At 40.3% G+C, this 72,089-nt stretch overlaps 1 protein-coding gene across 6 annotated transcripts; it reads right to left on the bottom strand.

Moving 5' to 3' along the window:
* Window positions 1-39,988: 39,988 nt before the first annotated feature.
* LOC139407924 (high mobility group nucleosome-binding domain-containing protein 3-like) lies at window positions 39,989-61,390 on the bottom strand. 6 transcript variants are annotated; one of them, XM_071151802.1, is made up of 7 exons: window positions 61,272-61,390; window positions 52,852-52,947; window positions 48,487-48,516; window positions 45,659-45,712; window positions 45,355-45,459; window positions 44,872-44,971; window positions 39,989-40,752 (listed from the first exon to the last, which is right to left on the bottom strand). In XM_071151802.1, the coding sequence occupies exons 1-7, from the start codon at window positions 61,284-61,286 to the stop codon at window positions 40,745-40,747; spliced, it is 408 nt and encodes a 135-aa protein (XP_071007903.1). In that variant the 5' UTR covers window positions 61,287-61,390; the 3' UTR covers window positions 39,989-40,744. The 6 variants fall into 6 exon arrangements, with proteins under 6 accessions (XP_071007903.1, XP_071007904.1, XP_071007907.1 ...); XM_071151803.1 differs by having other exon boundaries at window positions 45,355-45,456; XM_071151806.1 differs by lacking the exon at window positions 44,872-44,971.
* Between the last annotated feature and the right edge of the window lie 10,699 nt (window positions 61,391-72,089).

Here is a 72,089-nt window from a genome sequence, read left to right as displayed (position 1 = left end):
TCTCAATTATATTATGACAGACAGGCTAAATCTACTGTGTCTATTATATTATGACAGACTAGCTAGAGCTACTGTCTCTGTTATATTATGACAGACCAGCTAGATCTACTGTCTCTATTATAATATGACAGACCAGCTAGATCTACTGTCTCTGTTATATTATGACAGACCAGATAGATCTACTGTCTCTATTATATTATGACAGACCAGCTAGAGCTACTGTCTCTATTATATTATGCTAGATCTACTGTCTCTATTATATTATGACAGACCAGCTAGATCTACTGTCTCTATTATATTATGACAGACCAGCTAGATCTAATGTCTCTATTGAATCATGACAGACCAGCTAGATCTAATGTTTCTATTATATCATGACAGACCAGCTAGATCTACTGTGTCTATTATATTATGACAGGCCAGATAGATCTACTGTCTCTATTATATTATGACAGACCAGCTAGATCTACTGTCTCTATTATAATATGACAGACCAGCTAGATCTACTGTCTCTGTTATATTATGACAGACCAGCTAGATCTACTGTCTCTATTATATTATGACAGACCAGCTAGAGCTACTGTCTCTATTATATTATGACAGACCAGCTAGATCTACTGTCTCTATTATATTATGACAGACTAGCTAGATCTACTGTCTCTGTTATATTATGACAGACCAACTAGATCTACTGTCTCTATTATAATATGACAGACCAGCTAGATCTACTGTCTCTGTTATATTATGACAGACCAGCTAGATCTACTGTCTCTATTATATTATGACAGACCAGCTAGAGCTACTGTCTCTATTATATTATTCTAGATCTACTGTCTCTATTATATTATGACAGACCAGCTAGATCTACTGTCTCTATTATATTATAACAGACCAGCTAGATCTAATGTCTCTATTGAATCATGACAAACCAGCTAGATCTAATGTTTCTATTATATCATGACAGACCAGCTAGATCTACTGTGTCTATTATATTATGACAGACCAGATAGATATACTGTCTCAATTATATTATGACAGACCAGCTAGATCTACTGTCTCTATTATAATATGACAGACCAGCTAGATCTACTGTCTCTATTATATTATGACAGACCAGCTAGATCTACTGTCTCTATTATAATATGACAGACCAGCTAGATCTACTGTCTCTGTTATATTATGACAGACCAGCTAGATCTACTGTCTCTACTAAATTATGACAGACCAGCTAGAGCTACTGTCTCTATTATATTATGACAGACCAGCTAGATCTACTGTCTCTATTATATTATGTCAGACCAGCTAGATGCACTGTCTCTATTATATTATGACAGCCCAGCTAGATCTACTGTCTCTATTATAATATGACAGACCAGCTAGATCTACTGTCTCTATGATATTATGTCAGACCAGCTAGATCTACTGTCTCTATTATAATATGACAGACCAGCTAGATCTACTGTCTCTATGATAATATGACAGACCAGCTAGATCTACTATCTCTATTATATTATGACAGACCAGCTAGTTCTACTGTCTCAATTATATTATGACAGACAGGCTAAATCTACTGTGTCTATTATATTATGACAGACTAGCTAGATCTACTGTCTCTGTTATATTATGACAGACCAGCTAGATCTACTGTCTCTATTATAATATGACAGACCAGCTAGATCTACTGTCTCTGTTATATTATGACAGACCAGATAGATCTACTGTCTCTATTATATTATGACAGACCAGCTAGAGCTACTGTCTCTATTATATTATGCTAGATATACTGTCTCTATTATATTATGACAGACCAGCTAGATCTACTGTCTCTATTATATTATGACAGACCAGCTAGATCTAATGTCTCTATTGAATCATGACAGACCAGCTAGATCTAATGTTTCTATTATATCATGACAGACCAGCTAGATCTACTGTGTCTATTATATTATGACAGACCAGATAGATCTACTGTCTCTATTATATTATGACAGACCAGCTAGATCTACTGTCTCTATTATAATATGACAGACCAGCTAGATCTACTGGCTCTGTTATATTATGACAGACCAGCTAGATCTACTGTCTCTATTATATTATGACAGACCAGCTAGAGCTACTGTCTCTATTATATTATGACAGACCAGCTAGATCTACTGTCTCTATTATATTATGACAGACTAGCTAGATCTACTGTCTCTGTTATATTATGACAGACCAGCTAGATCTACTGTCTCTATTATAATATGACAGACCAGCTAGATCTACTGTCTCTATTATATTATGACAGACCAGCTAGAGCTACTGTCTCTATTATATTATGCTAGATCTACTGTCTCTATTATATTATGACAGACCAGCTAGATCTACTGTCTCTATTATATCATGACAGACCAGCTAGATCTACTGTGTCTATTATATTATGACAGACCAGATAGATATACTGTCTCAATTATATTATGACAGACCAGCTAGATCTACTGTCTCTATTATAATATGACAGACCAGCTAGATCTACTGTCTCTATTATATTATGACAGACCAGCTAGAGCTACTGTCTCTATTATATTATGACAAACTAGCTAGATCTACTGTCTCTATTATCATATGACAGACCAGCTAGATCTACTGTCTCTATTATATTATGTCAGACCAGCTAGATCTACTGTCTCTATTATAATATGACAGACCAGCTAGATCTACTGTCTCTATGATATTATGACAGACCAGCTAGATCTACTGTCTCTATTATATTATGACAGACCAGCTAGTTCTACTGTCTCAATTATATTATGACAGACCAGCTAGATCTACTGTGTCTATCATATTATGACAGACTAGCTAGATCTACTGTCTCTGTTATATTATGACAGATCAGCTAGATCTACTGTCTCTATTATAATATGACAGACCAGCTAGATCTACTGTCTCTGTTATATTATGACAGACCAGCTAGATCTACTGTCTCTATTATAATATGACAGACCAGCTAGATCTACTGTCTCTGTTATATTATGACAGACCAGCTAGATCTACTGTCTCTACTAAATTATGACAGACCAGCTAGAGCTACTGTCTCTATTATATTATGACAGACCAGCTAGATCTACTGTCTCTATTATATTATGTCAGACCAGCTAGATGCACTGTCTCTATTATATTATGACAGCCCAGCTAGATCTACTGTCTCTATTATAAAATGACAGACCAGCTAGATCTACTGTCTCTATGATATTATGTCAGACCAGCTAGATCTACTGTCTCTATTATAATATGACAGACCAGCTAGATCTACTGTCTCTATGATAATATGACAGACCAGCTAGATCTACTATCTCTATTATATTATGACAGACCAGCTAGTTCTACTGTCTCAATTATATTATGACAGACAGGCTAAATCTACTGTGTCTATTATATTATGACAGACTAGCTAGATCTACTGTCTCTGTTATATTATGACAGACCAGCTAGATCTACTGTCTCTATTATAATATGACAGACCAGCTAGATCTACTGTCTCTGTTATATTATGACAGACCAGATAGATCTACTGTCTCTATTATATTATGACAGACCAGCTAGAGCTACTGTCTCTATTATATTATGCTAGATATACTGTCTCTATTATATTATGACAGACCAGCTAGATCTACTGTCTCTATTATATTATGACAGACCAGCTAGATCTAATGTCTCTATTGAATCATGACAGACCAGCTAGATCTAATGTTTCTATTATATCATGACAGACCAGCTAGATCTACTGTGTCTATTATATTATGACAGACCAGATAGATCTACTGTCTCTATTATATTATGACAGACCAGCTAGATCTACTGTCTCTATTATAATATGACAGACCAGCTAGATCTACTGGCTCTGTTATATTATGACAGACCAGCTAGATCTGCTGTCTCTATTATATTATGACAGACCAGCTAGAGCTACTGTCTCTATTATATTATGACAGACCAGCTAGATCTACTGTCTCTATTATATTATGACAGACTAGCTAGATCTACTGTCTCTGTTATATTATGACAGACCAGCTAGATCTACTGTCTCTATTATAATATGACAGACCAGCTAGATCTACTGTCTCTATTATATTATGACAGACCAGCTAGAGCTACTGTCTCTATTATATTATGCTAGATCTACTGTCTCTATTATATTATGACAGACCAGCTAGATCTACTGTCTCTATTATATCATGACAGACCAGCTAGATCTACTGTGTCTATTATATTATGACAGACCAGATAGATATACTGTCTCAATTATATTATGACAGACCAGCTAGATCTACTGTCTCTATTATAATATGACAGACCAGCTAGATCTACTGTCTCTATTATATTATGACAGACCAGCTAGAGCTACTGTCTCTATTATATTATGACAAACTAGCTAGATCTACTGTCTCTATTATCATATGACAGACCAGCTAGATCTACTGTCTCTATGATATTATGTCAGACCAGCTAGATCTACTGTCTCTATTATAATATGACAGACCAGCTAGATCTACTGTCTCTATGATATTATGACAGACCAGCTAGATCTACTGTCTCTATTATATTATGACAGACCAGCTAGTTCTACTGTCTCAATTATATTATGACAGACCAGCTAGATCTACTGTGTCTATCATATTATGACAGACTAGCTAGATCTACTGTCTCTGTTATATTATGACAGATCAGCTAGATCTACTGTCTCTATTATAATATGACAGACCAGCTAGATCTACTGTCTCTGTTATATTATGACAGACCAGCTAGATCTACTGTCTCTATTATATTATGACAGACCAGCTAGAGCTACTGTCTCTATTATATTATGCTAGATCTACTGTCTTTATTATATTATGACAGACCAGCTAGATCTACTGTCTCTATTATATTATGACAGACCAGCTAGATCTAATGTCTCTATTGAATCATGACAGACCAGCTAGATCTAATGTTTCTATTATATCATGACAGACCAGCTAGATCTACTGTGTCTATTATATTATGACAGACCAGATAGATCTACTGTCTCTATTATATTATGACAGACCAGCTAGATCTACTGTCTCTATTATAATATGACAGACCAGCTAGATCTACTGTCTCTGTTATATTATGACAGACCAGCTAGATCTACTGTCTCTACTATATTATGACAGACCAGATAGATATACTGTCTCAATTATATTATGACAGACCAGCTAGATCTACTGTCTCTATTATAATATGACAGACTAGCTAGATCTACTGTCTCTATGATATTATGTCAGACCAGCTAGATCTACTGTCTCTATTATAATATGACAGACCAGCTAGATCTACTGTCTCTATGATATTATGTCAGACCAGCTAGATCTACTGTCTCTATTATAATATGACAGACCAGCTAGATCTACTGTCTCTATGATATTATGACAGACCAGCTAGATCTACTGTCTCTATTATATTATGTCAGACCAGCTAGTTCTACTGTCTCAATTATATTATGACAGACCAGCTAGATCTACTGTGTCTATTATATTATGACAGACTAGCTAGATCTACTGTCTCTGTTATATTATGACAGATCAGCTAGATCTACTGTCTCTATTATAATATGACAGACCAGCTAGATCTACTGTCTCTGTTACATTATGACAGACCAGCTAGATCTACTGTCTCTATTATATTATGACAGACCAGCTAGAGCTAATGTTTATATTATATCATGACAGACCAGCTAGATCTACTGTGTCTATTATATTATGACAGACTAGCTAGATCTACTGTCTCTGTTATATTATGACAGATCAGCTAGATCTACTGTCTCTATTATAATATGACAGACCAGCTAGATCTACTGTCTCTGTTATATTATGACAGACCAGCTAGATCTACTGTCTCTATTATATTATGACAGACCAGCTAGAGCTACTGTCTCTATTATATTATGCTAGATCTACTGTCTTTATTATATTATGACAGACCAGCTAGATCTACTCTCTCTATTATATTATGACAGACCAGCTAGATCTAATGTCTCTATTGAATCATGACAGACCAGCTAGATCTAATGTTTCTATTATATCATGACAGACCAGCTAGATCTACTGTGTCTATTATATTATGACAGACCAGATAGATCTACTGTCTCTATTATATTATGACAGACCAGCTAGATCTACTGTCTCTATTATAATATGACAGACCAGCTAGATCTACTGTCTCTGTTATATTATGACAGACCAGCTAGATCTACTGTCTCTACTATATTATGACAGACCAGCTAGATCTAATGTCTCTATTGAATCATGACAAACCAGCTAGATCTAATGTTTCTATTATATCATGACAGACCAGCTAGATCTACTGTGTCTATTATATTATGACAGACCAGATAGATATACTGTCTCAATTATATTATGACAGACCAGCTAGATCTACTGTCTTTATTATAATATGACAGACCAGCTAGATCTACTGTCTCTATTATATTATGACAGACCAGCTAGAGCTACTGTCTCTATTATATTATGACAAACTAGCTAGATCTACTGTCTCTATTATAATATGACAGACTAGCTAGATCTACTGTCTCTATGATATTATGTCAGACCAGCTAGATCTACTGTCTCTATTATAATATGACAGACCAGCTAGATCTACTGTCTCTATGATATTATGTCAGACCAGCTAGATCTACTGTCTCTATTATAATATGACAGACCAGCTAGATCTACTGTCTCTATGATATTATGACAGACCAGCTAGATCTACTGTCTCTATTATATTATGACAGACCAGCTAGTTCTACTGTCTCAATTATATTATGACAGACCAGCTAGATCTACTGTGTCTATTATATTATGACAGACTAGCTAGATCTACTGTCTCTGTTATATTATGACAGATCAGCTAGATCTACTGTCTCTATTATAATATGACAGACCAGCTAGATCTACTGTCTCTGTTATATTATGACAGACCAGCTAGATCTACTGTCTCTATTATATTATGACAGACCAGCTAGAGCTACTGTCTCTATTATATTATGCTAGATCTACTGTCTCTATTATATTATGACAGACCAGCTAGATCTACTGTCTCTATTATATTATGACAGACCAGCTAGATCTAATGTTTATATTATATCATGACAGACCAGCTAGATCTACTGTGTCTATTATATTATGACAGACCAGATAGATCTACTGTCTCTATTATATTATGACAGACCAGCTAGATCTACTGTCTCTATTATAATATGACAGACCAGCTAGATCTACTGTCTCTGTTATATTATGACAGACCAGCTAGATCTACTGTCTCTACTATATTATGACAGACCAGCTAGATCTAATGTCTCTATTGAATCATGACAAACCAGCTAGATCTAATGTTTCTATTATATCATGACAGACCAGCTAGATCTACTGTGTCTATTATATTATGACAGACCAGATAGATATACTGTCTCAATTATATTATGACAGACCAGCTAGATCTACTGTCTCTATTATAATATGACAGACCAGCTAGATCTACTGTCTCTATTATATTATGACAGACCAGCTAGTTCTACTGTCTCAATTATATTATGACAGACCAGCTAGATCTACTGTGTCTATTATATTATGACAGACTAGCTAGATCTACTGTCTCTGTTATATTATGACAGATCAGCTAGATCTACTGTCTCTATTATAATATGACAGACCAGCTAGATCTACTGTCTCTGTTATATTATGACAGACCAGCTAGATCTACTGTCTCTATTATATTATGACAGACCAGCTAGAGCTAATGTTTATATTATATCATGACAGACCAGCTAGATCTACTGTGTCTATTATATTATGACAGACTAGCTAGATCTACTGTCTCTGTTATATTATGACAGATCAGCTAGATCTACTGTCTCTATTATAATATGACAGACCAGCTAGATCTACTGTCTCTGTTATATTATGACAGACCAGCTAGATCTACTGTCTCTATTATATTATGACAGACCAGCTAGAGCTACTGTCTCTATTATATTATGCTAGATCTACTGTCTTTATTATATTATGACAGACCAGCTAGATCTACTCTCTCTATTATATTATGACAGACCAGCTAGATCTAATGTCTCTATTGAATCATGACAGACCAGCTAGATCTAATGTTTCTATTATATCATGACAGACCAGCTAGATCTACTGTGTCTATTATATTATGACAGACCAGATAGATCTACTGTCTCTATTATATTATGACAGACCAGCTAGATCTACTGTCTCTATTATAATATGACAGACCAGCTAGATCTACTGTCTCTGTTATATTATGACAGACCAGCTAGATCTACTGTCTCTACTATATTATGACAGACCAGCTAGATCTAATGTCTCTATTGAATCATGACAAACCAGCTAGATCTAATGTTTCTATTATATCATGACAGACCAGCTAGATCTACTGTGTCTATTATATTATGACAGACCAGATAGATATACTGTCTCAATTATATTATGACAGACCAGCTAGATCTACTGTCTTTATTATAATATGACAGACCAGCTAGATCTACTGTCTCTATTATATTATGACAGACCAGCTAGAGCTACTGTCTCTATTATATTATGACAAACTAGCTAGATCTACTGTCTCTATTATAATATGACAGACTAGCTAGATCTACTGTCTCTATGATATTATGTCAGACCAGCTAGATCTACTGTCTCTATTATAATATGACAGACCAGCTAGATCTACTGTCTCTATGATATTATTTCAGACCAGCTAGATCTACTGTCTCTATTATAATATGACAGACCAGCTAGATCTACTGTCTCTATGATATTATGACAGACCAGCTAGATCTACTGTCTCTATTATATTATGACAGACCAGCTAGTTCTACTGTCTCAATTATATTATGACAGACCAGCTAGATCTACTGTGTCTATTATATTATGACAGACTAGCTAGATCTACTGTCTCTGTTATATTATGACAGATCAGCTAGATCTACTGTCTCTATTATAATATGACAGACCAGCTAGATCTACTGTCTCTGTTATATTATGACAGACCAGCTAGATCTACTGTCTCTATTATATTATGACAGACCAGCTAGAGCTACTGTCTCTATTATATTATGCTAGATCTACTGTCTCTATTATATTATGACAGACCAGCTAGATCTACTGTCTCTATTATATTATGACAGACCAGCTAGATCTAATGTTTATATTATATCATGACAGACCAGCTAGATCTACTGTGTCTATTATATTATGACAGACCAGATAGATCTACTGTCTCTATTATATTATGACAGACCAGCTAGATCTACTGTCTCTATTATAATATGACAGACCAGCTAGATCTACTGTCTCTGTTATATTATGACAGACCAGCTAGATCTACTGTCTCTACTATATTATGACAGACCAGCTAGATCTAATGTCTCTATTGAATCATGACAAACCAGCTAGATCTAATGTTTCTATTATATCATGACAGACCAGCTAGATCTACTGTGTCTATTATATTATGACAGACCAGATAGATATACTGTCTCAATTATATTATGACAGACCAGCTAGATCTACTGTCTCTATTATAATATGACAGACCAGCTAGATCTACTGTCTCTATTATATTATGACAGACCAGCTAGAGCTACTGTCTCTATTATATTATGACAAACTAGCTAGATCTACTGTCTCTATTATAATATGACAGACCAGCTAGATCTACTGTCTCTATGATATTATGTCAGACCAGCTAGATCTACTGTCTCTATTATAATATGACAGACCAGCTAGATCTACTGTCTCTATGATATTATGACAGACCAGCTAGATCTACTGTCTCTATTATATTATGACAGACCAGCTAGTTCTACTGTCTCAATTATATTATGACAGACCAGCTAGATCTACTGTGTCTATTATATTATGACAGACTAGCTAGATCTACTGTCTCTGTTATATTATGACAGATCAGCTAGATCTACTGTCTCTATTATAATATGACAGACCAGCTAGATCTACTGTCTCTGTTATATTATGACAGACCAGCTAGATCTACTGTCTCTATTATATTATGACAGACCAGCTAGAGCTACTGTCTCTATTATATTATGCTAGATCTACTGTCTCTATTATATTATGACAGACCAGCTAGATCTACTGTCTCTATTATATTATGACAGACCAGCTAGATCTAATGTCTCTATTGAATCATGACAGACCAGCTAGATCTAATGTTTCTATTATATCATGACAGACCAGATAGATCTACTGTGTCTATTATATTATGACAGACCAGATAGATCTACTGTCTCTATTATATTATGACAGACCAGCTAGATCTACTGTCTCTATTATAATATGACAGACCAGCTAGATCTACTGTCTCTGTTATATTATGACAGACCAGCTAGATCTACTGTCTCTACTATATTATGACAGACCAGCTAGAGCTACTGTCTCTATTATATTATGACAGACCAGCTGGATCTACTGTCTCTATTATATTATGTCAGACCAGCTAGATGCACTGTCTCTATTATATTATGACAGCCCAGCTAGATCTACTGTCTCTATTATAATATGACAGACCAGCTAGATCTACTGTCTCTATTATAATATGACAGACCAGCTAGATCTACTGTCTCTATTATATTATGACAGACCAGCTAGTTCTACTGTCTCAATTATATCATGACAGACAGGCTAAATCTACTGTGTCTATTATATTATGACAGACTAGCTAGATCTACTGTCTCTGTTATATTATGACAGACCAGCTAGATCTACTGTCTCTATTATAATATGACAGACCAGCTAGATCTACTGTCTCTGTTATATTATGACAGACCAGCTAGATCTACTGTCTCTATTATATTATGACAGACCAGCTAGATCTAATGTCTCTATTGAATCATGACAAACCCGCTAGATCTGTTTCTATTATATCATGACAGACCAGCTAGATCTACTGTGTCTATTATATTATGACAGACCAGATAGATATACTGTCTCAATTATATTATGACAGACCAGCTAGATCTACTGTCTCTATTATAATATGACAGACCAGCTAGATCTACTGTCTCTATTATATTATGACAGACCAGCTAGAGCTACTGTCTCAATTATATTATGACAAACTAGCTAGATCTACTGTCTCTATTATAATATGACAGACCAGCTAGATCTACTGTCTCTATGATATTATGTCAGACCAGCTAGATCTACTGTCTCTATTATAATATGACAGACCAGCTAGATCTACTGTCTCTATGATATTATGACAGACCAGCTAGATCTACTGTCTCTATTATATTATGACAGACCAGCTAGAGCTACTGTCTCAATTATATTATGACAAACTAGCTAGATCTACTGTCTCTATGATATTATGACAGACCAGCAAGATCTACTGTCTCTATTATATTATGACAGACCAGCTAGTTCTACTGTCTCAATTAGATTATGACAGACCAGCTAGATCTACTGTGTCTATTATATTATGACAGACTAGCTAGATCTACTGTCTCTATTATAATATGACAGACCAGCTAGATCTACTGTCTCTGTTATATTATGACAGACCAGCTAGATCTACTGTCTCTATTATATTATGACAGACCAGCTAGAGCTACTGTCTCTATTATATTATGCTAGATCTACTGTCTCTATTATATTATGACAGACCAGCTAGATCTACTGTCTCTATTATATTATGACAGACCAGCTAGATCTAATGTCTCTATTGAATCATGACAGACCAGCTAGATCTAATGTTTATATTATATCATGACAGACCAGCTAGATCTACTGTGTCTATTATATTATGACAGACCAGATAGATCTACTGTCTCTATTATATTATGACAGACCAGCTAGATCTACTGTCTCTATTATAATATGACAGACCAGCTAGATCTACTGTCTCTGTTATATTATGACAGACCAGCTAGATCTACTGTCTCTACTATATTATGACAGACCAGCTAGATCTAATGTCTCTATTGAATCATGACAAACCAGCTAGATCTAATGTTTCTATTATATCATGACAGACCAGCTAGATCTACTGTGTCTATTATATTATGACAGACCAGATAGATATACTGTCTCAATTATATTATGACAGACCAGCTAGATCTACTGTCTCTATTATAATATGACAGACCAGCTAGATCTACTGTCTCTATTATATTATGACAGACCAGCTAGAGCTACTGTCTCTATTATATTATGACAAACTAGCTAGATCTACTGTCTCTATTATAATATGACAGACCAGCTAGATCTACTGTCTCTATGATATTATGTCAGACCAGCTAGATCTACTGTCTCTATTATAATATGACAGACCAGCTAGATCTACTGTCTCTATTATATTATGCTAGATCTACTGTCTCTATTATATTATGACAGACCAGCTAGATCTACTGTCTCTATTATATTATGACAGACCAGCTAGATCTAATGTCTCTATTGAATCATGACAGACCAGCTAGATCTAATGTTTCTATTATATCATGACAGACCAGATAGATCTACTGTGTCTATTATATTATGACAGACCAGATAGATCTACTGTCTCTATTATATTATGACAGACCAGCTAGATCTACTGTCTCTATTATAATATGACAGACCAGCTAGATCTACTGTCTCTGTTATATTATGACAGACCAGCTAGATCTACTGTCTCTACTATATTATGACAGACCAGCTAGAGCTACTGTCTCTATTATATTATGACAGACCAGCTGGATCTACTGTCTCTATTATATTATGTCAGACCAGCTAGATGCACTGTCTCTATTATATTATGACAGCCCAGCTAGATCTACTGTCTCTATTATAATATGACAGACCAGCTAGATCTACTGTCTCTATTATAATATGACAGACCAGCTAGATCTACTGTCTCTATTATATTATGACAGACCAGCTAGTTCTACTGTCTCAATTATATCATGACAGACAGGCTAAATCTACTGTGTCTATTATATTATGACAGACTAGCTAGATCTACTGTCTCTGTTATATTATGACAGACCAGCTAGATCTACTGTCTCTATTATAATATGACAGACCAGCTAGATCTACTGTCTCTGTTATATTATGACAGACCAGCTAGATCTACTGTCTCTATTATATTATGACAGACCAGCTAGATCTAATGTCTCTATTGAATCATGACAAACCCGCTAGATCTGTTTCTATTATATCATGACAGACCAGCTAGATCTACTGTGTCTATTATATTATGACAGACCAGATAGATATACTGTCTCAATTATATTATGACAGACCAGCTAGATCTACTGTCTCTATTATAATATGACAGACCAGCTAGATCTACTGTCTCTATTATATTATGACAGACCAGCTAGAGCTACTGTCTCAATTATATTATGACAAACTAGCTAGATCTACTGTCTCTATTATAATATGACAGACCAGCTAGATCTACTGTCTCTATGATATTATGTCAGACCAGCTAGATCTACTGTCTCTATTATAATATGACAGACCAGCTAGATCTACTGTCTCTATGATATTATGACAGACCAGCTAGATCTACTGTCTCTATTATATTATGACAGACCAGCTAGAGCTACTGTCTCAATTATATTATGACAAACTAGCTAGATCTACTGTCTCTATGATATTATGACAGACCAGCAAGATCTACTGTCTCTATTATATTATGACAGACCAGCTAGTTCTACTGTCTCAATTAGATTATGACAGACCAGCTAGATCTACTGTGTCTATTATATTATGACAGACTAGCTAGATCTACTGTCTCTATTATAATATGACAGACCAGCTAGATCTACTGTCTCTGTTATATTATGACAGACCAGCTAGATCTACTGTCTCTATTATATTATGACAGACCAGCTAGAGCTACTGTCTCTATTATATTATGCTAGATCTACTGTCTCTATTATATTATGACAGACCAGCTAGATCTACTGTCTCTATTATATTATGACAGACCAGCTAGATCTAATGTCTCTATTGAATCATGACAGACCAGCTAGATCTAATGTTTATATTATATCATGACAGACCAGCTAGATCTACTGTGTCTATTATATTATGACAGACCAGATAGATCTACTGTCTCTATTATATTATGACAGACCAGCTAGATCTACTGTCTCTATTATAATATGACAGACCAGCTAGATCTACTGTCTCTGTTATATTATGACAGACCAGCTAGATCTACTGTCTCTACTATATTATGACAGACCAGCTAGATCTAATGTCTCTATTGAATCATGACAAACCAGCTAGATCTAATGTTTCTATTATATCATGACAGACCAGCTAGATCTACTGTGTCTATTATATTATGACAGACCAGATAGATATACTGTCTCAATTATATTATGACAGACCAGCTAGATCTACTGTCTCTATTATAATATGACAGACCAGCTAGATCTACTGTCTCTATTATATTATGACAGACCAGCTAGAGCTACTGTCTCTATTATATTATGACAAACTAGCTAGATCTACTGTCTCTATTATAATATGACAGACCAGCTAGATCTACTGTCTCTATGATATTATGTCAGACCAGCTAGATCTACTGTCTCTATTATAATATGACAGACCAGCTAGATCTACTGTCTCTATGATATTATGACAGACCAGCTAGATCTACTGTCTCTATTATATTATGACAGACCAGCTAGTTCTACTGTCTCAATTATATTATGACAGACCAGCTAGATCTACTGTGTCTATTATATTATGACAGACTAGCTAGATCTACTGTCTCTGTTATATTATGACAGATCAGCTAGATCTACTGTCTCTATTATAATATGACAGACCAGCTAGATCTACTGTCTCTGTTATATTATGACAGACCAGCTAGATCTACTGTCTCTATTATATTATGACACACCAGCTAGATCTACTGTCTCTATTATATTATGACAGACCAGCTAGAGCTACTGTCTCTATTATATTATGACAAACTAGCTAGATCTACTGTCTCTATTATAATATGACAGACCAGCTAGATCTACTGTCTCTATGATATTATGTCAGACCAGCTAGATCTACTGTCTCTATTATAATATGACAGACCAGCTAGATCTACTGTCTCTATGATATTATGACAGACCAGCTAGATCTACTGTCTCTATTATATTATGACAGACCAGCTAGTTCTACTGTCTCAATTATATTATGACAGACCAGCTAGATCTACTGTCTCTATTATAATATGACAGACCAGCTAGATCTACTGTCTCTATTATATTATGACAGACCAGCTAGAGCTACTGTCTCTATTATATTATGACAAACTAGCTAGATCTACTGTCTCTATTATAATATGACAGACCAGCTAGATCTACTGTCTCTATGATATTATGTCAGACCAGCTAGATCTACTGTCTCTATTATAATATGACAGACCAGCTAGATCTAATGTCTCTATGATATTATGACAGACCAGCTAGATCTACTGTCTCTATTATATTATGACAGACCAGCTAGTTCTACTGTCTCAATTATATTATGACAGACCAGCTAGATCTACTGTGTCTATTATATTATGACAGACTAGCTAGATCTACTGTCTCTGTTATATTATGACAGATCAGCTAGATCTACTGTCTCTATTATAATATGGCAGACCAGCTAGATCTACTGTCTCTGTTATATTATGACAGACCAGCTAGATCTACTGTCTCTATTATATTATGACAGACCAGCTAGAGCTACTGTCTCTATTATATTATGCTAGATCTACTGTCTCTATTATATTATGACAGACCAGCTAGATCTACTGTCTCTATTATATTATGACAGACCAGCTAGATCTAATGTCTCTATTGAATCATGACAGACCAGCTAGATCTAATGTTTCTATTATATCATGACAGACCAGATAGATCTACTGTGTATATTATATTATGACAGACCAGATAGATCTACTGTCTCTATTATATTATGACAGACCAGCTAGATCTACTGTCTCTATTATAATATGACAGACCAGCTAGATCTACTGTCTCTGTTATATTATGACAGACCAGCTAGATCTACTGTCTCTACTATATTATGACAGACCAGCTAGAGCTACTGTCTCTATTATATTATGACAGACCAGCTAGATCTACTGTCTCTATTATATTATGTCAGACCAGCTAGATGCACTGTCTCTATTATATTATGACAGCCCAGCTAGATCTACTGTCTCTATTATAATATGACAGACCAGCTAGATCTACTGTCTCTATGATATTATGACAGACCAGCTAGATCTACTGTCTCTATTATATTATGACAGACCAGCTAGTTCTACTGTCTCAATTATATCATGACAGACAGGCTAAATCTACTGTGTCTATTATATTATGACAGACTAGCTAGATCTACTGTCTCTGTTATATTATGACAGACCAGCTAGATCTACTGTCTCTATTATAATATGACAGACCAGCTAGATCTACTGTCTCTGTTATATTATGACAGACCAGCTAGATCTACTGTCTCTATTATATTATGACAGACCAGCTAGATCTAATGTCTCTATTGAATCATGACAAACCCGCTAGATCTGTTTCTATTATATCATGACAGACCAGCTAGATCTACTGTGTCTATTATATTATGACAGACCAGATAGATATACTGTCTCAATTATATTATGACAGACCAGCTAGATCTACTGTCTCTATTATAATATGACAGACCAGCTAGATCTACTGTCTCTATTATATTATGACAGACCAGCTAGAGCTACTGTCTCAATTATATTATGACAAACTAGCTAGATCTACTGTCTCTATTATAATATGACAGACCAGCTAGATCTACTGTCTCTATGATATTATGTCAGACCAGCTAGATCTACTGTCTCTATTATAATATGACAGACCAGCTAGATCTACTGTCTCTATGATATTATGACAGACCAGCTAGATCTACTGTCTCTATTATATTATGACAGACCAGCTAGAGCTACTGTCTCAATTATATTATGACAAACTAGCTAGATCTACTGTCTCTATGATATTATGACAGACCAGCTAGATCTACTGTCTCTATTATATTATGACAGACCAGCTAGTTCTACTGTCTCAATTATATTATGACAGACCAGCTAGATCTACTGTGTCTATTATATTATGACAGACTAGCTAGATCTACTGTCTCTGTTATATTATGACAGATCAGCTAGATCTACTGTCTCTATTATAATATGACAGACCAGCTAGATCTACTGTCTCTGTTATATTATGACAGACCAGCTAGATCTACTGTCTCTATTATATTATGACAGACCAGCTAGAGCTACTGTCTCTATTATATTATGCTAGATCTACTGTCTCTATTATATTATGACAGACCAGCTAGATCTACTGTCTCTATTATATTATGACAGACCAGCTAGATCTAATGTCTCTATTGAATCATGACAGACCAGCTAGATCTAATGTTTCTATTATATCATGACAGACCAGCTAGATCTACTGTGTCTATTATATTATGACAGACCAGATAGATCTACTGTCTCTATTATATTATGACAGACCAGCTAGATCTACTGTCTCTATTATAATATGACAGACCAGCTAGATCTACTGTCTCTGTTATATTATGACAGACCAGCTAGATCTACTGTCTCTACTATATTATGACAGACCAGCTAGATCTAATGTCTCTATTGAATCATGACAAACCAGCTAGATCTAATGTTTCTATTATATCATGACAGACCAGCTAGATCTACTGTGTCTATTATATTATGACAGACCAGATAGATATACTGTCTCAATTATATTATGACAGACCAGCTAGATCTACTGTCTCTATTATAATATGACAGACCAGCTAGATCTACTGTCTCTATTATAATATGACAGACCAGCTAGATCTACTGTCTCTATTATATTATGACAGACCAGCTAGAGCTACTGTCTCAATTATATTATGACAAACTAGCTAGATCTACTGTCTCTATTATAATATGACAGACCAGCTAGATCTACTGTCTCTATGATATTATGTCAGACCAGCTAGATCTACTGTCTCTATTATAATATGACAGACCAGCTAGATCTACTGTCTCTATGATATTATGACAGACCAGCTAGATCTACTGTCTCTATTATATTATGACAGACCAGCTAGAGCTACTGTCTCAATTATATTATGACAAACTAGCTAGATCTACTGTCTCTATGATATTATGACAGACCAGCTAGATCTACTGTCTCTATTATATTATGACAGACCAGCTAGTTCTACTGTCTCAATTATATTATGACAGACCAGCTAGATCTACTGTGTCTATTATATTATGACAGACTAGCTAGATCTACTGTCTCTGTTATATTATGACAGATCAGCTAGATCTACTGTCTCTATTATAATATGACAGACCAGCTAGATCTACTGTCTCTGTTATATTATGACAGACCAGCTAGATCTACTGTCTCTATTATATTATGACAGACCAGCTAGAGCTACTGTCTCTATTATATTATGCTAGATCTACTGTCTCTATTATATTATGACAGACCAGCTAGATCTACTGTCTCTATTATATTATGACAGACCAGCTAGATCTAATGTCTCTATTGAATCATGACAGACCAGCTAGATCTAATGTTTATATTATATCATGACAGACCAGCTCGATCTACTGTGTCTATTATATTATGACAGACCAGATAGATCTACTGTCTCTATTATATTATGACAGACCAGCTAGATCTACTGTCTCTATTATAATATGACAGACCAGCTAGATCTACTGTCTCTGTTATATTATGACAGACCAGCTAGATCTACTGTCTCTACTATATTATGACAGACCAGCTAGAGCTACTGTCTCTATTATATTATGACAGACCAGCTAGATCTACTGTCTCTATTATATTATGTCAGACCAGCTAGATGCACTGTCTCTATTATATTATGACAGCCCAGCTAGATCTACTGTCTCTATTATAATATGACAGACCAGCTAGATCTACTGTCTCTATGATATTATGACAGACCAGCTAGATCTACTGTCTCTATTATATTATGACAGACCAGCTAGTTCTACTGTCTCAATTATATCATGACAGACAGGCTAAATCTACTGTGTCTATTATATTATGACAGACTAGCTAGATCTACTGTCTCTGTTATATTATGACAGACCAGCTAGATCTACTGTCTCTATTATAATATGACAGACCAGCTAGATCTACTGTCTCTGTTATATTATGACAGACCAGCTAGATCTACTGTCTCTATTATATTATGACAGACCAGCTAGATCTAATGTCTCTATTGAATCATGACAAACCCGCTAGATCTGTTTCTATTATATCATGACAGACCAGCTAGATCTACTGTGTCTATTATATTATGACAGACCAGATAGATATACTGTCTCAATTATATTATGACAGACCAGCTAGATCTACTGTCTCTATTATAATATGACAGACCAGCTAGATCTACTGTCTCTATTATATTATGACAGACCAGCTAGAGCTACTGTCTCAATTATATTATGACAAACTAGCTAGATCTACTGCCTCTATTATAATATGACAGACCAGCTAGATCTACTGTCTCTATGATATTATGTCAGACCAGCTAGATCTACTGTCTCTATTATAATATGACAGACCAGCTAGATCTACTGTCTCTATGATATTATGACAGACCAGCTAGATCTACTGTCTCTATTATATTATGACAGACCAGCTAGAGCTACTGTCTCAATTATATTATGACAAACTAGCTAGATCTACTGTCTCTATGATATTATGACAGACCAGCTAGATCTACTGTCTCTATTATATTATGACAGACCAGCTAGTTCTACTGTCTCAATTATATTATGACAGACCAGCTAGATCTACTGTGTCTATTATATTATGACAGACTAGCTAGATCTACTGTCTCTGTTATATTATGACAGATCAGCTAGATCTACTGTCTCTATTATAATATGACAGACCAGCTAGATCTACTGTCTCTGTTATATTATGACAGACCAGCTAGATCTACTGTCTCTATGATATTATGACAGACCAGCTAGAGCTACTGTCTCTATTATATTATGCTAGATCTACTGTCTCTATTATATTATGACAGACCAGCTAGATCTACTGTCTCTATTATATTATGACAGACCAGCTAGATCTAATGTCTCTATTGAATCATGACAGACCAGCTAGATCTAATGTTTCTATTATATCATGACAGACCAGCTAGATCTACTGTGTCTATTATATTATGACAGACCAGATAGATCTACTGTCTCTATTATATTATGACAGACCAGCTAGATCTACTGTCTCTATTATAATATGACAGACCAGCTAGATCTACTGTCTCTGTTATATTATGACAGACCAGCTAGATCTACTGTCTCTACTATATTATGACAGACCAGCTAGATCTAATGTCTCTATTGAATCATGACAAACCAGCTAGATCTAATGTTTCTATTATATCATGACAGACCAGCTAGATCTACTGTGTCTATTATATTATGACAGACCAGATAGATATACTGTCTCAATTATATTATGACAGACCAGCTAGATCTACTGTCTCTATTATAATATGACAGACCAGCTAGATCTACTGTCTCTATTATAATATGACAGACCAGCTAGATCTACTGTCTCTATTATATTATGACAGACCAGCTAGAGCTACTGTCTCAATTATATTATGACAAACTAGCTAGATCTACTGTCTCTATTATAATATGACAGACCAGCTAGATCTACTGTCTCTATGATATTATGTCAGACCAGCTAGATCTACTGTCTCTATTATAATATGACAGACCAGCTAGATCTACTGTCTCTATGATATTATGACAGACCAGCTAGATCTACTGTCTATATTATATTATGACAGACCAGCTAGAGCTACTGTCTCAATTATATTATGACAAACTAGCTAGATCTACTGTCTCTATGATATTATGACAGACCAGCTAGATCTACTGTCTCTATTATATTATGACAGACCAGCTAGTTCTACTGTCTCAATTATATTATGACAGACCAGCTAGATCTACTGTGTCTATTATATTATGACAGACTAGCTAGATCTACTGTCTCTGTTATATTATGACAGATCAGCTAGATCTACTGTCTCTATTATAATATGACAGACCAGCTAGATCTACTGTCTCTGTTATATTATGACAGACCAGCTAGATCTACTGTCTCTATTATATTATGACAGACCAGCTAGAGCTACTGTCTCTATTATATTATGCTAGATCTACTGTCTCTATTATATTATGACAGACCAGCTAGATCTACTGTCTCTATTATAATATGACAGACCAGCTAGATCTACTGTCTCTGTTATATTATGACAGACCAGCTAGATCTACTGTCTCTACTATATTATGACAGACCAGCTAGATCTAATGTCTCTATTGAATCATGACAAACCAGCTAGATCTAATGTTTCTATTATATCATGACAGACCAGCTAGATCTACTGTGTCTATTATATTATGACAGACCAGATAGATATACTGTCTCAATTATATTATGACAGACCAGCTAGATCTACTGTCTCTATTATAATATGACAGACCAGCTAGATCTACTGTCTCTATTATATTATGACAGACCAGCTAGAGCTACTGTCTCTATTATATTATGACAAACTAGCTAGATCTACTGTCTCTATTATAATATGACAGACCAGCTAGATCTACTGTCTCTATGATATTATGTCAGACCAGCTAGATCTACTGTCTCTATTATAATATGACAGACCAGCTAGATCTACTGTCTCTATGATATTATGACAGACCAGCTAGATCTACTGTCTCTATTATATTATGACAGACCAGCTAGTTCTACTGTCTCAATTATATTATGACAGACCAGCTAGATCTACTGTGTCTATTATATTATGACAGACTAGCTAGATCTACTGTCTCTGTTATATTATGACAGATCAGCTAGATCTACTGTCTCTATTATAATATGACAGACCAGCTAGATCTACTGTCTCTGTTATATTATGACAGACCAGCTAGATCTACTGTCTCTATTATATTATGACAGACCAGCTAGAGCTACTGTCTCTATTATATTATGCTAGATCTACTGTCTCTATTATATTATGACAGACCAGCTAGATCTACTGTCTCTATTATATTATGACAGACCAGCTAGATCTAATGTCTCTATTGAATCATGACAGACCAGCTAGATCTAATGTTTCTATTATATCATGACAGACCAGATAGATCTACTGTGTCTATTATATTATGACAGACCAGATAGATCTACTGTCTCTATTATATTATGACAGACCAGCTAGATCTACTGTCTCTATTATAATATGACAGACCAGCTAGATCTACTGTCTCTATTATATTATGTCAGACCAGCTAGATGCACTGTCTCTATTATATTATGACAGCCCAGCTAGATCTACTGTCTCTATTATAATATGACAGACCAGCTAGATCTACTGTCTCTATTATAATATGACAGACCAGCTAGATCTACTGTCTCTATGATATTATGACAGACCAGCTAGATCTACTGTCTCTATTATATTATGACAGACCAGCTAGTTCTACTGTCTCAATTATATTATGACAGACAGGCTAAATCTACTGTGTCTATTATATTATGACAGACTAGCTAGATCTACTGTCTCTGTTATATTATGACAGACCAGCTAGATCTACTGTCTCTATTATAATATGACAGACCAGCTAGATCTACTGTCTCTGTTATATTATGACAGACCAGCTAGATCTACTGTCTCTATTATATTATGACAGACCAGCTAGATCTAATGTCTCTATTGAATCATGACAAACCCGCTAGATCTAATGTTTCTATTATATCATGACAGACCAGCTAGATCTACTGTGTCTATTATATTATGACAGACCAGATAGATATACTTTCTCAATTATATTATGACAGACCAGCTAGATCTACTGTCTCTATTATAATATGACAGACCAGCTAGATCTACTGTCTCTATTATATTATGACAGACCAGCTAGAGCTACTGTCTCAATTATATTATGACAAACTAGCTAGATCTACTGTCTCTATTATATTATGACAGACCAGCTAGATCTACTGTCTCTATTATATTATGACAGACCAGCTAGATCTAATGTCTCTATTGAATCATGACAAACCCGCTAGATCTAATGTTTCTATTATATCATGACAGACCAGCTAGATCTACTGTGTCTATTATATTATGACAGACCAGATAGATATACTTTCTCAATTATATTATGACAGACCAGCTAGATCTACTGTCTCTATTATAATATGACAGACCAGCTAGATCTACTGTCTCTATTATATTATGACAGACCAGCTAGAGCTACTGTCTCAATTATATTATGACAAACTAGCTAGATCTACTGTCTCTATTATAATATGACAGACCAGCTAGATCTACTGTCTCTATGATATTATGTCAGACCAGCTAGATCTACTGTCTCTATTATAATATGACAGACCAGCTAGATCTACTGTCTCTATGATATTATGACAGACCAGCTAGATCTACTGTCTCTATTATATTACGACAGACCAGCTAGTTCTACTGTCTCAATTATATTATGACAGACCAGCTAGATCTACTGTGTCTATTATATTATGACAGACTAGCTAGATCTACTGTCTCTGTTATATTATGACAGATCAGCTAGATCTACTGTCTCTATTATAATATGACAGACCAGCTAGATCTACTGTCTCTGTTATATTATGACAGACCAGCTAGATCTACTGTCTCTATTATATTATGACAGACCAGCTAGAGCTACTGTCTCTATTATATTATGCTAGATCTACTGTCTCTATGATATTATGACAGACCAGCTAGATCTACTGTCTCTATTATATTATGACAGACCAGCTAGATCTAATGTCTCTATTGAATCATGACAGACCAGCTAGATCTAATGTTTCTATTATATCATGACAGACCAGCTAGATCTACTGTGTCTATTATATTATGACAGACCAGATAGATCTACTGTCTCTATTATATTATGAGAGACCAGCTAGATCTACTGTCTCTATTATAATATGACAGACCAGCTAGATCTACTGTCTCTGTTATATTATGACAGACCAGCTAGATCTACTGTCTCTACTATATTATGACAGACCAGCTAGTTCTACTGTCTCAATTATATTATGACAGACAGGCTAAATCTACTGTGTCTATTATATTATGACAGACTAGCTAGATCTACTGTCTCTGTTATATTATGACAGACCAGCTAGATCTACTGTCTCTATTATAATATGACAGACCAGCTAGATCTACTGTCTCTGTTATATTATGACAGACCAGCTAGATCTACTGTCTCTATTATATTATGACAGACCAGCTAGAGCTACTGTTTCTATTATATTATGCTAGATCTACTGTCTCTATTATATTATGACAGACCAGCTAGATCTACTGTCTCTATTATATTATGACAGACCAGCTAGATCTAATGTCTCTATTGAATCATGACAGACCAGCTAGATCTAATGTTTCTATTATATCATGACAGACCAGCTAGATCTACTGTGTCTATTATATTATGACACACCAGATAGATCTACTGTCTCTATTATATTATGACAGACCAGCTAGATCTACTGTCTCTATTATAATATGACAGACCAGCTAGATCTACTGTCTCTGTTATATTATGACAGACCAGCTAGATCTACTGTCTCTATTATATTATGACAGACCAGCTAGAGCTACTGTCTCTATTATATTATGACAGACCAGCTAGATCTACTGTCTCTATTATATTATGACAGACTAGCTAGATCTACTGTCTCTGTTATATTATGACAGACCAGCTAGATCTACTGTCTCTATTATAATATGACAGACCAGCTAGATCTACTGTCTCTGTTATATTATGACAGACCAGCTAGATCTACTGGCTCTAGTATATTATCACAGACCAGCTAGAGCTACTGTCTCTATTATATTATGCTAGATCTACTGTCTCTATTATATTATGACAGACCAGCTAGATCTACTGTCTCTATTATATTATGACAGACCAGCTAGTTCTACTGTCTCAATTATATTATGACAGACAGGCTAAATCTACTGTGTCTATTATATTATGACAGACTAGCTAGATCTACTGTCTCTGTTATATTATGACAGACCAGCTTGATCTACTGTCTCTATTATAATATGACAGACCAGCTAGATCTACTGTCTCTGTTATATTATGACAGACCAGCTAGATCTACTGTCTCTATTATATTATGACAGACCAGCTAGAGCTACTGTTTCTATTATATTATGCTAGATCTACTGTCTCTATTATATTATGACAGACCAGCTAGATCTACTGTCTCTATTATATTATGACAGACCAGCTAGAGCTACTGTCTCTATTATATTATGACAGACCAGCTAGATCTACTGTCTCTATTATATTATGACAGACCAGCTAGATCTACTGTCTCTATTATAATATGACAGACCAGCTAGATCTACTGTCTCTGTTATATTATGACAGACCAGCTAGATCTACTGTCTCTATTATATTATGACAGACCAGCTAGAGCTACTGTCTCTATTATATTATGACAGACCAGCTAGATCTACTGTCTATATTATATTATGACAGACTAGCTAGATCTACTGTCTCTGTTATATTATGACAGACCAGCTAGATCTACTGTCTCTATTATAATATGACAGACCAGCTAGATCTACTGTGTCTGTTAAATTATGACAGACCAGCTAGATCTACTGTCTCTAGTATATTATGACATACCAGCTAGAGCTACTGTCTCTATTATATTATGCTAGATCTACTGTCTCTATTATATTATGACAGACCAGCTAGATCTACTGTCTCTATTATATTATGACAGACCAGCTAGATCTACTGTCTCTATTATATTATGACAGACCAGCTGAGCTACTGTCTCTATTATATTATGACAGACCAGCTAGATCTACTGTCTCTATTATATTATGACAGACCAGCTAGATGTACTGTCTCTATTATATTATGACAGACCAGCTAGATCTAACGTCTCTATTAAATCATGACAGACCAGCTAGATCTAATGTCTCTATTATATTATGACAGACCAGCTAGATCTACTCTCTCTTTATTATATTTTGACAGACCAGCTAGATGTACTGTCTCTATTATATTATGACAGACCAGCTAGATCTAACGTCTCTATTAAATCATGACAGACCAGCTAGATCTACTGTCTCTATTATATTATGACAGACCAGGTATTTGTACTGTCTCTATTATATTTTGACAGAACAGCTCATTCTACTGTCTCTATTATATTATGACAGACCAGCTCGATCTATTGTCTCTATTATATTATGACAGACTAGCTAGATCTACTGTCTCTGTTATATTATGACAGACCAGCTAGATCTACTGTCTCTATTATAATATGACAGACCAGCTAGATCTACTGTCTCTGTTATATTATGACAGACCAGCTAGATCTACTGTCTCTATTATATTATGACAGACCAGCTAGAGCTACTGTCTCTATTATATTATGCTAGATCTACTGTCTCTATTATATTATGACAGACCAGCTAGATCTACTGTCTCTATTATATTATGACAGACCAGCTAGATCTAATGTCTCTATTGAATCATGACAGACCAGCTAGATCTAATGTTTCTATTATATCATGACAGACCAGCTAGATCTACTGTGTCTATTATATTATGACAGACCAGATAGATATACTGTCTCTATTATATTATGACAAACTAGCTAGATCTACTGTCTCTGTTATATTATGACAGACCAGCTAGATCTACTGTCTCTATTATAATATGACATACCAGCTAGATCTACTGTCTCTGTTATATTATGACAGACCAGCTAGATCTACTGTCTCTATTATATTATGACAGACCAGCTAGAGCTATTGTCTCTATTATATTATGCTAGATCTACTGTCTCTATTATATTATGACAGACCAGCTAGATCTACTGTCTCTATTATATTATGACAGACCAGCTCGATCTACTGTCTCTATTATATTATGACAGACCAGCTAGATCTACTGTCTCTGTTATATTATGACAGACCAGCTAGATCTACTGTCTCTCTTATATTATGACAGACCAGCTAGAGCTACTGTCTCTATTATATTATGCTAGATCTACTGTCTCTATTATATTATGACAGACCAGCTAGATCTACTGTCTCTATTATATTATGACAGACCAGCTAGATCTAATGTCTCTATTGAATCATGACAGACCAGCTAGATCTAATGTTTCTATTATATCATGACAGACCAGCTAGATCTACTGTGTCTATTATATTATGACAGACCAGATAGATATACTGTCTCTATTATATTATGACAGACCAGCTAGATCTACTGTCTCTATTATAATATGACAGACCAGCTAGATCTACTGTCTCTATTATATTATGACAGACCAGCTAGAGCTACTGTCTCTATTATATTATGACAGACCAGCTAGATCTACTGTCTCTATTATATTATGACAGACCAGCTAGATCTACTGTCTCTATTATATTATGACAGACCAGCTGAGCTACTGTCTCTATTATATTATGACAGACCAGCTAGATCTACTGTCTCTATTATATTATGACAGACCAGCTAGATGTACTGTCTCTATTATATTATGACAGACCAGCTAGATCTAACGTCTCTATTAAATCATGACAGACCAGCTAGATCTAATGTCTCTATTATATTATGACAGACCAGCTAGATCTACTCTCTCTTTATTATATTTTGACAGACCAGCTAGATGTACTGTCTCTATTATATTATGACAGACCAGCTAGATCTAACGTCTCTATTAAATCATGACAGACCAGCTAGATCTACTGTCTCTATTATATTATGACAGACCAGGTATTTGTACTGTCTCTATTATATTTTGACAGAACAGCTCATTCTACTGTCTATATTATATTATGACAGACCAGCTCGATCTATTGTCTCTATTATATTATGACAGACTAGCTAGATCTACTGTCTCTGTTATATTATGACAGACCAGCTAGATCTACTGTCTCTATTATAATATGACAGACCAGCTAGATCTACTGTCTCTGTTATATTATGACAGACCAGCTAGATCTACTGTCTCTATTATATTATGACAGACCAGCTAGAGCTACTGTCTCTATTATATTATGCTAGATCTACTGTCTCTATTATATTATGACAGACCAGCTAGATCTACTGTCTCTATTATATTATGACAGACCAGCTAGATCTAATGTCTCTATTGAATCATGACAGACCAGCTAGATCTAATGTTTCTATTATATCATGACAGACCAGCTAGATCTACTGTGTCTATTATATTATGACAGACCAGATAGATATACTGTCTCTATTATATTATGACAAACTAGCTAGATCTACTGTCTCTGTTATATTATGACAGACCAGCTAGATCTACTGTCTCTATTATAATATGACATACCAGCTAGATCTACTGTCTCTGTTATATTATGACAGACCAGCTAGATCTACTGTCTCTATTATATTATGACAGACCAGCTAGAGCTATTGTCTCTATTATATTATGCTAGATCTACTGTCTCTATTATATTATGACAGACCAGCTAGATCTACTGTCTCTATTATATTATGACAGACCAGCTCGATCTACTGTCTCTATTATATTATGACAGACCAGCTAGATCTACTGTCTCTGTTATATTATGACAGACCAGCTAGATCTACTGTCTCTATTATATTATGACAGACCAGCTAGAGCTACTGTCTCTATTATATTATGCTAGATCTACTGTCTCTATTATATTATGACAGACCAGCTAGATCTACTGTCTCTATTATATTATGACAGACCAGCTAGATCTAATGTCTCTATTGAATCATGACAGACCAGCTAGATCTAATGTTTCTATTATATCATGACAGACCAGCTAGATCTACTGTGTCTATTATATTATGACAGACCAGATAGATATACTGTCTCTATTATATTATGACAGACCAGCTAGATCTACTGTCTCTATTATAATATGACAGACCAGCTAGATCTACTGTCTCTATTATATTATGACAGACCAGCTAGAGCTACTGTCTCTATTATATTATGACAAACTAGCTAGATCTACTGTCTCTGTTATATTATGACAGACCAGCTAGATCTACTGTCTCTATTATAATATGACATACCAGCTAGATCTACTGTCTCTGTTATATTATGACAGACCAGCTAGATCTACTGTCTCTATTATATTATGACAGACCAGCTAGAGCTACTGTCTCTATTATATTATGACAGACCAGCTAGATCTACTGTCTCTATTATATTATGACAGACCAGCTAGATCTACTGTCTCTATTATATTATGACAGACCAGCTGAGCTACTGTCTCTATTATATTATGACAGACCAGCTAGATCTACTGTCTCTATTATATTATGACAGACCAGCTAGATGTACTGTCTCTATTATATTATGACAGACCAGCTGAGCTACTGTCTCTATTATATTATGACAGACCAGCTAGATGTACTGTCTCTATTATATTATGACAGACCAGCTAGATCTAACGTCTCTATTAAATCATGACAGACCAGCTAGATCTAATGTCTCTATTATATTATGACAGACCAGCTAGATCTACTCTCTCTTTATTATATTATGACAGACCAGCTAGATCTACTGTCTCTATTATAATATGACAGACCAGCTAGATCTACTGTCTCTGTTATATTATGACAGACCAGCTAGATCTACTGTCTCTATTATATTATGACAGACCAGCTAGAGCTACTGTCTCTATTATATTATGCTAGATCTACTGTCTCTATTATATTATGACAGACCAGCTAGATCTACTGTCTCTATTATATTATGACAGACCAGCTCGATCTACTGTCTCTATTATATTATGACAGACCAGCTAGATCTACTGTCTCTGTTATATTATGACAGACCAGCTAGATCTACTGTCTCTATTATATTATGACAGACCAGCTAGTTCTACTGTCTCTATTATATTATGACAGACCAGCTAGATCTACTGTCTCTATTATATTATGACAGACCAGCTAGATCTAATGTCTCTATTAAATCATGACAGACCAGCTAGATCTACTGTCTCTATTATAGTATGACAGACCATCTAGATCTACTCTCTCTATTATATTATGACAGACCAGCTAGAGCTACTGTCTCTATTATATTATGACAGACCAGCTAGATCTACTGTTTCTATTATATTATGACAGACCAGCTAGATCTACTGTCTCTATTAAATTATGACAGACCAGCTAGATCTACTGTCTCTATCATATTATGACAGACCAGCTAGAGCTACTGTCTCTATTACATTTTTACGGACCATCTAGATCTATCAGGTGAAATGATACTGTCGAATCAGGTGATGATGTTGTACTGTAGAATCAGGCGGGGATGTTGTATTGTAGAATCAGGTGGTGATGTTGTATTGTAGAGTCAGGTGATGATGTATTGTAGAATCCGGTGATGATGTTGTACTGTAGAATCAGCTGGTGATGTTGTAATGTAGAATCAGGTGATGTTGTACTGTAGAATCAGGTGGTGATGTTGTATTGTAGAATCAGGTGATGTTGTACTGTAGAATCAGGTGATGTTGTACTGTAGAATCAGGTGATGATGTTGTACTGTAGAATCAGGTGATGATGTTGTACTGTAGAATCAGGTGATGTTGTATTGTAGAATCAGGTGATGTTGTATTGTAGAATCAGGTGATGTTGTACTGTAGAATCAGGTGATGTTGTACTGTAGAATCAGGTGATGATGTTGTACTGTAGAATCAGGTGATGTTGTACTGTAGAATCAGGTGATGATGTTGTACTGTAGAATCAGGTGATGATGTTGTACTGTAGAATCAGGTGATGTTGTTGTACTGTAGAATCAGGTGATTATGTTGTACTGTAGAATCAGGTGATGTTGTACTGTAGAATCAGGTGATGATGTTGTACTGTAGAATCAGGTGATTATGTTGTACTGTAGAATCAGGTGATGTTGTACTGTAGAATCAGGTGGTGATGTTGTACTGTAGAATCAGGTGGTGATGTTGTGCTGTAGAATCAGGTGATGATGTTGTACTGTAGAATCAGGTGATGTTGTATTGTAGAATCAGGTGATGTTGTACTGTAGAATCAGGTGATGTTGTACTGTAGAATCAGGTGATGTTGTACTGTAGAATCAGGTGATTATGTTTTACTGTAGAATCAGGTGATGATGTTGTACTGTAGAATCAGGTGATGTTGTATTGTAGAATCAGGTGATGTTGTACTGTAGAATCAGGTGATGTTGTACTGTAGAATCAGGTGGTGATGTTGTACTGTAGAATCAGGTGATGTTGTACTGTAGAATCAGGTGGTGATGTTGTACTGTAGAATCAGGTGATGATGTTGTACTGTAGAATCAGGTGATGTTGTATTGTAGAATCAGGTGATGTTGTACTGTAGAATCAGGTGATGTTGTATTGTAGAATCAGGTGATGATGTTGTACTGTAGAATCAGGTGATGTTGTACTGTAGAATCAGGTGATGTTGTACTGTAGAATCAGGTGATTATGTTGTACTGTAGAATCAGGTGATGTTGTACTGTAGAATCAGGTGTTGTTGTACTGTAGAATCAGGTGTTGTTGTACTGTAGAATCAGGTGGTGATGTTGTTGTACTGTAGAATCAGGTGGTGATGTTGTATTGTAGAATCAGGTGGTGATGTTGAACTGTAGAATCAGGTGGTGATGTTGTACTGTAGAATCAGGTGATGTTGTACTGTAGAATCAGGTGATGTTGTACTGTAGAATCAGGTGGTGATGTTGTACTGTAGAATCAGGTGATGTTGTACTGTAGAATCAGGTGGTGATGTTGTACTGTAGAATCAGGTGATGTTGTACTGTAGAATCAGGTGGTGATGTTGTACTGTAGAATCAGGTGATGTTGTACTGTAGAATCAGGTGATGTTGTACTGTAGAATCAGGTGGTGATGTTGTACTGTAGAATCAGGTGATGTTGTACTGTAGAATCAGGTGGTGATGTTGTACTGTAGAATCAGGTGATGTTGTACTGTAGAATCAGGTGGTGATGTTGTTGTACTGTAGAATCAGGTGGTGATGTTGTACTGTAGAATCAGGTGATGTTGTACTGTAGAATCAGGTGATGTTGTACTGTAGAATCAGGTGATGTTGTACTGTAGAATCAGGTGATGTTGTACTGTAGAATCAGGTGGTGATGTTGTATTGTAGAATCAGGTGATGTTGTATTGTAGAATCAGGTGGTGATGTTGTACTGTAGAATCAGGTGATGTTGTACTGTAGAATCAGGTGATGTTGTACTGTAGAATCAGGTGATGTTGTACTGTAGAATCAGGTGGTGATGTTGTACTGTAGAATCAGGTGATGATGTTGTATTGTAGAATCAGGTGATGATGTTGTACTGTAGAATCAGGTGGTGATGTTGTACTGTAGAATCAGGTGATGTTGTACTGTAGAATCAGGTGATGATGTTGTATTGTAGAATCAGGTGATGATGTACTGTAGAATCAGGTGATGTTGTACTGTAGAATCAGGTGATGTTGTACTGTAGAATCAGGTGATGATGTTGTATTGTAGAATCAGGTGATGTTGTACTGTAGAATCAGGTGATGTTGTATTGTAGAATCAGGTGGTGATGTTGTATTGTAGAATCAGGTGATGTTGTATTGTAGAATCAGGTGATGTTGTACTGTAGAATCAGGTGATGTTGTACTGTAGAATCAGGTGATGTTGTACTGTAGAATCAGGTGATGTTGTACTGTAGAATAAGGTGATTATGTTTTACTGTAGAATCAGGTGATGATGTTGTACTGTAGAATCAGGTGATGATGTTGTACTGTAGAATCAGGTGATGTTGTACTGTAGAATCAGGTGATGTTGTACTGTAGAATCAGGTGATGTTGTACTGTAGAATCAGGTGATGTTGTACTGTAGAATCAGGTGATGTTGTACTGTAGAATCAGGTGATGATGTTGTACTGTAGAATCAGGTGGTGATGTTGTACTGTAGAATCAGGTGGTGATGTTGTATTGTAGAATCAGGTGATGATGTTGTATTGTAGAATCAGGTGGTGATGTTGTATTGTAGAATCAGGTGGTGTTGTTGTATTGTAGAATCAGGTGGTGTTGTACTGTAGAATCAGGTGGTGATGTACTGTAGAATCAGGTGGTGATGTTGTACTGTAGAATCAGGTGGTGATGTTGTACTGTAGAATCAGGTGGTGATGTTGTACTGTAGAATCAGGTGATGTTGTACTGTAGAATCAGGTGGTGATGTTGTACTGTAGAATCAGGTGGTGATGTTGTATTGTAGAATCAGGTGATGATGTTGTACTGTAGAATCAGGTGGTGATGTTGTACTGTAGAATCAGGTGGTGATGTTGTACTGTAGAATCAGGTGGTGATGTTGTATTGTAGAATCAGGTGATGATGTTGTACTGTAGAATCAGGTGGTGATGTTGTATTGTAGAATCAGGTGGTGATGTTGTATTGTAGAATCAGGTGGTGATGTTGTATTGTAGAATCAGGTGGTGATGTTGTACTGTAGAATCAGGTGGTGATGTTGTATTGTAGAATCAGGTGGTGATGTTGTATTGTAGAATCAGGTGGTGATGTTGTATTGTAGAATCAGGTGGTGATGTTGTATTGTAGAATCAGGTGGTGATGTTGTATTGTAGAATCAGGTGGTGATGTTGTACTGTAGAATCAGGTGGTGATGTTGTATTGTAGAATCAGGTGGTGATGTTGTACTGTAGAATCAGGTGGTGATGTTGTATTGTAGAATCAGGTGGTGATGTTGTATTGTAGAATCAGGTGGTGATGTTGTACTGTAGAATCAGGTGATGATGTTGTACTGTAGAATCAGGTGATGATGTTGTACTGTAGAATCAGGTGGTGATGTTGTACTGTAGAATCAGGTGGTGATGTTGTATTGTAGAATCAGGTGATGATGTTGTACTGTAGAATCAGGTGATGTTGTACTGTAGAATCAGGTGGTGATGTATTGTAGAATCAGGTGATGTTGTATTGTAGAATCAGGTGATGTTGTACTGTAGAATCAGGTGATGTTGTATTGTAGAATCAGGTGGTGATGTTGTACTGTAGAATCAGGTGATGTTGTACTGTAGAATCAGGTGATGTTGTACTGTAGAATCAGGTGATGTTGTACTGTAGAATCAGGTGATGTTGTACTGTAGAATCAGGTGATGTTGTACTGTAGAATCAGGTGATGTTGTACTGTAGAATCAGGTGATGTTGTACTGTAGAATCAGGTGATGTTGTATTGTAGAATCAGGTGATGATGTTGTACTGTAGAATCAGGTGATGATGTTGTACTGTAGAATCAGGTGATGTTGTACTGTAGAATCAGGTGATGTTGTATTGTAGAATCAGGTGATGTTGTACTGTAGAATCAGGTGGTGATGTTGTACTGTAGAATCAGGTGGTGATGTTGTACTGTAGAATCAGGTGGTGATGTTGTACTGTAGAATCAGGTGGTGATGTTGTACTGTAGAATCAGGTGGTGATGTTGTACTGTAGAATCAGGTGATGATGTTGTACTGTAGAATCAGGTGATGTTGTACTGTAGAATCAGGTGATGATGTTGTACTGTAGAATCAGGTGATGTTGTACTGTAGAATCAGGTGATGTTGTACTGTAGAATCAGGTGATGTTGTATTGTAGAATCAGGTGATGTTGTACTGTAGAATCAGGTGGTGATGTTGTACTGTAGAATCAGGTGATGATGTTGTACTGTAGAATCAGGTGATGTTGTACTGTAGAATCAGGTGATGTTGTACTGTAGAATCAGGTGATGTTGTACTGTAGAATCAGGTGATGTTGTACTGTAGAATCAGGTGATGTTGTACTGTAGAATCAGGTGATGTTGTATTGTAGAATCAGGTGGTGTTGTATTGTAGAATCAGGTGATGTTGTACTGTAGAATCAGGTGATGTTGTACTGTAGAATCAGGTGATGATGTTGTACTGTAGAATCAGGTGATGTTGTACTGTAGAATCAGGTGATGATGTACTGTAGAATCAGGTGATGTTGTATTGTAGAATCAGGTGATGTACTGTAGAATCAGGTGGTGATGTACTGTAGAATCAGGTGATGTTGTACTGTAGAATCAGGTGGTGATGTTGTATTGTAGAATCAGGTGGTGATGTTGTATTGTAGAATCAGGTGGTGATGTATTGTAGAATCAGGTGATGTTGTACTGTAGAATCAGGTGATGTTGTACTGTAGAATCAGGTGATGTTGTACTGTAGAATCAGGTGATGTTGTATTGTAGAATCAGGTGGTGATGTTGTATTGTAGAATCAGGTGATGTTGTATTGTAGAATCAGGTGATGTTGTACTGTAGAATCAGGTGATGTTGTATTGTAGAATCAGGTGATGTTGTATTGTAGAATCAGGTGGTGATGTATTGTAGAATCAGGTGATGTTGTACTGTAGAATCAGGTGATGTTGTACTGTAGAATCAGGTGATGTTGTACTGTAGAATCAGGTGATGTTGTATTGTAGAATCAGGTGGTGATGTTGTATTGTAGAATCAGGTGATGTTGTACTGTAGAATCAGGTGATGTTGTATTGTAGAATCAGGTGGTGATGTTGTACTGTAGAATCAGGTGATGTTGTATTGTAGAATCAGGTGATGTTGTATTGTAGAATCAGGTGATGTTGTACTGTAGAATCAGGTGATGATGTTGTACTGTAGAATCAGGTGATGATGTTGTACTGTAGAATCAGGTGATGTTGTACTGTAGAATAAGGTGATTATGTTTTACTGTAGAATCAGGTGGTGATGTTGTATTGTAGAATCAGGTGATGATGTACTGTAGAATCAGGTGATGTTGTATTGTAGAATCAGGTGATGTTGTATTGTAGAATCAGGTGATGTTGTACTGTAGAATCAGGTGATGTTGTACTGTAGAATCAGGTGATGTTGTACTGTAGAATCAGGTGATGATGTTGTATTGTAGAATCAGGTGATGTTGTACTGTAGAATCAGGTGATGTTGTACTGTAGAATCAGGTGATGTTGTTGTACTGTAGAATCAGGTGATGTTGTACTGTAGAATCAGGTGATGTTGTACTGTAGAATCAGGTGATGATGTTGTACTGTAGAATCAGGCGATGATGTTGTACTGTAGAATCAGGTGATGTTGTACTGTAGAATCAGGCGATGATGTTGTACTGTAGAATCAGGTGATGTTGTACTGTAGAATCAGGTGATGATGTTGTACTGTAGAATCAGGTGATTATGTTGTACTGTAGAATCAGGTGATGTTGTACTGTAGAATCAGGTGATGATGTTGTATTGTAGAATCAGGTGATGATGTATTGTAGAATCAGGTGATGTTGTGCTGTAGAATCAGGTGATGTTGTACTGTAGAATCAGGTGGTGATGTTGTACTGTAGAATCAGGTGATGATGTATTGTAGAATCAGGTGATGTTGTGCTGTAGAATCAGGTGATGTTGTACTGTAGAATCAGGTGATGTTGTACTGTAGAATCAGGTGATGTTGTATTGTAGAATCAGGTGATGTTGTACTGTAGAATCAGGTGATGTTGTACTGTAGAATCAGGTGATGTTGTACTGTAGAATCAGGTGATGTTGTACTGTAGAATCAGGTGGTGTTTTTGTATTGTAGAATCAGGTGATGTTGTACTGTAGATTCAGGTGATGTTGTATTGTAGAATCAGGTGATGATGTTGAACTGTAGAATCAGGCGATGATGTTGTACTGTAGAATCAGGTGATGATGTACTGTAGAATCAGGTGGTGATGTTGTACTGTAGAATCAGGTGATGTTGTACTGTAGAATCAGGTGATGTTGTACTGTAGAATCAGGTGGTGATGTTGTACTGTAGAATCAGGTGGTGATGTTGTACTGTAGAATCAGGTGATGTTGTACTGTAGAATCAGGTGGTGATGTTGTATTGTAGAATCAGGTGATGATGTTGAACTGTAGAATCAGGTGGTGTTGTACTGTAGAATCAGGTGATGTTGTACTGTAGAATCAGGTGATGTTGTACTGTAGAATCAGGTGATGTTGTACTGTAGAATCAGGTGATGTTGTATTGTAGAATCAGGTGGTGATGTTGTACTGTAGAATCAGGTGATGTTGTATTGTAGAATCAGGTGGTGATGTTGTACTGTAGAATCAGGTGATGTTGTACTGTAGAATCAGGTGATGATGTACTGTAGAATCAGGTGATGATGTTGTACTGTAGAATCAGGTGATGATGTTGTACTGTAGAATCAGGTGATGATGTTGTACTGTAGAATCAGGTGATGTTGTACTGTAGAATCAGGTGGTGATGTTGTACTGTAGAGTCAGGTGATGTTGTACTGTAGAATCAGGTGGTTATGTTGTATTGTAGAATCAGGTGATGATGTTGTACTGTAGAATCAGGTGATGTTGTACTGTAGAATCAGGTGGTGATGTTGTACTGTAGAATCAGGTGATGTTGTACTGTAGAATCTTGGTGATGTTGTACTGTAGAATCAGGTGGTGATGTTGTACTGTAGAATCAGGTGATGTTGTACTGTAGAATCAGGTGATGATGTACTGTAGAATCAGGTGATGTTGTACTGTAGAATCAGGTGATGTTGTATTGTAGAATCAGGTGGTGATGTATTGTAGAATCAGGTGGTGATGTTGTACTGTAGAATCAGGTGATGATGTTGTACTGTAGAATCAGGTGGTGTTGTACTGTAGAATCAGGTGGTGATGTTGTATTGTAGAATCAGGTGGTGATGTTGTACTGTAGAATCAGGTGGTGATGTTGTACTGTAGAATCAGGTGATGATGTTGTACTGTAGAATCAGGTGATGTTGTACTGTAGAATCTTGGTGATGTTGTACTGTAGAATCAGGTGGTGATGTTGTACTGTAGAATCAGGTGATGTTGTATTGTAGAATCAGGTGATGTTGTACTGTAGAATCAGGTGATGTTGTACTGTAGAATCAGGTGGTGATGTTGTATTGTAGAATCAGGTGATGTTGTATTGTAGAATCAGGTGATGTTGTATTGTAGAATCAGGTGATGTTGTACTGTAGAATCAGGTGGTGATGTTGTATTGTAGAATCAGGTGATGTTGTATTGTAGAATCAGGTGATGTTGTACTGTAGAATCAGGTGGTGATGTTGTATTGTAGAATCAGGTGATGTTGTATTGTAGAATCAGGTGATGTTGTATTGTAGAATCAGGTGATGTTGTACTGTAGAATCAGGTGATGTTGTACTGTAGAATCAGGTGATGATGTTGTACTGTAGAATCAGGTGATGATGTTGTACTGTAGAATCAGGTGATGTTGTACTGTAGAATCAGGTGATGTTGTACTGTAGAATCAGGTGATGATGTTGTACTGTAGAATCAGGTGGTGATGTTGTACTGTAGAATCAGGTGGTGATTTTGTACTGTAGAATCAGGTGATGTTGTATTGTAGAATCAGGTGATGTTGTATTGTAGAATCAGGTGATGTTGTATTGTAGAATCAGGTGATGTTGTATTGTAGAATCAGGTGATGTTGTATTGTAGAATCAGGTGATGTTGTATTGTAGAATCAGGTGGTGATGTTGTTCTGTAGAATCAGGTGATGTTGTACTGTAGAATCAGGTGGTGATGTTGTATTGTAGAATCAGGTGATGTTGTACTGTAGAATCAGGTGGTGATGTTGTATTGTAGAATCAGGTGATGTTGTACTGTAGAATCAGGTGATGTTGTACTGTAGAATCAGGTGATGTTGTACTGTAGAATCAGGTGATGTTGTACTGTAGAATCAGGTGGTGTTGTACTGTAGAATCAGGTGATGTTGTATTGTAGAATCAGGTGGTGTTGTACTGTAGAATCAGGTGATGTTGTACTGTAGAATCAGGTGGTGTTGTACTGTAGAATCAGGTGGTGATGTTGTACTGTAGAATCAGGTGATGTTGTATTGTAGAATCAGGTGGTGATGTTGTACTGTAGAATCAGGTGATGATGTTGTACTGTAGAATCAGGTGGTGATGTTGTATTGTAGAATCAGGTGATGTTGTACTGTAGAATCAGGTGATGATGTTGTACTGTAGAATCAGGTGATGTTGTACTGTAGAATCAGGTGGTGTTGTACTGTAGAATCAGGTGATGATGTTGTACTGTAGAATCAGGTGGTGATGTTGTACTGTAGAATCAGGTGATGTTGTACTGTAGAATCAGGTGATGTTGTACTGTAGAATCAGGTGGTGATGTTGTATTGTAGAATCAGGTGATGTTGTACTGTAGAATCAGGTGATGTTGTACTGTAGAATCAGGTGGTGTTGTTGTACTGTAGAATCAGGTGGTGTTGTTGTACTGTAGAATCAGGTGATGTTGTACTGTAGAATCAGGTGGTGATGTTGTATTGTAGAATCAGGTGATGTTGTACTGTAGAATCAGGTGATGTTGTACTGTAGAATCAGGTGGTGTTGTTGTACTGTAGAATCAGGTGGTGTTGTTGTACTGTAGAATCAGGTGATGTTGTACTGTAGAATCAGGTGATGTTGTATTGTAGAATCAGGTGGTGATGTTGTACTGTAGAATCAGGTGATGATGTTGTACTGTAGAATCAGGGGGTTGGGGGTCAATTTTAAATAGTCCGGTGGCCATTTTATTAATTGTTCAGCAGTCTTATGGCTTTGGGGTAGAAGGTGTTAAGAAGCCTTTTGGACCTGGTGCTCCGGTACCGCTTGCCGTGCGGTATCAGAGAGAACAGTCTATGACTAAGGTGGCTGTAGTCTTTGACAATTTTTGGGGCCTTTGACACCGCCTTGTATAGAGGTCCTGGATGGCAGGAAGCTTGGCCCCAGTGGTGTACTGGGCGGAGAGACAAAACACACGCTACTCACAAGACTTCAACTTTCAGCTTTTATTTCAAAATTATGTTTTCCCCCAGGCAGGGTGGAACTCAGAGAGGTTCTAGAATCCACAGCGTTCTAGAACTGAAACACCACTTGTTATTGCTATGCCACTGCTCTGCCAGTTTCAAACACAGGAGTGACAATTCTCAAACTTTTCTACATCTGCTTAAAAAGCCGCAAATTTTCTCCATGGCGACACCTCAGTTCAGGGTCAAAGGTCATCTGTGATGCCATAGGAGCCTAGTTTGACCCCTGGGTCTCTGATGTCATAGCCGGGAGATTAAATTAATTTACAGTGATGTCATCAAAAAGAGCTATCTTAGTAGAGAGGATATGACGTCATCATTTAGAAAGGACGTGAGACACATTATAATGGTGACCCTGTGAGGCTCCTCCCACTGCCAGAGGAAGAATAGTTGCAGCCATTTTTTAAAAACATGTCACTTCATTCTGTCTTTCAAGAAAAGGTTGAGGAGAAAGAGAGGGAGAGGAGTAAAACAACAAAATGGAAGAGAGGGAGGAAAGGATTGGAAAAGAGAGAGAGTGATAGAACTGCAAGGAATGTGGACGTGGGGTGTTGGTTTATCTTCGCTAATATCACAGGACCCCAAAAAATTCAGCATTTTACAAAATCCTCGTAAAAAAAGATCCTTTCTTTGTTTCCATGGTACCGGTTTGGGAGAAGTCAGAGAAAGACACACCCCCAATTTCCTCATTCCTTCTCCTCGTCAGACCCCGCCCCCACAGCCTCAGTCTCCTGCAGACAGACACAAACACATAGAATTAGGAATCAGAACACTAGAATGGACATGAACCTTCTTATGATGGGATAAAGGTCAGCCATGATGGTCAGGGAGTTGGTCAACCATGGTTTGCCAGTGCTGTGATAAGATAGTGTAAAATAATGAATTTGAAGAATTTATCTACACTGTATGTTTGTTAGCTAGCTAGCCAGAGTTTTAAATGAATGACTCCACTAATTATTTTGTAACTGCCAATATTCCAAAGGGCTCCTGAGAGGCACAGCGGCCTAAGGCACCTCATCTTAGTGCAAGAGGCGTCACTACAGTCCCTGGCTCAAATCCAGGCGGTATCACATCCGGCTGTGATTGGGAGTCCCATAGGGCGGCGCACAATTGGCCCAGCGTCGACTGGGTTTGGCCGGGGTAGGTCGTCATTGTAAATAAGAATTTGTTATTAACTGACTTGCCTAGTTAATAAAAGGTTAAATATAAAAATATGCCAACATTCCATTCAACCCATTCATATGCAGTCAAACCACAGCCATACACTGGCTGACTTACACAAGTTGTAAATGCAACAAGTACTGATATAGTATCATATAATAGCACTCACAGCTTTCCAAGATAACAATGACATTTACAGGTATTGTCTATTTGCATTTATACAATGGGTGCTTCTAATCCTGTATGCTGATTGGTTAAAATCACATTCCAGGCGGTGTCTACTCCACAAGTTACCACCGGTTAAATCTATTACTTTAAAATGCTTATTCACTCTGTTCCATCTGACTGCTGCAATACACTGCCTCCTCAGCCCAACCAGGCAATTTATAAACTTGATCTCCATAAAAAGCATCTAGGACATTGTCTCACATTTCTTTTTCGACCAACATTTAGTTTTCAACATTTGTATAAACCTTGCTGTCTGTCTCTCCGACATTTGCAACATTGTTTCAATATTCAAATTGGATCACCAGCTGTCCCATAGTAATATACATGTCGGAAGTCGGTACGAGACAGACAGGCAGGCAGCGTTTCTCAGCCAGTCGAAATCATGAATCAGCTGGTATCATTTTTATGGATATATACAAAGAAATGCGAAGTGCACCTAGTTTGCAGTATTTCCAGCTTCAGTTTACACACCTTACTTCTACCCCCTCCTTTTTCGAAAATTCTGTTAAAAATCGCGCAACTTTTCAGCGTCCTGACACTCATGCCAGGAATATAGTATATGCATATGATTAGTATGTGTGGATAGAAAACACTCTGAAGTTTATAAAACTGGTTAAATCACAGCTGTGACTATAACAGATCGTGTGTTTCATTGAAAAACGCAAGAAAAACTGCTCTCTGAAAGCTAAAAATAATTTCCATAAGTCACTTCCACGAGTTGTTAAAAGAGAACAGAATTTAATATCGACCTGCCTGCAATTCATACAAATTCCACACGATGGCGCCATTGTCCTCATTTTCAATCGAATTAATTGTTGGAAAATCCATCTATCTGGCATCCATTTTCCCAGTCTTGACCCGGATGTAGTTGATGATCCATTGTTTTGCAAGTGAAGACCTATTGAAAATACATCGCCCTGTAATCATTTTGATAGATTATAAACGTTTACTAATACCTAAAGTTGGATTACAAAAGGATTTCGAAGTGTTTTGTGAAAGTTTATCGTCGACTTTTTTAATTTAAAAAAATTACGCAGCGTTTAAAAACGATGTTTTTTTCTGAATGACACAGCTTCCATACAAAGCTATTTTGGGTATATATGGACCGATTTAAACGAAAAAAAGACCCAATAGTGATGTTTATGGGGCATATAGGAGTGCCAAGAAAGAAGCTCGTCAAAGGTAATGAATGTTTTATATTTTATTTCTGCGTTTTGGGTAGCGCCGGCTACCGCAAAATCTGTTGTTTACGTGTCGTGCTGGCATTTTGGGGGGTGCATGCTATCAGATAATAGCTTCTCATGCTTTCGCCGAAAAGCATTTTAAAAATCTGACTTGCTGGCTAGGTTCACAACGAGTGTAGCTTTAATTCAATACCCTGCTTGTGAATTTTGATCAAAGATTGAGTTGTAACGAGTACATTTAGCATTTAGCGTAGCGCATTTGCATTTCCAGGGGCATACTTGAGACGTCTGCGTCTCAAGTATGGTCAAAAAAAGTGATTGAGTTACTGTAGCTGTGTTGTTGGCTCCTCTGAGAGAGCACATGTTCTATGCCAGGCGAAATCGCGCCTCATTAGCTCATTGTTATAGATGTATCCAAATAAATGTCACTAGAAAACAGCTTCAACAACCTTAAACAGATGCCGCTACTTTGCTGTTATTCTGGCTGCACTTTTTGACTGTAAATTAGCTGTAGTTGACTAGCTAGCAAGCAAAGGATAGGAACGTTTCCAGCCAGTATGACAATGGAACATTTAGAACGAACGACTGGGTCGCGTCCATAGATACTGAACGACTGGGTCGAGACCATAGATACTGAACGACTGGGTCGAGACCATAGATACTGAAAAACTGGGTCGCGTCCATAGATACTGAACGACTGGGTCGAGACCATAGATACTGAACGACTGGGTCGCGTCCATAGATACTGAACGACTGGGTCGAGTCCATAGATACTGAACGACTGGGTCGAGTCCATAGATACTGAACAACTGGGTCGAGTCCATAGATACTGAACGACTGGGTCGAGTCCATAGATACTGAACGACTGGGTCGAGTCCATAGATACTGAACGACTGGGTCGAGTCCATAGATACTGAACGACTGGGTCGCGTCCATAGATACTGAACGACTGGGTCGCGTCCATAGATACTGAACGACTGGGTCGCGTCCATAGATACTGAACGACTGGGTCGAGTCCATAGATACTGAATGACTGGGTCGCGTCTCTGGCAACCGAACCGATAGAGAACGAATGACCATCCGGCTTGGGTAACAACCCTAGATTTGTGTCGGGACTATATCTTGTGGCAGGATGAAATGTTATGAAGAAATTCATCAAAATAACTATTTAATTAAAATATGTCAATCATTATTTGAATATGTTGGTAACCCACTGTATAAAAGGGATAATGCCCACGAAGACTGCATTTGGAAGATATATTGGCATGGTTCGACTTCTCGGGCCCAACAACACCAGCGTCAATATATCATCCAAACACTGGCTTATCAGGACATTATACTTAAATATTTTAGAGGCTATTTATACAGAAAAATTGACAATTCAATTACACAATTAAGAAATAAGGCCTGGGGAAGTGTGGTATATTGGCCAATATACCACAAACCCGGAGGTGCTTTATTGCTATTATAAACTGGTTACCAACGTAATTAGAGCAGTAAGAGGTGAAGAGGGACTGTCGTACTACTATGACCCTTGTAATACATCATATTACACAGTGATAATATATATTATTATTATTATTATTAATTTAGCTAGTGACAACCTAGTTCCATGGCCGAGGAAAAGACTGGTCTGGTCCTGCTGGCTAGTTAGTAGTATCACTAGTGATCCTGATGTGTTAACAGACTGTACATACTGAAGAGTGAGCACACACACACACACACATTTCATACAATGTTAGTGCCCACACACACAGTGGTTAAATCACACAAACCGCATCCCAAATCGGACTCCGTTCCCTATGTCTATGCCTAGGTCTAGGGCTAGATCTATGGCTAGGTCTATGGCTATGTCTATGTCTATGTCTAGGTCTATGGCTAGGTCTATGGCTATGTCTATGTCTATATCTATGTCTATGGCTAGGTCTATGTCTATGTCTATGGCTAGGCCTAGGTCTATGGCTATGTCTATGTCTAGGCCTAGGTCTATGGCTAGGTCTATGTCTATGGCTAGGTCTATGTCTATGTCTATGTCTATGGCTAGGCCTAGGTCTATGGCTATGTCTATGTCTAGGCCTAGGTCTATGGCTAGGTCTATGTCTATGGCTAGGTCTATGTCTATGTCTATGGCTAGGCCTAGGTCTATGGCTAGGTCTATGGCTAGGTCTATGGCTAGGTCTAAAGTAATGCTCTACGGAGGGAATAGAGTGCCATTTGGGAGACCCCCTAACAACTCTGGTTCAAATCCACAGCACTCTGTCGGTCTGTCTGTCATACCGTTGACTCGGACTGTCTCACTCGGTCCTCTGACAGACATGGAGTAGGGAGCAAGACTTCTGTAGTAGGTCACACTGACACTGGAGCGAGACACACAGATCTGTGTGTGTGTGTGTGTGTGTGTGTGTGCGTGGGTGTGCGTGTGTGTGTGTGAGAGAGAGACAGGGAGAACATTGAAGGAAGACATGTTAGATGATTATAATCCCACAACCAGCCCCCCTCCTCTGATGGAGGTGTGGCCTAGCGTACCTCCTCTACATCCTTTGATGGAGGTGTGGCCTAGCGTATCTCCTCTACATTCTCTGATGGAGGTGTGGCCTAGCGTATCTCCTCTACATCCTTTGATGCAGGTGTGGCCTAGCGTATCTCCTCTACATCCTTTGATGCAGGTGTGGCCTAGCGTATCTCCTCTACATCCTTTGATGGAGGTGTGGCCTAGCGTATCTCCTCTACATTCTCTGATGGAGGTGTGGCCTAGCGTACCTCTGTAAGAGTCTGTCGGTTATGGGAGGGGCCATCCTCCCTCTTCAACTTAGCGCCTCCTTTCTTTCCCTTCATGGCCTTGTCGTCCACCTTGTCCACCGGCTTCTAGGCAGACAGAGCCAATCAGAACACAGCATAGAAACAGAGACTACCAATCCCAACAGAGGACAGACACAACCAATTAAAAACAGCTCTGAGAACATTCAAATGGACAGAAACTTTGAGACTTTAAAACAAACACAACATGCATTTATGGAAACGCACTTTAACACCTGGACAGTGTGTGTGTGCTCGATGGCATTACCTTGGCGATAGCCTTCTTAGGCTTGACCTCAACCGGTTTGGGAGGAGCTGGTTTCTGTAGGTCAGAGAGAGAGAGCTTTTAGCTTTAGCATTAGCCTAGTTAAAGAGTGGGGGAACGCTATAGAATTAGCTTAGTTTAGCTTAGCCTAGCACAAAAAGTGGGAAACACCATACAATTATCTTAGTTTAGAATGGGGCATTTCTATAGAATTAGCTCAGCTGAGTGGATTGGACATTTCAATGGAATTAGCTTAGCTGAGAGAATGGAGCATTTCTATAAACTTAGCTTAGCAAAGACAATGGGAAAACACCATAGAAATAGCTTAGCATAGGAATATATGTATAACCTGAACAATAGTGCATTGTGGACTATAGGGGAGGCCATACAATACCCACTAGTAGACGGCAACACCTCAGCTGAAGGTTCGTACAGACAGCCTAATCAATGCGAACTTAAAAGTATATTTAACATATTTAACTTAACAGTATATTTAACACATCATCATTATGTAAACAGGGAAGACTATCATTGGATCCTTTCGTTATTAAAATGACTAAAATAGAGCCGTGAGAACCTGTTGGTTAAAAATCTGTAATAACCTGATCACATAATCAGCTATAACAGTAATATTGAGATAAGGTAATGTATTAACATGGCTGTAATAATGCGTTATATAAACATGGCTGTGATAATGCATCATATAAACATGGCTGTAATAATGCATCATATAAACATGGCTGTAATAATGCATCATATAAACATGGCTGTAATAATGCATCATATAAACATGGCTGTAATAATGCGTTATATAAACATGGCTGTGATAATGTGTTATATAAACATGGCTGTGATAATGTGTTATATAAACATGGATGTGATAATGCATCATATAAACATGGCTGTAATAATGCATCATATAAACATGGCTGTAATAATGCATCATATAAACATGGTTGTAATAATGCATCATATAAACATGGCTGTGATAATGCGTCATATAAACATGGCTGTGATAATGCGTCATATAAACATGGCTGTAATAATGCATCATATAAACATGGCTGTAATAATGCGTTATATTAACATGGCTGTAATAATGCATCATATAAACATGGCTGTAATAATGCGTTATATAAACATGGCTGTAATAATGCATCATATAAACAAGGCTGTAATAATGTGTTATATAAATATGTCTGTAATAATGTGTTATATAAACATGGCTGTAATAATGCATCATATAAACATGGCTGTAATAATGCATCATATAAACATGGCTGTGAAAATGCATCATATAAACATGGCTGTAATAATGTGTTATATAAACATGGCTGTAATAATGTGTTATATAAACATGGCTGTAATAATGCATCATATAATCAAGGCTGTAATAATGTGTTATATAAACATGTTAATGATGAAGGGCTAACGTTCACAACAAGCTGAAGTTACCAAGACCATGTGTCCCAAATTAAACCCTATTCTTTATGGGGTCAACAATAGTGCACTACAAAGGGAATATGGTGCAGTTTGAGATCCGGCCCATGTGCGCCATGCTTGAAGACAGTGAAATCACGACAGACCGAGGATGAACAGAACAGATAGATATCAAGTCTGGTAAAGGAAATGAGGACGAGAGAGAGAAAACAAGCGCAGGACCAGAAGCAACCTGCAGGGACCTTTTCCCCCCACCACCTTTACAACACTGAATTCTGTCACGATACCCCGATGAAGACGGCTTGCTGTCACGATACCCCGATGAAGACGGCTTGCTGTCACGATACCCCGATGAAGACGGCTTGCTGTCACGATACCCGGTGAAGACGGCTTGCTGTCACGATACCCCGATGAAGACGGCTTGCTGTCACGATGCCCCGATGAAGACGGCTTGCTGTAACGATACCCCGATGAAGACGGCTTGCTGTCACGATATCCCGATGAAGACGGCTTGCTGTAACGATACCCCGATGAAGACGGCTTGCTGTCACGATGCCCCGATGAAGACGGCTTGCTGTCACGATACCCCGATGAAGACGGCTTGCTGTCACGATATCCCGATGAAGACGGCTTGCTGTAACGATACCCCGATGAAGACGGCTTGCTGTCACGATACCCCGATGAAGACGGCTTGCTGTCACGATACCCCGATGAAGACGGCTTGCTGTCACGATACCCCGATGAAGACAGCTTGCTGTCTTTGCTGGGTTGCTTTATAACCCAGTCTGAATAGAACACTCCTTTATAACCCAGTCTGAATAGAACTCTGCTTTATAACCCAGTCTGAATAGAACACTCTTTTATAATCCAGTCTGAATAGAACTCTCCTTTATAACCCAGTCTGAATAGAACACTGTCTGAATAGAACACTCATTTATAACCCAGTCTGAATAGAACACTCCTTTATAACCCAGTCTGAATAGAACTCTCCTTTATAACCCAGTCTGAATAGAACTCTCCTTTATAACCCCGTCTGAATAGAACACTCCTTTATAACCCAGTCTGAATAGAACACTCCTTTATAACCCAGTCTGAATAGAACACTCCTTTATAACCCAGTCTGAATAGAACACTCCTTTATAACCCAGTCTGAATAGAACACTCCTTTATAACCCAGTCTGAATAGAACACTCCTTTATAACCCAGTCTGTATAGAACACTCCTTTATAACCCAGTCTGAATAGAACACTGTCTGAATATCTAGCTAGTTATGATTTCAGATCCTAATATCATATCTGGTGACAGTGAGAAACTATGACCCACAGACTGCTTCTGGTGGAGCAACGACGAGAGAGAGGAGGGAGGAAGGAAGAGGGGATGATTAAACTTACCGATGACAACCTCTCTGACCGTCTGGTGGGCTACAGAAGAGAGAGAGAGGGGGAGAGAGAGACAGCAAGAGAGAGGGGGAGAGAGACAGCAAGAGAGAGGGGGAGAGACAGCAGAGAGACAGCAAGAGAGAGAGAGAGAGAGACAGCAATAGAGAGAGGGAGAGAGAGACAGCAAGAGAGAGAGGGAGAGAGAGACAGCAAGAGAGAGAGGGAGAGAGAGACAGCAAGAGAGAGAGGGAGAGAGACAGCAAGAGAGAGAGGGAGAGAGACAGCAAGAGAGAGGGGGAGAGACAGCAAGAGAGAGGGGGAGAGAGAGACAGCAAGAGAGAGAGGGAGAGAGAGACAGCAAGAGAAAGGGGGAGAGAGAGAGAGGGGGGAGAGGAGGAGAGGGGACAGAGGGCATATCAGTTGTGTATTGAGGGTCTGTTAGTGTACTAGGGGTAGTGAGGAGGGGTAGTGTACTAGGGGTAGTATACTAGGGGTAGTGTACTATGTGTAGTGAGGAGGGGTAGTGTACTAGGGGCAGTAAACTATGTGTAGTGAGGAGGGGTAGTGTACTAAGGGTAGTGAAGAGCGGTAGTGAGGAGGGGTAGTGTACTAGGGGTAGTGTACTAGGAGCAGTAAACTATGTGTAGTGAGGAGGGGTAGTATACTAGGGGTAGGTATACTAGGGGTAGTGAGGAGGGGTAGTGTACTAGGGGTCGTGAGGAGGGGTAGTGTACTAGGGGTAGTGAAGAGCGGTAGTGAGGAGTGGTAGTGTACTAGGGGTAGTGTACTAGGGGCAGTAAACTATGTGTAGTGAAGAGGGGTAGTATACTAGGGGTAGGTATACTAGGGGTAGGTATACTAGGGGTAGTGAGGAGGGGTAGTGTACTAGGGGTCGTGAGGAGGGGTAGTGTACTAGGGGTAGCATACTAGGGGTAGTGTACTAGGGGTAGTGAGGAGGGGTAGTGTACTAGGGGTAATGTACTAGAAGTAGTGTACTAGGGGTAGTGAGGAGGGGCAGTGTACTAGGGGTAGTATACTAGGGGTAGGTTTACTAGGGGTAGTGAGGAGGGGTAGTGTACTAGGGGTAGTGTGGAGGGGTAGTGTACTAGGGGTAGTGTGGAAGGGTAGTGTACTAGGGGTAGGTATACTAGGGGTAGTGTGGAGGGGTAGTGTGGACGGGTAGTGTACTAGGGGTAGTGTACTAGGGTTAGTGTGGAGGTGTAGTGTAGACGGGTAGTGCCCTAGGGGTAGGTGTACTAGGGGTAGGTACTAGGGGTAGTGTGGAGTGGTAGTGTGGAGGGGTAGTGTACTAGGGGTAGTGTACTAGGGGTAGTGTACTATGGGTAGTGTGGAGGGGTAGTGTGGAGGGGTAGTGTACTAGGGGTAGGTCTACTAGGGGTAGTGTGGAGGGGTAGTGTACTAGGGGTAGTGTACTAGGGTTAGTGTGGAGGGGTAGTGTAGACGGGTAGTGTACTAGGGGTAGGTGTACTAGGGGTAGTGTACTAGGGGTAGTGTGGAGGGGTAGTGTACTAGGGGTAGTGTACTAGGGTTAGTGTGGAGGGGTAGTGTAGACGGGTAGTGTACTAGGGGTAGGTGTACTAGGGGTAGTGTACTAGGGGTAGTGTGGAGGGGTAGTGTACTAGGGGTAGTGTACTAGGGGTACAGTACTAGGGGTAGTGTATTAAGGGTAGTGTACTAGGGGTAGGGTCCTAGGGGTAGGATACTAGGGGTAGTGAGGAGGGGTAGTTATACTAGGGGTAGGTATACTAGGGGTAGTGTACTAGGGGTAGTGTACTAGGGGTAGTGTACTAGGGGTAGTGTACTATGGGTAGTGTGGAGGGGTAGTGTACTAGGGGTAGGTCTACTAGGGGTAGTGTGGAGGGGTAGTGTACTAGGGGTAGTGTACTAGGGTTAGTGTGGAGGGGTAGTGTAGACGGGTAGTGTACTAGGGGTAGGTGTACTAGGGGTAGTGTACTAGGGGTAGTGTGGAGGGGTAGTGTACTAGGGGTACAGTACTAGGGGTAGTGTATTAAGGGTAGTGTACTAGGGGTAGGGTCCTAGGGGTAGGATACTAGGGGTAGTGAGGAGGGGTAGTTATACTAGGGGTAGGTATACTAGGGGTAGTGTACTAGGGGTAGTCTACTAGGGGTAGGTATACTAGGGATAGTGTACTAGGGGTAGGTATACCAGAGGTAGTGTACTAGGAGTAGTGTACTAGGGGTAGTGTACTAGGGGTAGGTATACTATGTGTAGTGTGGAGGGGTAGTGTACTATGGGTAGGTGTACTAGGGGTAGTGTACTAGGGGGAGGTATACTAGGGGTTGTGTACTAGGGGTAGTGTACTAGGGGTAGTGTGGAGGGGTAGTGTACTATGTGTAGTGAGGAGGGGTAGTGTACTAGGGGTAAGTATACTAGGGGTAGTGTACTAGGGGTAGTGTACTAGGGGTAGGGTACTAGGGGTAGGGTACTAGGGGTAATGTACTAGGGGTAGTGAGGAGGGGTAGGTGTACTAGGGGTAGTGTATTAAGGGTAGTGTACTAAGGGTATTGTACTAGGGGTAGTGTGGAGGGGTAGTGTACTCGGGTAGTGTGGAGGGGTAGTGTACTAGGGGTAGTGTACTAGGGGTAGTGTGGAGGGGTAGTGTACTAAGGGAAGTGTGGAGGGGTAGTGTACTAGGGGTAGTGTACTGGGGTAGTGTGGAGGGGTAGTGTACTAGGGGTAGTGTACTAGGGGTAGTGTGGAGGGGTAGTGTACTAGGGGTAGTGTACTGGGGTAGTGTGGAGGGGTAGTGTACTAGGGGTAGTGTACTAGGGGTAGTGTGGAGGGGTAGTGTACTAGGGGTAGTGTGGAGGGGTAGTGTACTAGGGGTAGTGTGGAGGGGTAGTGTACTAGGGGTAGTGTGGAGGGGTAGTGTACTAAGGGTAGTATACTAGGGGTAGTGTGGAGGGGTAGTGTACTAGGGGTAGTGTGGAGGGGTAGTGTACTAGGGGTAGTGTGGAGGGGTAGTGTACTAAGGGTAGGATACTAGGGGTAGTGAGTAGGGGTAGGTATACTAGGGGTAGTGTACTAGGGGTAGTGTACTAGGGGTAGTGTACTGGGGTAGTGTACTGGGGTAGTGTACTGGGGGTAGTGTACTGGGGTAGTGTGGAGGGGTAGTGTACTAGGGGTAGTGTACTAGGGGTAGTGTGGAGGGGTAGTGTACTAGGGGTAGTGTGGAGGGGTAGTGTACTAGGGGTAGTGTGGAGGGGTAGTGTACTAAGGGTAGGATACTAGGGGTAGTGAGTAGGGGTAGGTATACTAGGGGTAGTGTACTAAGGGTAGTGTACTAAGGGTAGTGTGGAGGGGTAGTGTACTAGGGGTAGTGTATTAGGGGTACTGTACTGGGGTAGTGTTGAGGGGTAGTGTACTAGGGGTAGTCCACTAGGGGTAGTGTGGAGGGGTAGTGTACTAAGGGTAGTGTGGAGGGGTAGTGTACTAGGGGTAGTGTACTGGGGTAGTGTGGAGGGGTAGTGAGTAGGGGTAGGTACTAGGGGTAGTGTATTGAGGGTAGTGAGTAGGGGTAGTGGATTAAGGGTAGTGTACTAAGGGTAGTGTACTAGGGGTAGTGAGTAGGGGTAGGTATACTAGGGGTAGTGTATTAAGGGTAGTGTACTAAGGGTAGTGTACTAAGGGTAGTGTAGAGGGGTAGTGAGTATGGGTAGGTATACTAGGGGTAGTGTATTAAGGGTAGTGTACTAAGGGTAGTGTAGAGGGGTAGTGAGTATGGGTAGGTATACTAGGGGTAGTGTACTAAGGGTAGTGTACTAAGGGTAGTGTAGAGGGGTAGTGAGTAGGGGTAGGTATACTAGGGGTAGTGTATTAAGGGTAGTGTACTAAGGGTAGTGTACTAGGGGTAGTGAGTAGGGGTAGGTATACTAGGGGTAGTGTATTAAGGGTAGTGTACTAAGGGTAGTGTACTAAGGGTAGTGTACTAGGGGTAGTGAGTAGGGGTAGGTATACTAGGGGTAGTGTATTAAGGGTAGTGTACTAAGGGTAGTGTAGAGGGGTAGTGAGTAGGGGTAGGTATACTAGGGGTAGAGTATTAAGGGTAGTGTACTAGGGGTAGTGTGGAGGGGTAGTGTACTAGGGGTAGTGTACTGGGGTAGTGTGGAGGGGTAGTGTACTAGGGGTAGTGTATTAGGGGTAGTGTGGATAGTGTGTTTGTATAAAGATCCTCTTCATGTATCAGGGTGTATAAGCGTTTCCTGTATGTGTTTGTGTGGTGAATCCGATACATACATAATGAGCGTGTTTGCGGTTGTGTAAAACACACACACTGTACACTGCACACACACACACTGCACACACACACTGCACACACACACACAGAGCTCCTACCTCTTGCTTAGCGACCTCCTGCTTAGCGACCTCTTGCTTAGCGACCTCCTGCTTAGTGACTTTAGAGGCGTCCTTGGCACCAGCCCCTTCGGCAGACTGGAAGAAACAGAGACAGGAGGACTGAATACACAACACACCCGGTGTCCACGGCCGAGATGTCTGTTAGGTTCTACGGTGAGCCAGTGGTCACCAACCAATCAAGATCACGTTCACAGTCAAAAAGCAAACCGAGATCTATTGCTCAGATTTTATTTTTAAACATGAAGCTAATATAAACAGTTGTGTAGAAATTATGTTTGTGCAGTCGACCTAATGCATTATTACCTCATATTGGCTATATAACTGGTCTGCCTATATCATTATTCTCAGAACATATTATATTTCAACACTCGAGCTTTGATAACAAAATAGATCAGTTGGTGTAGCACTTGCGAGGCACAGCTGAGCATAAATCGAGCAAATCATTTTATTTTTTATTTTCCTGGACTGATGGTACGGGACACCTGCATGTGATGTCATGGCGCTTTCAAGAAACACTGGGAACTGAACGAGGGAAAATCATGACGTCAGAGTTTCCGAGGTAGATGACCGTTCAAAACGCTTTTTTCTAGTAGGATCTCGTTTATTTCTGAGTTCCCAGATCTTGAACACACTGAAGTCGGAGATTTCCGAGTTTCCAGTTGCTTTGAACACAGCATTAGTCTCAGCGGAGGGAGGGAGGGAGGGAGGGAGGGAGAGAGAGAGCACTGTCCCCTGTTCTCTCCTATCTTTTCTCCAGTGATACTGACCAGAGAGAGGCGAAACTCGAGTCGCACCTCATGCACAAATTCATGTTGTACCTAATGACCAGGGAAAGTGACATATTCCTCGATATTTAAATAGACACGACGAACTGCTAAAATAAACGCAGGAGGTCGGCGGCACGTTAATATCCATCACGAGGTTGCTCCAGCCTGGCCTATAAATGGACGTTTACAGAGTAGGTGCACAGGTCGAGAGGATTGAGTAATCAAGGTGACAGACAGTGAAACATTAAACAAGGCCTTGCACACTCAGGCCTGCATCTAGATGATCTGTCATCATTAGTCCAACAGTTGCACATGAGAGTTTCTACTGGACAAATTCAGGTATGTTTATCCTCGTTTCATTTAGTTTACTTCCGTTTAAGGAACGTTTTTCAACAGTATCGGCGCAATGAATACACTCCTGATCGCACGCAAACACAGTTCACTGTCATAGCAGACACATACAAACAGCATGATGACTGTCATAGCAGACACATACAAACAGCATGATCACTGTCATAGCAGACACATACAAACAGCATGATCCCTGTCATAGCAGACACATACAAACAGCATGATGACTGTCATAGCAGACACATACAAACAGCATGATCACTGTCATAGCAGCCACATACAAACAGCATGATGACTGTCATACCAGCCACACACAAACAGCATGATCACTATCATAGCAGCCACATACAAACAGCATGATCACTGTCATAGCAGACACATACTAACAGCTCGTTGTATATATAATTCCTTCTCGCATCTATCTACTGCTCTTGTCCTCTCACCTTTTCCCTTCGCTTGTGGACTTCAGTGCACAACACATCAGCTCTCTGTGACCGGGGGAAAAAAACTTTCCAAACCTTCATATCATGACCGTGAATCACTAATCACAGCCTACATCGTTTGTCAGTCATAGTCAACAAAGAACTAACGCGTTATAAAACCCGCTACAATCATGCAGTACATTTGAGCGGTTATACTCGCGGGACCCGGTGGCAATAAATTAATAAAAGCAGAAGCTTACCTTGGAAGCATCACTCTCTGTTGGATAGCTATAGACAGCTAGCTAACATAGCATCACTCTCTGTTGGACAGCCATAGACAGCTAGCTAACATAGCATCACTCTCTGTTGGACAGCCATAGACAGCTAGCTAACATAGCATCCGTCTCTGAGCTGTTTTTTTATAAATTAAATGTAACCTTTATTTTCAATGGTGACCTACCAGGGAACAGTGGGTTAACTGCCTTGTTCCCGGGAAGAACAAGAGATTTTTACCTTGTCCGCTCGGGGATTCAATCCAGCAACCTTTCGGACAACTGGCCCAACGCTCTAACCTGCCGCGTAGGTTAAACTAGCTAGCTGCATTTGACACCAGCTAAGTAAGTGAAAGTGAAAGTAAAAATATATATTCTATGATAGCTCTCCCTCTCTCTGCTTCTCCTTAATTTTGGAAGAAGTGAAGTTGTTAAACTGTTTAACTATTGTCCTTCTCTCTCTGAGTCAACTACTCACCACAATTTATGCACTGCCGTGCTAGTTAGCTGTAGCTCATGCTTTCAGTACTCGATCCATTCTCTGATCCTTTGAGTGGATAACATGTCAGTTAACGATGCAAGAGCTCTGAGGACGTTCTCCGGACGTTGTCATAATTACTGTGTAAGTCTATGGAAAGGGGGTGAAAACCGTTAGCCTCCTAGGTTTTGTATTGAAGTCAATGTACCTAGAGGAGGATGGAAACTAGCTTTCCTCCGGCTACACCATGGTGCTAGCCAAGAAGGTGCTGTTGAAGCAACTGTAGATCTTCATGGTAAAACAGTGTGTTTTAATCAATTATTTGGTGACGTGAATATATTTAGTAAAGTTTTATCTAAAAAGGAAAACTTTTATAATGTTTCACTATTTACATTTTTCTGAAATGTACTGAGGTCCTCCCTTTCCTCCTCTGACGAGCCTCCAACTGTGTTTGTACCCCAGATCGATCAAGCAGACCAAACATCCATTTGATCATAAAATACTAATGAATATTGACAAAGTCTCTCAGAAACACCACCTCACTAAGACAGAGAGAGTTTAGAGTTTCCCCGACACAGATTACTGTAAACCTTGTACTGGACAAGGAGAATCTCAGGAGCATATTTCTTAGTCCAGGACTTTAATCTGTAGAGAATCAGGAAGTTTCATGACTAATAGTAATTATGACTGGAGAGTAGATGAGTGGACTAGAGATCATGACTATCAGCAGATACAATCTCTCAGCCTCGGGGACAGTGCCACTGGAGGTCTCTTCACAGTCCCCGAGTCCAGAACAGACTATGGGAGGCACACATTGCTACACAGAGCCATGACTACATGGAACTCTATTCCACATCAAGTAACTGATGCAAGGCAGGTAGATGCAAGACGGGTAGGCAGGTAGACGAGTAGGCAGGTTGACAGGCTCACAGGTAGACGGATCGGCGGGTAGACAGGTAGGCAGGTTGACAGGCTCACAGGTAGGCGGTAGACAGGTTGACAAGCTCACAGGTAGGCGGGTAGGCAGGTAGACAGGTAGACAGGTAGACAGGTAGGCGGGTAGACAGATTGACAAGCTCCCAGGTAGGCGGGTAGGCAGGTAGACAGGTAGGCGGGTAGACAGGTAGGCGGGCTCAAAGGTAGGCAGATAGACAGGTAGACAGGCTCACAGGTAGGCAGGTAGACAGGTAGGCAGATAGGCAGGTTGACAGGCTCACATGTAGGCAGGTAGACAGGCTCACAGGTAGGCAGGTAGACAGGTAGGCAGGTTGACAGGCTCACAGGTAGGCGGGTAGACGGGCTCAAAGGTAGGCAGATAGACAGGTAGACAGGCTCACAGGTAGGCAGATAGACAGGTAGGCAGGTACACCGGTAGGCAGGTAGACAGGCTAGCTAAACACCTATGTATCTAGGGTCTTCCTCTAAAAACAGGCTATCCAAACACCCTGATGGTTTAGCCAGAGGACAATACATAAGTTACATAGCAACAACCTCTTTCACCATGTCCCCCCTCCCTTTCTCTCTGCTTCACTCTCCATGCCCCCTATCTCTCTCTGCCTCACTCTCCATGCCCCCTATCTCTCTCTGCCTCACTCTCTATCCCCCTCTCTGCATGCCCCCCACCCTCTCTCTCTGCCTCACTCTCTATCCCCCCTCTCTGCATGCCCCACACCCTCTCTCTCTCTCTGCCTCACTCTCCATGCCCCCTATCTCTCTCTGCCTCACTCTCCATGCCCCCTATCTCTCTCTGCCTCACTCTCCATGCCCCCTATCTCTCTCTGCCTCACTCTCCATGCCCCCTATCTCTCTCTGCCTCACTCTCCATGCCCCCTATCTCTCTCTGCCTCACTCTCCATGCCCCCTATCTCTCTCTGTCTCACTCTCCATGCCCCCTCTCTCTCTCTGTCTCACTCTCCATGCCCCCTCACTCTCCATGCCTCACTCTCCATGCCCCCTCACTCTCCATGCCCCCTATCTCTCTCTGCCTCACTCTCCATGCCCCCCCTCACTCTCTCTCTCTGCCTCCCCTCACTCTCTTTCTGCCTCACTCTCCCTGCCCCCCCCCACTCTCCCTGCCCCCCCTCACTCTCTCTCTGCCTCACTCTCCATGCCCCCCCTCACTCTCTCTCTGCCTCACTCTCCATGCCCCCCCCTCACTCTCTCTCTGCCTCACTCTCCATGCCCCCCCCTCACTCTCTCTCTGCCTCACTCTCCATGCCCCCCCCTCACTCTCTCTCTCTGCCTCACTCTCCATGCCCCCCCCTCACTCTCTCTCTCTGCCTCACTCTCCATGCCTCCCCCCTCACTCTCTCTCTCTGCCTCACTCTCCATGCCTCCCCCCTCACTCTCTCTCTGCCTCACTCTCCATGCTCCCCCCTCACTCCCTCCATGCCCCCCCCCTCACTCTCTCTCTCTGCCTCACTCTCCATGCCCACCCCTCACTCTCTCTCTCTTTTCAGACGTCCCCTCCCTCTCAATTCAATTTCAATATACAGGCTTTATATGTTTACATTGCCAAAGCAAGCAAGTGAAGTAGATAATAAACAATAGTGAAATGAACAATATAAAATTAACAGTAAACATTACACTCACAAAAGTTCCAAAATAATATAGATATTACAAATGTCATATTATATGCAAATAGTTAAAGTACAAAAGGGAAAATAAATAAACATAAATATGGGTTGTATTTACATAGGTGTTTGTTCTTCACTGGTTGCCCTTTTCTTGTGGCAACAGGTCACAAATCTTGCTGCTGTGATGCACATTGTGGTATTTCACCCAGTATATATGGGAGTTTATCAAAATGTCAAATTCTTTGTGGGTCTGTGTAATCTGAGGGAAATATGTGTCTCTAATATGGTCCTACATTGGGCAGGAGGTTAGGAAGTGCAGCTCAGTTTCCACCTCATTTTGTGGGCAGTGTGCACATACCCTGTCTTCTCTTGAGAGCCAGGTCTGCCTACGGAAGCCTTTCTCAATAGCAAGGCTATGCTCACTGAGTCTGTACATAGTCAAAGCTTTCCTTAAGTTTGGGTCAGTCACAGTGGTCAGGTATTCTGCCACCGTGCACTCTCTGTTTAGGGCCAAATAGCATTCTAGTTTGCTGTTTTTTTGTTAATTCTTTCCAATGTGTCAAGTAATTATCTTTTTGTTTTCTCATGATTTGGTTGGGTCTAATTGTGTTGCTGTCCTTGGCTCTGTGGGGTCTGTTGGTGTTTGTGATCAGAGCCCCAGGACCAGCTTGCTTAGGGGACTCTTCTCCAGGTTCATCTCTCTGTAGGTGATGCCTTTGTTATGGAAGGTTTGGGAATCACTTCCTTTTAGGTGGTTGTATAATTTAACGGCTCTTTTCTGGGTTTTGATAATTAGAGGGTATCAGCCTAATTCTGCTCTGCATGCATTATTTGGTGTTTTACATTGTACACAGATTATATTTTTGCAGAATTCTGCATACAGAATCTCAATTTGGTGTTTGTCCCGTTTTGTGAATTCTTGGTTGTTGAGCGGACCCCAGACCTCACAGCCATGAAGGGAAATGGGTTCTATAACTGATTCAAGTATTTTTAGCCAGATCCTAATTGGGATGTCAAATTTTATCAAATCAAATGTATTTATAAAGCCCTTCTTACATCAGCTGATGTCAAAAAGTGCTGTACAGAAACCCATCCTAAAACCCCAAACAGCAAGCAATGCATGTGTAGAAGCACGTTATGTTCCTTTTGATGGCATAGAAGGCCCTTCTTGCCTGGTCTCTCAGATCGTTCAAAGCTTTGTGGAAGTCACCTGTGGCGCTGATGTTTAGGCCGAGGTACAGTATGTATCGTTTTTTTTGTGTTCTCTAGGGCAACGGCGTCTAGATTGAATTCGTATTCGTGGTCCTGGCAACTGGACCTTTTTTGGAACACTGTTATTTTTGTTTTACTGAGATTTACTGTCAGGGCCCAGGTCTGTCAGGGCCCAGGTCTGTCAGGGCCCAGGTCTGTCAGGGCCCAGGTCTGTCAGGGCCCAGGTCTGGCAGGGCCCAGGTCTGTCAGGGCTCAGGTCTGTCAGGGCCCAGGTCTGTCAGGGCCCAGGTCTGTCAGGGCCCAGGTCTGTCAGGGCCCAGGTCTGACAGAATCTGTGCAGAAGATTTAGGTGCTGCTGTAGGCCCTCCTTGGTTGGGGCCAGAAACACCAGATCATCAGCAAACAGTAGACATTTGACTTCAGATTCTAGTAGGGTGAGGCCGGGTGCTGCAGACTGTTCTAGTGCCCGCGCCAATTCATTGATATATATGTTGAAGAGGTTGGGGCTTAAACTGCACCCCTGTCTCACCCCACGACCCTGTGGGAAGAAGTGTGTGTTTTTTGGCAATTTTAACCGCACACCTGTTGTTTGTGTACATGGATTTTATAATGGTGTATGTTTTTCCCCCAACACCACTTTCCATCAGTTTGTATAGCAGACCCTCATGCCAAATTGAGTCAAAAGCTTTTTTTGAAATCAACAAAGCATGAGATGACTTTGCCTTTGTTTGTTTGTCAATTAGGGTGTCCAGGGTGAATGTGTGGCCTGTTGTAAGGTCATTTGCTAAAAAGCTACTTTGACATTTTCTCACTGAGGAAATGTACGAGTCTGCTGTTAATGATAATGCTGTGGATTTTCCCAAGGTTGCTGTTGACGCTTCTCCCACAGTAGTTATTGAGGTCAAATTTGTTGGGGAAGATGCCAGAGTTGAGGATGATGTTAAAGAGTTTAAGTATAGCCAATTGGAATTTGTGGTCTGTATATTATATAATTTCAGTGAGAATACCATCAACATATGTTTTTGCTGTTGTTCTTTGTTGTAGTTCCAAAAAGATTGGAGACGTGGTTTACCCGAATAGCGGGCTGAGGAAGCAAAATAGTGATTGCTTTGCATTGCAGTTAGCCACTGATTCCTTCCAAACCACTCATTGTTGAATTTGTGATTTCCGACTTGCTGGGTAATGTCCAATGGCCGATGAGCGCCGATACGTTTTATCTATAATTTCTCTGAATATGACAAGGATTGAAAAGGATTTGCCAGTAGATTGTCAACGTGATTCATGATGATGACTGCTTGTCTGGCTAGCATGTTAGCCAAGATTTTTAAAGTATGCTGTTGACATGATCAGTCCAATCAAAGCTACGGCAGAAATAACCTGATTTTGTCGTAATTGTATCTGTGGCCAATGATCTTGAGCCTTCTTGGACAGGCACTTCTAATGTAAATGTATGGCAGCACCCAAAGGGGCTTGAAGTGCCTTGCTTTCCCTGGAGATTCTGCGGTGACAGCGTCCCCATGAGTGACGGAACACTGAGCCAATCACCACATAAGTAGAGAGGATGACCAACGCCTATGCTCGGTGCTCTCGCTGCCTGCCTCTCCACCACAGTCAGCACCGAGCCGGGCTGAAACGCCTGCATTTAACAGCCTTACCCAAGAGACCATGCTTCTATGCATCTTTAGCAACTCAACGATTACATTTTTTTTTTTTTACATTGTTTGCAAATTTATCTTTTTTATTTTTTAGGTAAACAGGTAGGAAAACAAAATGACAGGTCGCCACCGTGAGAGAGAGCGAGGAAGAGGCTGTCCTTCTAGAGGGAAAAAACATCTGAAATCCTTCTTCCATCGACAGATTTAAATCCCTACCGGTAGACAGGTCTAACACGTTAAAATGCACTAAAGGCACAATAATCTCCAAGCAGTCACTACGGGGATAAAGCGGCCACTTCAAACCGCCAGCGGCGGTGGCATCCCTACCGGTCGGTATTCCTGAGCGCGAGCTGTGCACTGCGTGGTTACAGACAGTCCGGTATGTGTGAACAGGGAGTACACACCGGCCATGAACAGCGAGAGAAAGAGAGCAGGGGCTTTGACAGAAAACACACCGAATAACATGGAGGAACGCTGCCATGTCCCGCGCATCCACTCTACACTCCCATCAGACCGAAAAGGTCCCAGTTGAACCGTTCTAACAGGCGGTGCTCGGGTTTGGAAACTTTCGCATCAGCTCACCTGCTAGGAGAGACGCGCCGCTTATCCTGTCTCTCACAGATACAACGGTTTAGATAAAAATAAAGAATAAACAGAGCGACTCACCTTCCTTTTAGGCATGATGTTACAGAGATACTATTGCCGTCAGAAAGGATAAAATAGTCCACCCTGCAGGTCCACAGCGCGAGTTTAGAAGTAACCTTCCACCAGATACCGGATCAATACTAAACACCTTCTATAATCACATGGTAATCATATGCAGACCTTTATCTCTGCATCCCGCCCACCCATAGGCCAGAACCCACAAAACCAGCGCCTGTCGTGACAAGGGATTGGTCAAGCCCCCTGTATGCAAATATCACCGCTGCACACATTGGTTGAAGCGTAAGAATAGGGGATCCCATGGCTTGTCTGATTGGCTACGCACTCTTTGTAAGCAAATCATGGCCGCTTGTGGGTGATGGCCAGATGTGAAGGTTGAAAGAAAGCGAGAAGAGTAGAGAAGGGAAGAGAAGAGAAAAGTAGAGAGGCCAATAGAAAGATGATGGGGCTCTAAGTGGTTCTGGGAAGTCTAGGCGGGAAGTAGAGGTCTTCACGGTTCTGGGTGGACCCAATATACCTGAGGCCCGACCTGGGCACGATTTGCTTTCGGGTCTGAAATTGTCATTTGTCCCTCAGGTCCGGGTTGGGTTCTGTTTGATTGTCATCTGGTCTATCGAACTACAGCTGATAGACCCGAGTGGACCTAAATGGACCCGACCATGGCTCTGCATAGACTGTATAAGATATTTATTTTAAGCTAATAAGGTGAATTTATTGACTTATAGAAGTCCTAGTCAACATATAAGGACCTATTTGTTAACCAGAAGAGCAACTTGGCTGATCTCTATTTTTTTTGTCACTCGGGTCTAATCAGGGTCTGGACCCGACCTAATAGGGTACGGGTCGGGTCTAGGTTGAGTTGTCTTCGGGTCCATTCGGGTTCGGATCTGGTTTTTCTCAGGGTCCTTTCGAGTCCGGGTTTCCATTTTAAAAAGGAATTATTGGGTCCATTCGGGTCGGGTCTGACTGTCCTCGGGGCCGAGTCCAAGTTCTTACCAGCTGGCAGGGACCAGGCCAGAAGAATGAGACTATAGCAGTCTAAAGGGAAGTACAAACACTATCGATCATTATCAATCAATAAGGGCTGTGTTATAAACACTATCAATCATTAACAAATCAATAAGCTCTGTCTTATACACACTATCGATCATTATCAATCAATAAGGGTTGAGTTTTAAATACACTATCAATCATTAACAAATCAATAAGTTCTGTCTTATACACACTATCAATCATTAACAAATCAATAAGGGCAGTGATAAACACACTATCAACAATTAACAATCAATAAGGGTTGAGTTTTAAATACACTATCAATCATTAACAAATCAATAAGACAAACGTTGATAGAGTAGCTATATTCAACAATCAATATTGCCACGTCTTCCACAGTATGACCAAAATTTTAAAAAAGTGGTGTTATTTACATGAAACATGCCAAAGGCCAGGACTGAACAATATAAACATTCACCCAAAACTTACTTATGCCACTTAATCACCACAACTCTTTCAGTATCCCCAAATGTAAATGTACATTTTGTCATGTTTTTCACTTGTATTTTAACTTGAATGTTTTATTGTCTATTTATCAATGCAATATCCATGTATTTATAAGATATATATGACTGCCAAGTTGAAACACAGATTAATTGATACATCTATTGGATCCATAATAGCAGCATTAGCTTACTCAACACATTTATACACACAACAACTTAGAAGTCCAGGGAAACTCTGGAATGAATGAATGAATGAATGAATGATTCCACCACCACATCCCTGATGATATTTCCAGAGTAGCTATAGACTATAGGCACTAAGGCTACTATGACACGTGACAACAGAACTCAGCCCAGTTCACACAACCATTCTACTCTACTATGACGTCATAATGGTTGGATCTCACACAACGTTCTACAAAAGCATCACAATGGAGCTCACTTCACACAACATTCTACAGAAAGAACCCTCCGAACAACAATGGCCATTGGCCATCGCATCGCAACATTCTACAGTGACATCACAATGGGGAAAACCACAGCACAGCACAGCACACCACAATAGGCTACAATACACACACACACACACACAACAAACCCCCCCATCCAGGCTAACTGCATGTGTGGACCAGAACCATACAATAGCGTTTCAGGAACTAGAACACTCAGGAGCAGCCAGGTAAGACTATGGGTGTGTTAGTAAATTCGCTCTGGCAGATGAGGTGGGTTGATCTCACAACCGCAGTCAAGCACTCAAGCTAACTGACTAAAGTTGGCTAGCTACTTCCAGACACAAATACGAGAATACCTCAACCTGACCATTTTACTCGCCCTAGCAGCGCTGGTTAGGCAGTTTACATTTTTTTTTGATCTAGAGCGCTGGTAAATGTAATTGTGCTGCTGGCAGGAATTGAATTACATTTTTTTTCTCCAAAATGTACTGACACAGGTCATATTCAACAGGTGTTGCGCATTACAAAATTCCTCAGTTATTCTGTGCTCTGGCACACTCAGACAAGAGTGCTCTGAAATATGAGTTGATAGCCAGAGTTAATTTTGGAACGCACCCTATATAATTAACTAATAAGGCTCGAGGTGAAGTGGTAAATGGCCAATATACCATGGCCAAGGGCTGCTCATATGTAAGAGGCAACGCACAGCCTGGATACAAAACTTAGCCATGGAATATTGGCCATATACCACAAACCCCAGAGGTGCCTTATTGCTATTATAAACTGGTTACCAATGTAATTAGAGCAGTAAAATAAATGTTTTAGTCATTCCCATGGTATACGTTCTGATATACCACAGCTTTCAGTCAAGAAGCATTCAGGGCTCGAACCACTGGTTTATAGTTAACAGTATATCAGGGCCTTACTTTACACAATATAATACACAGTATATACACTATAAAATATACAGTATAAAGGCCTAAATTACAATTTTATAATATACAGTATATAAGGGCCTAATTTTACATGCTATAATATACATTATAAACTTGGTGGTTCAAGCCCTAAATGCTGATTGGCTGACAGCTGTGGTATATCAGACCATATACCATGGATTTGACTGGATGGATGGATTTGCCTATCTTTACACTATATCATATACGATATTTCAGGGCCTTACTTTACACTATATAATATACAGCATAAAGGCCTAACTTTACACGATATAAGGTACAATATATCAGGGCCTAACTGTACACTATATAATCAACAGTATAAAGGCCTAACTTTACATTATATAGAATACAGTATAAAGACCTAACTTTACACTATATAATGTACAGTATATCAAGGGCTTATTTCACACTATGTAATAGACAGTTTATCAGGGCCTAACTTTACACTATGTAATGTACAGTATAAAGGCATAACTTTACAATATATAATATACAGTATATAAGGGCCTATCTTTCCATTATATAATATACAGTACATCAGGGCCTAATTTTACACAATATAATATACAGTATAAAGTCCTAAATTTACATTATATAATATACAATACATAACTTTACACACTGAACACAAATATAAACACAACATGTAAAGTGTTGGTCCAACGTTTCATGAGTTGAAATAAAAGATCACAGAAATGTTCCATACACACAAAAAGCTTATTTCTCTCAAATTTTGGGCACAAATTTGTTTACATCTGTTAGTGAGCATTTCTGCTTTGCCAAGATAATCCATCCAACTGACAGGTGTGGCATATCAAGAAGCTGATTAAACAGCATGATCATTACACAGGCGCACCTTGTGCTGGAGACAATAAAAGGCAACTCTCAAATGTGCAGTTTGTCACACAACACAATGCCCTTTTTGAGGGAGTGTGCAATTGGCATTCAGACTGCAGGAATGTCCACCAGAGCTGTTGCCAGATAATTAAATGTTCATTTCTCTACGATAAGCCGCCTCCAATGTCATTTTAGAGAATTTGTCAGTCCGTCCAACCAGCCTCACAAACGCAGACCATGTGTATAGCGTTGTCACGCCCTGACCTTAGTTACCTTTGTTTTCTTTATTATTTTGGTTAGGTCAGGGTGTGACGAGGGTTGTTTTTGTATTGTCTAGGGGTTGTTGTATATCTAGGTGTTTATATGTCTATGGTTGCCTAGATTGGTTCCCAATCAGAGGCAGCTGTTTATCGTTGTCTCTGATTGGGGATCCCATTTAGGTTGCCAAATGTCCATTTTAGTGTTGTGGGTTATTGTTTGTGTGTAGTTGTATGTCAGCACTAGGTCTATATAGTGTCACGGTAGTTTGTTTAGTGTCTCTCTCTTTATGAAAAGAAGAATGTATTAATATCCCGCTGCGTCACTATGACGAACGTGACAAATAGTATGCCAAATTATATTTCAAATACACTGACTCAAATACACTTCAATGCACCCAGGTATTTGAAAATAATATTTGAAATAAGTATTTGAAAATACTGTCGAATACTTTTCAAGTTGTATTTCCAAATACATTAAAATATTAAAATACTCTTATCTTTTAAAATAAAATATATCAGAATACTAACTTTGAACATATGTGAAAGTAATTGAGATATTTAAAATTGTATTTTAACCATGGTCTGTATAATACATAGAGAGCTGTATTACAAATGTAGTGTCTCTTTAGTTATTATTTAAATCAGTTTATCCATGAGGATTAGCATGGTCCTTAAACATGGTCCTAAATATACATGGCCCTAAATTCCCATGAAAACTAGGCTTCAGAGCCCATTAAGGTCCTGATAGAGGCGGTCAGTAAGGCACTGTGCTGTTACATTTAACCCAGAGTGACACTGTGACCTTACTTTAGACCCAGTGTGTCTCTAATGTTGCTAGGTCCCTGCTAGTCAAGGTCAGGGTCTCAGTCTGTTACAGGCATTACAGCTAAACACTGACCGGCTAGCTGGCTGGCTGACTGACTGACTAGCTGGCTGACTGACTATGTTGCTAACAAGCTAACTGGCTGGCTTGCTGACTAACTGGCTGGCAGGATGGCTAGCTGACTGACTGACTGGCTTACTAGCTGGCTGACTGACTAGTGGACTTACTGGCTGACTGACTAGCTGACTATCTGGCTAGTTGACTGACTAGACTGAATTAATGACTGACTGACTGGGTTGTGTTTTTATCTGAAGGGTCACAAAAACATCTAACAGTCTTTAGTCGATGGGATTCCCTATGGGCCCTGGTCAAAAGTAGAGCCCCAAATAGATCAGCTCTACACCTGACTGACACCTTGTGGACAAAGCAGTACTGTATCCAAACAACATCATGGGTACAACATCATATGGGTACAACATCATGTGTACAAGCAGAAATCCATTAGAATATTGTAGTAGTAGTCTAGGACCTGGTGGTGGTGGTGTCTGTCCCCATAGTAATAGTCTAGGATCTGGTGGTAGTGGTGTCTCTGTTCCCATAGTAATGGTCTAGGACCTGGTGGTGGTGGTGTCTCTGTTCCCATAGTAATAGTCTAGGACCTGGTGGTGGTGTCTCTGTTCCCATAGTATTAGTCTAGGACCTGGTGGTGGTGGTGTCTCTGTTCCCATAGTATTAGTCTAGGACCTGGTGGTGGTGGTGTCTCTGTTCCCATAGTAATAGTCTAGGACCTGGTGGTGGTGTCTCTGTTCCCATAGTATTAGTCTAGGACCTGGTGGTGGTGGTGTCTCTGTCCCCATAGTAATAGTCTAGGATCTGGTGGTAGTGGTGTCTCTGTTCCCATAGTAATAGTCTAGGACCTGGTGGTGGTGTCTCTGTTCCCATAGTAATAGTCTAGGACCTGGTGGTGGTGTCTCTGTTCCCATAGTAATAGTCTAGGATCTGATGGTGTCTCTGTTCCCATAGTAATTGTAACGGTTTTCTTGATGAGAAGGAGAGTCGGACCAAAATGCGGCGTGTAGATTGCGATCCATGTTTATTGTGACTATAGCAACACGAATCTAAATACAAACAGTGCAAAATAATAAACGTAATGAAAACCGAAACAGCCTAAACTGGTGCAAACTAACACTAAGGACATCACCCACAAACACACAGTGAAACCCAGGCTACCTAAATATGGTTCCCAATCAGAGACAATGACTAACACCTGCCTCTGATTGAGAACCATATCAGGCCAGACATAGAAATAGACAAACAAGACATCCAACATAGAATGCCCACCCAGTTCACGTCCTGACCAACACTAAAACAAGGAAAACACACACGAACGATGGTCAGAACGTGACAGTACCCCCCCTCCAAGGTGCGGACTCCGGACGCACAACTTAAACCTATGGGGGAGGGTGTGGGTGGGCATCTGTCCGCGGTGGCGGCTCTGGCGCTGGACGTGGACCCCACTCCATAACAGTTTTAGTCCACCTCCTTAGCGTCCCTAGATAGGTTACCCTCCTTAAAGACCGCTCGGGACAGAGGGGCGGCTCGGGACAGAGGTAGCTCGGGACTGATGGGTAGCTCAGCACTGAGAGGAAGCTCAGCACTGAGAGGAAGCTCAGCACTGAGAGGAAGCTCAGGCAGGTGGTTGGATCCGGCAGATCCTGGCTGGCTGGCGGTTCTGGAAGATCCTGGCTGACTGGCGGATCCGGAAGAGTCTGGTCGACTGGCGGATCTGGAAGAGTCTGGTCGACTGGCGGATCTGGAAGAGTCTGGTCGACTGGCGGATCTGGAAGATTCTGGTCGACTGGCGGATCTGGAAGATTCTGGTCGACTGGCAGATCTGGAAGATTCTGGTCGACTGGCAGATCTGGAAGATTCTGGTCGACTGGCAGATCTGGAAGATTCTGGTCGACTGGCAGATCTGGAAAAGTCTGGTCGACTGGCAGATCTGGAAGAGTCTGGTCGACTGGCAGATCTGGAAGAGTCTGGTCGACTGGCAGATCTGGAAGAGTCTGGTCGACTGGCAGATCTGGAAGAGTCTGGTCGACTGGCAGATCTGGAAGAGTCTGGTCGACTGGCAGATCTGGAAGAGTCTGGTCGACTGGCAGATCTGGAAGAGTCTGGTCGACTGGCTGCTCTAGCTGCTCCATGCTGACTGGCTGCTCCATGATGACTGGCAGCTCTGGCTGCTCCATGCTGACTGGCTGCTCCATGCTGACTGGCAGCTCTGGCTGCTCCATGCTGACTGGCTGCTCTGGCTGCTCCATGCTGACTGGCTGCTCTGGCTGCTCCATGCTGACTGGCTGCTCTGGCTGCTCCATGCTGACTGGCTGCTCTGGCTGCTCCATGCTGACTGGCGGCCCTGGCTGCTCCATACTGACTGGCGGCCCTGGCTGCTCCATACTGACTGGCGGCCCTGGCTGCTCCATGCTAACTGGCAGCTCTGGCGGCTCCTTGCAGACTGGCAGCTCTGGCGGCTCCTTGCAGACTGGCAGCTTTGGCGGCATCCTGCAGAAAGGCAGCTCTGGCGGCTCCTTGCAGACTGGCAGCTCCTTGCAGACTGGCAGCTCCTTGCAGACTGGCAGCTCCTTGCAGACTGGCAGCTCCTTGCAGACTGGCAGCTCTATGCAGACTGGCAGCTCTGAACAGGCGGGAGACTCCGGCAGCGCTGTAGAGAAGGAAGGCTCTAACAGCGCTAAACAGGCGGGAGACTCCGACAGCGCTGGAGAGGAGGAAGGCTCTGGCAGCGCTAGACAGGCGAGGCGCACTGTAGGCCTGATGCGTGGTGCTGGCACTGGTGGTACTGGGCCGAGGACACGCACAGGAAGCCTGGTGCGGGGAGCTGCTACCGGAGGGCTGGGGTGTGGAGGTGGTACTGGAAAAACCGGACCGTGCAGGCGCACTGGAGCTCTTGAGCACCGAGCCTGCCCAACCTTACCTGGTTGAATGCTCACGGTCGCCCTGCCAGTGCGGCGAGGTGGAATAGCCCGCACTGGGCTATGCAGGCGAACCGGAGACACCGAGCGCAAGGCTGGTGCCATGTAAGCCGGCCCAAGGAGACGCACTGGGGACCAGCTGCGTAGAGCCGGCTTCATGGCATTAGGCTTCATGGCATTAGGCTCGACGCTCAATCTAGCCCGGCCGACACGCGGAGCTGGAATATACCGCACCGGGCTATGCACCCGCACTGGAGACACAGTGCGCACCACTGCATAACACGGTGCCTGTCCGGTCTCTCTAGCCCCCCGGTAAGCACAGGGAGTCTGCCCAGGTCTCCTACCTGACGTAGCCATACTCCCTGTTAGCCCCCCCCCAAGAAATTTTTGGGGCTGCCTCTCAGGCTTCCATCCGCTACATCGTGCTGCCTCCTCATATCTGCGCCTCTCAGCTTTCGCCGCCTCCAGTTCTTCTTTGGGGCGGCGATATTCTCCTGGCTGAGCCCAGGGTCCTCTTCCTTCTAATTCGTCCTCCCATGTCCATACCTCCTCTTTGGGCTGCTCCTGTTGCCTCTTCTCCTGCTGCACCTTTGGGCGGCTACACTCCCCTGGTTTAGCCCAGGGTCCTCTCCCATCGAGGATTTCCTCCCATGTCCAGAAATCCTTATTGCGCGTCTCCTCGCGCTGCTCCTGCCTGTTGACACGCTGCTTGGTCCTTTTGTGGTGGGTGATTCTGTAACGGTTTTCTTGATGAGAAGGAGAGTCGGACCAAAATGCGGCGTGTAGATTGCATCCATGTTTATTGTGACTATAGCAACACGAATCTAAATACAAACAGTGCAAAATAATAAACGTAATGAAAACCGAAACAGCCTAAACTGGTGCAAACTAACACTAAGGACATCACCCACAAACACACAGTGAAACCCAGGCTACCTAAATATGGTTCCCAATCAGAGACAATGACTAACACCTGCCTCTGATTGAGAACCATATCAGGCCAGACATAGAAATAGACAAACAAGACATCCAACATAGAATGCCCACCCAGTTCACGTCCTGACCAACACTAAAACAAGGAAAACACACACGAACGATGGTCAGAACGTGACAGTAATAGTCTAGGACCTGGTGGTGGTGGTGTCTCTGTTCCCATAGTAATAGTCTAGGACCTGGTGGTGGTGGTGTCTCTGTCCCCATAGTAATAGTCTAGGACCTGGTGGTGGTGGTGTCTCTGTTCCCATAGTAATAGTCTAGGACCTGGTGGTGGTGGTGTCTCTGTTCCCATAGTAATAGTCTAGGACCTGGTGGTGGTGGTGTCTCTGTTCCCATAGTAATAGTCTAGGACCTGGTGGTGGTGGTGGTGGTGTCTCTGTTCCCATAGTAATAGTCCTAGACTGCCTGTGCTGAGTGGGCTCTATCTGTGAATTATTTTATCTTTTATTTTATCAGGGAGTTATACTGAGACCAAGATCTATTTTACAGATGAGCCCTGAATTACAGAAATGACAGATGATACAGACTTTAACATAAATATAACATGCAAGCAGAACGAAATACACGGTCACTGTCACGCCCTTAGAGCTATGTTATGTCTCTATGTTGGTTTGGTCAGGGTGTGACTAGGGTGGGCATTCTATGTTCCTTTTTCTATGTTTTTGTATTTCTTTGTTTTGGCCGGGTATGGTTCTCAATCAGGGACAGCTGTCTGTCGTTGTCTCTGATTGGGAACCATACTTAGGTAGCTTTTTCCCCACAGGGTTTTTGTGGGTAGTTCATTTCTGTTTAGTGTTCTGCACCTTTCAGGACTGTTTCAGTTATTCCCTTTGCTATTTTGTTATTAGTGTTCAGTTTTAATAAAGAAAGCATGAACACTTACCATGCTGCGCTTTGGTCCGATGATTCCTCCTCTTCAGACGACGAATACCGTTACAGTCACAAAAAACAAACACATTCACCAGTAACACGATCCTCAATCAGCTTTCTGAATTTACCTCGAGACACCAGAACATCACATTCACCAGTAACACGATCCTCAATCAGCTTTCTGAATTTACCTCGAGACACCAGAAACACACATTCACCAGTAACACGATCCTCAATCAGCTTTCTGAATTTACCTCGAGACACCAGAACCACACATTCATCAGTAACACGATCCTCCAACAGCTTTCTGAATTTACCTCGAGACACCAGAAACACACATTCACCAGTAACACGATCCTCAATCAGCTTTCTGAATTTACCTCGAGACACCAGAACCACACATTCATCAGTAACACGATCCTCCAACAGCTTTCTGAATTTACCTCGAGACACCAGAAACACACATTCACCAGTAACACGATCCTCAATCAGCTTTCTGAATTTACCTCGAGACACCAGAACCACACATTCATCAGTAACACGATCCTCAATCAGCTTTCTGAATTTACCTCGAGACACCAGAACATCACATTCACCAGTAACACGATCCTCAATCAGCTTTCTGAATTTACCTCGAGACACCAGAACCACACATTCATCAGTAACACGATCCTCAATCAGCTTTCTGAATTTACCTCGAGACACCAGAACATCACATTCATCAGTAGTAAGATCCTCAATCAGCTTTCTGAATTTACCTCGAGACACCAGAAACACACATTCATCAGTAGTAAGATCCTCAATCAGCTTTCTGAATTTACCTCGAGACACCAGAACATCACATTCATCTGTACTAAGATCCTCAATCAGCTTTCTGAATTCAGTTCCTCGGCATACACATCACAGACAAACTGAATTGGTCCACTCACACAGACAGCATCGTGAAGAAGGCGCAGCAGCGCCTCTTCAACCTCAGGAGGCTGAAGAAATTCGGCTTGTCACCAAAAGCACTCACAAACTTCTACAGATGCACAATCGAGAGCATCCTGGCGGGCTGTATCACCGCCTGGTATGGCAACTGCACCGCCCTCAACCGTAAGGCTCTCCAGAGGGTAGTGAGGTCTGCACAACGCATCAC

Source organism: Oncorhynchus clarkii, chromosome 4 (assembly GCF_045791955.1).
Source record: "Oncorhynchus clarkii lewisi isolate Uvic-CL-2024 chromosome 4, UVic_Ocla_1.0, whole genome shotgun sequence".
Taxonomy (NCBI): domain Eukaryota; kingdom Metazoa; phylum Chordata; class Actinopteri; order Salmoniformes; family Salmonidae; genus Oncorhynchus; species Oncorhynchus clarkii.
The sequence above is the reverse complement of the archived record's forward strand: the minus strand, read 5'-3'. Positions and strand labels throughout refer to the sequence as shown.

Excerpts from the sequence above, each read along its gene's own strand:
- LOC139407924 (XM_071151802.1), bottom strand. Across the intron at positions 48,517-52,851 it reads AGGAGGTCGCTAAGCAAGAG|CCCACCAGACGGTCAGAGAG; the intron begins GTAGGAGCTCTG and ends TCTCTTCTGTAG. Across the intron at positions 45,460-45,658 it reads CTAAGAAGGCTATCGCCAAG|AAGCCGGTGGACAAGGTGGA; the intron begins GTAATGCCATCG and ends CTGTCTGCCTAG.